The sequence below is a fragment of the Leopardus geoffroyi genome, chromosome D1 (genome assembly GCF_018350155.1).
Source record: "Leopardus geoffroyi isolate Oge1 chromosome D1, O.geoffroyi_Oge1_pat1.0, whole genome shotgun sequence".
NCBI classification, from domain to species: Eukaryota; Metazoa; Chordata; class Mammalia; order Carnivora; family Felidae; genus Leopardus; species Leopardus geoffroyi.
The window spans coordinates 67,493,890-67,565,222 of NC_059329.1; the positions used below are offsets into that span (position 1 = coordinate 67,493,890).

At 41.4% G+C, this 71,333-nt stretch overlaps 2 protein-coding genes and 1 non-coding gene across 3 annotated transcripts; 1 reads left to right on the forward strand and 2 right to left on the reverse strand.

Annotated features, from left to right (window-relative positions):
• Nucleotides 1-534: 534 nt before the first annotated feature.
• On the forward strand, nt 535-29,084 carry CTR9 (CTR9 homolog, Paf1/RNA polymerase II complex component). Its single transcript, XM_045484512.1, has 25 exons — nt 535-1,323; nt 2,554-2,652; nt 4,640-4,879; nt 5,390-5,507; nt 6,625-6,714; nt 9,029-9,177; nt 11,074-11,181; nt 14,856-14,963; nt 15,107-15,343; nt 15,576-15,665; nt 15,780-15,908; nt 16,019-16,202; nt 17,355-17,443; nt 17,936-18,121; nt 18,230-18,317; nt 18,935-19,083; nt 20,862-20,978; nt 21,136-21,281; nt 22,449-22,520; nt 22,989-23,124; nt 23,275-23,421; nt 23,802-23,959; nt 25,025-25,121; nt 25,352-25,464; nt 28,000-29,084. The coding sequence occupies exons 1-25, from the start codon at nt 1,279-1,281 to the stop codon at nt 28,424-28,426; spliced, it is 3,522 nt and encodes a 1,173-aa protein (XP_045340468.1). The 5' UTR covers nt 535-1,278; the 3' UTR covers nt 28,427-29,084.
• Nucleotides 29,085-47,498: 18,414 nt separating this feature from the next.
• On the reverse strand, nt 47,499-59,099 carry EIF4G2 (eukaryotic translation initiation factor 4 gamma 2). The gene is made up of 24 exons (XM_045482517.1): nt 59,020-59,099; nt 58,881-58,909; nt 58,687-58,829; nt 57,246-57,310; nt 56,844-56,909; nt 56,054-56,194; nt 55,409-55,511; nt 54,529-54,660; nt 54,374-54,440; nt 54,135-54,286; nt 53,769-53,879; nt 53,508-53,591; nt 53,319-53,417; nt 52,918-53,059; nt 52,655-52,815; nt 52,188-52,301; nt 51,511-51,636; nt 51,254-51,358; nt 50,950-51,165; nt 50,603-50,861; nt 50,085-50,289; nt 49,738-49,949; nt 49,522-49,643; nt 47,499-48,325 (listed from the first exon to the last, which is right to left on the reverse strand). Exons 1-24 carry the CDS (start codon nt 59,097-59,099, stop codon nt 48,260-48,262), a joined length of 3,000 nt encoding a protein of 999 aa, XP_045338473.1. The 3' UTR covers nt 47,499-48,259.
• Nucleotides 52,000-52,135, reverse strand: LOC123602842. Its single transcript, XR_006714609.1, has one exon. It is a non-coding gene; the product is annotated as a small nucleolar RNA SNORD97 (small nucleolar RNA).
• Nucleotides 59,100-71,333: the final 12,234 nt, after the last annotated feature.

Consider the following 71,333-nt stretch of genomic DNA (forward strand, 5'->3'; position numbering starts at 1 on the left):
GTTTCCACATAAAAAGGCTTACAAAGTTTCCACTTAAAATTTTTGAGGGAGTTAGGAGGAAATACAAATGTCGAGTTGGTGCTTTTAAAAGGTAAGTGTATAACATGCTGATGCTGGATTGGAATTTAGGGCTTTTAGGGGGAGTGGATGGAGTATTAGGTAAAACGGGAGACCACTGCAGTAATCCAGGCATCAAAATGATGATATTGGTTCCGGGCTAGAATGGAGGTGGTGAGATGAAGAGAAGATACACCTGAGAGGCATTTAGGAGGTAAAATTGACGTGGTTTAAAAACTTAGATTCTTATCTGATTGAATGAAAACATTGATTACAGACTATTAATCATATTCTACACTGAAAACAGTAATTAAAGCGTATTTAATCGAATTCTATAATGTAACCAAAACAGATTACAGGTTTAATCACATTCTTCAACAACTTTATTAAAATCACAAATCCAGCAGATTCCATATGCTTCCAAGAACCGAAAACACGCGCGCGCGCGCGCGCGCGCGCACACACACACACACACACACACACACAACACACGCGCACACATAAAATACAGAACTGTCATAATGATTACAGAATTCACTGGAACATTTACATTTAAACTGATCACAAAGGTAGCACAGGTATGACCTGCACCTAATATCTGCTAAAGGAGGAGCCCCTGACAGGGCTGAGGAATGCATGATTGAATTATTCACGGCAATCTACAGAAGAAAAGATCGGCCAACTCCGGGGCACAGAGGCGGAGTCCGGCTCGGACACTATTGCCAGAATTGGCCGGAGGTCCCACGTCAGTCAGTGGCCAGGCCCCGAACTCGAGCCTCATTCGTCGTCCGCCCACCACGGGGCGGGACGGCTACGCCTTCGGCGCTTTTATTCACGCCGCGCCAGTGTGGGTCTGATTCGGAAGCCACAGACCCACCGAGGAGCTGGCACGCTAACGAAAACCTCGGCGCTGTCATTTCAGAGTCAAGAAAACATCGTCAAGGAAACATCAGAGACACAGGCTGAACTTGCCGTCCGACAGGCCCTCCCGCGGGGAATGCTTCCGGGGCAGGGGGCGGGGCTGCCGGAAGTGGCCGGACGCCGTCTGCTGTTCGTTGTTTAAGCGGCTGACGGGAAGGAGAAGCAGAAGCCCCGGCGGCGCCGCGGGGCGGCAGTCACGACCTGATCCCGGGCGGCCGCTAGCCTCTGGACGAGCCAGAAGCCAGGAGTACCGGCTGCGGAGCGGAGGGGCGAGACGCCCGCTCGCCTTCGGATCTCATCATGTCGCGGGGCTCCATCGAGATTCCCCTCCGGGACACTGACGAGGTAAGTGTCGCGTATGGGGGAGGGTGGGGGCCGTGAACTTGGACGATCTCTTCCTCTCCCCTTCTCTCGACTTCGTCTCCTAAGCGAGAGCACCTTCTCCCCCAGGAGCCCAGGTCGAAATCCCCCGCCGAAATCCCAGTCACCTCCTTCCCCAGCTCCTGCACCTTCCCAGGCTGGGAACATCACGTCCCCGCAGCCTCGGAGCCACCCCGAGGAGTACTTGAAAGTTCCTTTCCTACCTGTTCGTCTGTTACAGTACTCTGCTCTCTTCCTAATTCACGGGCGCAGGGGTGTGAGAGTGCCGATAAATTGTAAGGCACCTCAGATAAAAGAGGTGGGCGCTGATGTCACCGTGGTCTCTCTGCTGCTCAAACTATCTTTCCCAGAGAGTACATAGGAGTCGCCCTTTATCCCTTAGAAACTCGCGTCTGTCATGGTGCACTGTGTCCTCCACACACGGCTCCATCAGCGAAATAGAGACCCAGAGATATAGCCTCCACTGTGCACAGGTAGAATTTAACCCTCTCTCCCTTCCCACGCCTCATCATGGGTAGTCTGGGGCTTGTCTGAGTAAAGCTCTCAGCAGTGATGTTTATATCCAATATATATATATATCTCATACTTGTACTTTTGTTGGGTTGAGATAAGATACTGAGATATAATTCACTTAGCGTCAAATCCACTGGTTTTCAGTAGTATTTGCAAAGTTGTGTAACCATAACCATTATCTAATTCCAGAACATTCACCTACTGTTAATTTTTGTGCCCACTTTCAGGAGTGTCGGTGACACGCAAATGCTGTCTCCCTGATTAATGTGTACAGGGGCATTCAACTTTGCATTGCCTCTGGATTATGCCTCTCAAGTTGTCAGACCTATAGCATCAGAGTGTCTGGGGTGCTTTTCTGCAATCTACCTGCATTATGTGTTAAGCAGGGTTTGGTTTTGTTATTTTTGAGCAAGCAAAGCTTTTGGAACATTTTATAGTTCTGGTGATTTGAAGACAACTAGCGGTATTTGTTGGCTTCTCTATGCTTTTATCTTAATATTACCATATGACCTATTTGACATGTGTGCCTTAAACATTTCTTAACATATATTTGCTCATCCCTATTGAAAGTGAACACAAACCCTCTGTGTATCCATATTGATGTATGTTCTGAAAAGAAGCAAAAAAGAAATGTGAATTTAAGGAAGAAATAAAAGTTAAAACCTACATTTTGTGTTTTAGGTCATTGAACTTGACTTCGATCAGTTACCGGAGGGAGACGAAGTTATCAGTATTCTGAAACAGGAACACACACAACTGCACATATGGATTGCTTTGGCGGTCAGTGTTCATGTAACAAATATTTTTTATATGTTGACTGGGAAAAACCTATGATTTCTATTTCCAAATACAGTAATAGCCAGCTTGGGAGCATGATAAGTAAATTGTACCGTGTGTGGAAGTTAATTGTATTACCATTTATAGAACAAGAAGACCAGTTTCCCAAGTGATGTGCTAGTCCACTGGTAAATTAGTATGGGTTGGTAAAGGCAAAATTCATTTACATTAAACAGTATTCTATGCTGAGTATTTGATTATTTATTAATTACTCAGTGAAGACTGGCTTATGGTTTGTAGATAATCTGAGAAAAAACAAGATACCACCATGTAAACATTACTTAGTGGTGTTGTCCATAACAATAAAACATTTTCCATAAAATACTCTAGAAAGTGATTACATTCCAGGCTCGCTCACAAAAGCTCTTTGGGGTGAAGTTTATCTCAGTCTTGTTTTTTGTCCTTTTTGGTCCCTTCCACAACATAAACCCTCCTGGAGATTCTCAGGAGAATCACTTCAGAGAGCCTAAAATTCTAACATCCTTCACTCTCCCCAGAACTGACTGCCTAATGTTTCCTTTTTGTGAGAACATCCTAGTAGGTTATTCTGGTAATATAATACAACATATACTGCATTCATTTTTGCAAAGCAAGTGTGCCACAGGTCACTTTCATGTAAAGATACATAGGAGGTACCTTATATTATCTTGAAAGGTAGAAGTAGATCTAGAACTTATATCCAGTGCTCAAACTTAACTGTAAAGAATTTCTTAGATATAGATTGACAGAGAAATGCTTTTAGTGACAATAGTGCCTTTCTGAAGTGTCGTTTTCCTAGTCTGTGGAGAACAAGCCATTAATGCTTGTCACATAGTTTTTAAAGCCAGAGGGAATTTAGATTTTCTGTAGTGTAATGCCTTCTTTAACAGCACTTACAGAAAAAATGGAAGATTGAAGTATTAGCATGGTACCTGTGGTAAAATTGATGAAACATTGTGGGCTGTAGTATGGTACAAAGAAAAGAGTGTAGGCTTTGGGATCAGAGAGACCTTTGTTCAAATTCCTACTTGGCTGCTAACTAGCTGTGTGACCTTAGACAAATGATCTACCTTCTGAGCCTGTTTTCTCATCTATAATGTGATGTTAGTATTCACTTTAAGAGTGATTGTAGTAGATTAGATTGTAGTAGATTGTGTAGATTAAAGATAAGTATGTAAAGCTCCTGGTGCAGTCTGTGGCTCATAGTAGTTAATAAATGATGAATATTCTTTTTAGTATTAATAAATGAAACAAATGCCCAAGGAAGTTATTCAGCAGGCCCAAAGTCATGGATAATTTCGATAGATCTAGAACCAGAGCCTAAGTTTTCTGTTTAGAATTCTGTATCCCTATCCCTCTCCTTATTGCTTTTTCTCTTGGGCTCTGATTTAGTTTGAAATCAACTATTGCTAGCTCAGTAGTAATTTGGAAACATTGATAGTGATTATCACTTTTTTAACAGCTTTATTAAGGCATAATTCACCTATAATAAACTGCACATATTTGACATGTACCATTTGAGATGTTTTACCATATTTCACCCCTGTGAAATCACCACCACAATCAAGAATAATATATCCATCACTCCCTTAAACCTTCCAGACTCTTTCCCACCCACCATGGTGCTTAGCCTACACCTGATCTGCTTTTGTTGCTAAAGATTGCATATTCTAGAGTTTTATACAAGTGGAATCATTTCAATATGTACTCTTTTTGGTCTGTCTTCTCTCAGCATAATCATCTTGAGATTTATCCACATTGTAGTATGTATGAGTAGTTCTTTACTTTTTTCTACTGAGCAGCAGCCATTATACCACAAGCAGATTACCACTGCTTGTTTATCCATTCACCTGTTGATCAACAATCGAGTTGTTTCCAGTTTTTGGCTATTACAGACAGAGCTGCTGTCCTAATAATCCTAATAATCCTAATCTGATTCTTTACCTTTTAGCTGGAATATTACAAGCAAGGAAAAACAGAAGAGTTTGTAAAGTTGTTGGAAGCAGCACGTATAGATGGCAATTTGGACTATAGAGACCATGAGAAAGACCAGATGACCTGCTTGGATACATTGGCAGCCTATTATGTACAACAGGCTCGGAAGGAAAAGAATAAGGATAATAAGAAAGATCTTATTACACAGGCAACCCTGTTGTATACCATGGCCGATAAAATTATTATGTATGATCAGGTAAAATAAGATTTCTTTGAATTTATGAAAGGGGAAAAAAATACCACATGAAATAAAATGTGTGTGATAGGCAACAGATTTTTTTTTTGAAAGAATTTTTCTTAAAATAACGTGGTTGATAATAAATAGTCAAAAGAAGGAATTCCTTGTTAAAATGGAAATTTCTTTGGTTGTTGTACTGTTGAAGTAATGTGGGCAAATTTAGCATACATAAAACATGTTGAGTCAATAATTCTTTCATCTCCAGGTGAATTTCAGGCATATTTTAAGGAGTCTAACTTTTCTTTTCGTCATTGTTCCTGGCACAGACGACTTGCATTTCTGGATAATTTCTTGATTTGTAATTAAGAATTACCTATTGGTAGTTCAAACACATTATAGTCAATAGAAGAATTTGTGTGATACTCCACCTCCTTCCTATATAGTTTTCATTTTATCGTTGTATATTCATGGTAAATTATGGTTAGTCTTTGGTAAAGTCAAGTCTAAGATGATGTATTACTTTTTCAGAACCACTTGTTAGGCAGAGCCTGCTTCTGCCTACTGGAAGGTGACAAAATGGATCAGGCTGATGCACAGTTTCATTTTGTACTCAACCAGTCTCCAAATAATATTCCAGCCCTTCTTGGTAAGTCATTTTTGGCAGCCATTTTAGGAAACTTTTTCATCATATGCCTGGAATATATTTCTTTGGCCTAGACAGCAGCATAGAAGAGCTTTACCTTATAAAAACGATCTGCAGGGCACCTAGGTGGCTCAGTCGGTTAAGCATCTGACTGCGGCTCAGGTCATGACCTCACAGTTAGTGGGTTACTGAGTTTGAGTCCCACATCCAGTAAGCTCAAGCCCCACTTCTGGTGAACACGAGCCCTGCTTCGGGTTAAAAAAAAAAAAAAAAGCAGTCCCCACTTTGGGCAAGCCCCACTTCTCTCTCTCTCTCTCTCTCTCCCTCTCTCTCTCTCTGTCTCCCTCTGTCTCCCTCTCTCCCTCTGTCTCCCTCTCTCCCTCTTTCCCTCTCTCCCTCCCTCCCTCTCTCCCTCCCTCCCTCCTCCCTCCCTCCTCCCTCCCTCCCTCTTTCCCTCTCTCCTTCTCCCCCTCCATACCTTGTTCATTTGTGCCCTCCTTGTCATGTAAATAAATAAATACGTAAATAAATAAGATCTACAGTGATCTATGATCATTGTTTCTTTTTAAGCTACATAAATAGAAGCTATACCAGTTAAGAATAATCTGTAATCCACTTCTAAAGAGTCAATAAGCAATTTCTATTTGGACAACGGTCAGCTCTTTTACTTATTGTTTTATAATATTTAATATGACTTTTATTTATAAGCATACATTTTTTTTTTTTTTTAAATTTTTTTTTTTTTCAACGTTTATTTATTTTGGGGACAGAGAGAGACAGAGCATGAACGGGGGAGGGGCAGAGAGAGAGGGAGACACAGAATCGGAAACAGGCTCCAGGCTCTGAGCCATCAGCCCAGAGCCCGACGCGGGGCTCGAACTCACGGACCGCGAGATCGTGACCTGGCTGAAGTCGGACGCTTAACCGACTGCGCCACCCAGGCGCCCCTATAAGCATACATTAATACATTCTTATGGAAAACAGGTTTTGATATGAAATCATTTTTACCGTATTCAAGTATTTCTTATTCAGAGATGTATTTGATTTAGGTGAGTTCATGTAGAGTGTATGAGACTTGTGTTTTTTAAACAACTCATGTTTATCTTTAAAAATCATTTAGGGAAAGCTTGCATTTCATTCAACAAGAAGGATTACAGAGGAGCTCTTGCTTACTATAAGAAAGCATTGCGTACTAACCCAGGATGTCCAGGTAAGAGAAAAACTTTAAGTCTAAGCTGTGTATGATCCAAGTGAAAATATTGAGGATTTGACAGTTGCCTATGAAGTTAGTTGTGAAAAGATGCTATAGGGTTGTAGAAGGAATTGAAATTTTTTAAAAATGTTATGTTTGATCCAAAAGGTGAATAGCAGATCATCTTATAATCTTTCTGTTCTTACACTATTTTTCTATTGAAAATCAGTGATTTAGCAAATCTTATTGAGAATCAACTATGTGCCAGGCATTGTTCTAGACCCAAGGAATGCAGCAATGAACCAAAGAGACAAAAATCCTTGCCCCCATGGAATTCATTTTCCAGTGGAGAAGATAAAATGAGTAAAATATAAACTATGCAAGATAGTGGTGAAAGGCAAGTAAAGCAGAAAAGGTATATGAGAAGAACTGGGGGTTTGCTTAGAAAAAATCAGGAAAATATGTCAGTGAAACAGTAACATTTGAGTAAAAACCTTAAAATAATAAGCATGTAGATTAAATGGGAGAAGATTATTCCCAGAGAGGGGGAATAGGAGGTACAAAGGCTCTGAGGAAAGAGTGGGCCTAGCAGGTTTCAAGAACAGTGAGGAAGCTAGTGTGTTTGGAATCAAGAGGGAAAATGAGGAGGAAAAGTAGTAAGAACTGAGTCAAAGATATATCCAAGGACCAGTCATGTAAGGCATAATTGATTAGTATAAGGACTTTAGCTTTTACTCTGACAGACATAGGAAGCCATTGGAGGGCTTTGGGCAAAGGAGTAAGTAACATGATCTGACTCATATTGAAAGGATCATTTTGAGCTTCTGGGCTGAGACTAGTGGGGCAGGGGGGCAAAGATAGAAGTAAGGAGACCAGGCAGAAAGCTATTGCGGTCATGTGGGTCAGAGATGATTGTGGCTTGCACTAGGGTGGCAGTAATGGAGGTATAAGTGATCAGATTCTATGTATACTTTGAAGGACGAACTGACAGAGTAGATGTGATATATGAGCAACTGACAGAGTAGGTGTGATGTATGGGCCAAAGGAGGGATCAAAGGTAACTCCTTTGCATAAGCGACTGTAAGAGTAGAGTTATATTTTAGTATATCTGGAAAATAGTTCAAGAAGAATTATTTTTCAACATGAAAATTTTAAAATACCTTTTAGATGTACAACTGGAGAGGTCAGGAGGGCTGTAGTTCAGGAAAGAGGTCTGAGCTGAAGTAATTAATTTGGAAGTCATCAACATATAGGTGGTGTATAAAGCCATGAAACTATGAGGTCGCCAGGGGAGTGAGTGTAGGTAGAAAAGAGGCCCAAAGATGGAGTTCTAGGGCATTCTGGCATTGTAGAGGTTAGGGAAATGAGGAAGATGCAGCAAAGGAGCCTGAGAAGGAGCAGCCAGATGGAGGAGGAAAAGAGAGTAAGTGCAATGTCCTTGAAATCCAGTGTAAAATGTTTCCAGGACAAGACATCAGACAGTATCACATTCTATTGTTAGGTCAAGTAAAGTAGGGACTGAGAATCAATCATTGAATTCAGCAGCATACTAAGCATTAGTGACCTTGATAAAAGCAGTTTTACTGGAATGGTGGGGGTGAGATCCTTGTTGGAACGCATTTAAGAAGATAATGGAAAAGGAAAGTTATTAGAGGCAGCACACACCTGTAGATAGATATGTCAAGGAGTTTTGTTCTCAGGGGAAGAATAGGAGTGGGTTGACAATTGGAAAGGAAAATGGAATCAAGAGAAGATCTTTTTCAGATGGGAGAATGTATATGGATGAGAATGATCTGATATAGAAAATTTGATAATGCAGGAAAAAGAGGAGAGGGTTGCTGAAGCAGTGTCCTTAAATAAATGAGAAGGGGTGAGATCTCATGACCATCCAGGGGAGAGGTTGACCCTTCATGGGAACATGGTAGAGTTTTGGCATGGCCTTAAAATTGGGGAGTATGTATAAGCATAGCTCTGAAGAGAATGACAGTATGTGCATGTAGTCAGGCATGATATTGAAGACCTTACTGAAGCTTTTTGCTCTCTGTTTAAAAGTTTCTCTTCAAAAATTAAGACACTGAAGGTAGAGTGTAACCAGGGGTGTTGGAGGACAAGAGAAGTACCAGTATTGTAGGTGTTCTGTTTATGATGAGAAAGGAGGAGAGCAGTATGGTATGCTATCCACTGAAAGCAAGTTTGTGGTCTACCAAAAGATTTTGTAGTGTAAATATACTGAGGTTAATTTCGGGATTTTGAGACTCAATGTTTAAGTATTTTGTTTAATTCGAACCCTAAAAATGTCCTAGTTTGACAGACTGAATGACTGTTTTTTTAGCGGAAGTTCGTTTAGGAATGGGCCATTGCTTTGTGAAACTTAACAAACTGGAAAAAGCTCGTCTGGCATTCAGCAGAGCCCTGGAACTCAACTCCAAATGTGTGGGAGCATTGGTTGGACTGGCTGTACTAGAACTCAACAATAAAGAGGTATGTGAGTGAAAAAAAAATTTCCTGACTGATTTGTCAGACTTACTGTTCCTTATCTAAAATTCTTGAGGCCAAAGTGTTTTAGAGGTCAAGACTGCAGGTAATAGGTTATTGGCATGCCTGGGTGGTTCAGTTGGTTAAGCATCTGGTGCTTGGTTTTGGCTCAAGTCATGATCTCACAGTTTGTGAGTTCAAGCTCTGCATTATTAGGCTTTGTGCTGATGGTGTGGAGCCTGCTTGGGATTCTCTGTCTCCTCTTTCTGTTCTTCCATCCCCTCTTTCTCTCTCAAATTAAGTAAATAAACATTTAATAAGAAGATTTCATGTAATAGAACTATAATATGATGCCTGGACTGCATAATATATAATACCCAGGTATTAGGACACCACCCCAAATGCAAACATGTATTTCTGTGTCAGAGTGAGTGAGTGTTCACACTAATAGGGTAACCTCACAATTCAGGTAAAGTTTTGCCACCAAGTGAGCTTACTCCAAGATTACAAAACAGCTTGTGTTTTAAGAAGTTTTTGGATTTCAGAATTTCAGGTGAGGAGTTGGTAGGTTGTATATCAGTTTGGCATGCTTTCAATTGCAAGTAACAAAAAGCATACTACAGTGACTTAAACATGAGGGGTTTTATCATCCACTAAACCAGCTATCTAAGGTCTTGGATTTGGCACCTCAGTATCATTAAACCCAAAGTTTTACATCTTTCTGTCCTTAGTATGTGGATTTTCCTTCTCATGTCTGTCACCTCATAGTTGCAAGATAGCTGCTGCATCTCCAGGCATCTCAATATTTCATCAGCCTGATGGAGGGAGGAAAGGGAAAGGATAAACGGCTTTCTGTTAGAGCAGTTCTGTCTCCATCATGCTTCCCCTTGTGTATAATTGTCTAGACAGGGTTATCAGGGTTTCTCAGCACTATTGACATATGGGGCTAGATAGTTTTTTGTTGTGGGAAATTATCCTACCCGTTGGTAGGCTGATCAGCAGAATCCCTGACTTCTGCCCACTACATGCCAGCACATCCGCCCTGTTGTGATAATGAAAAAAATGACATTACCCCCAGTTTAGAAGTGCCTGGGCCAATCCCCAGAGAAGGGAAATAGATTATGTTAACTGTTTTAGATCAGTCATCATTCATCCCCTGAGGTTTGCAAAGAGGAAAAGGGAACTTTCCTTCCTGAAATTAAAAAATCTCCACAGGCTGTAAAGTCTGGCCTCTGTTAACAGGGTAAGAAGGGTGTACAAGCTGTTGGGTAATCCACAAACATCTGCCACACCAAGAAGACAGCTAAAATCTATAAAACTAGAAGGGGGCTTTTTGTGAGGGAGGTTCTAACAATTTAACTCAGTATTTGAAATTTTTTTTATCCCTGCTGAATGTTAACTAAATAAGAGCTATGTTTGGTGTCTGAACTTAGATTTATATAACCTGTTTTTCAGACTATAAGGAAAATTTTCAAAAAATGCTGATTAAACGAACCATGAGGTCCTGACCTGAGGCAGAGTCAGATACTTAACAACTGAGCCAGCCAGGCGCCCTGATCCCTCTGGTTTAAATGAAGGAATCCACCTCCAAAACGCCTCGTCCTCAGCTTGCTCTCTTAAATTTCAGAGATGCTAGGAGTGCCTGGGCTCAGTCAGTTGAGCGCCTGACTTTGGCTCAGGTCATGATCTCGAGGTCCTTGAGTTCGAGCACTGCGTTGGGCTCTGTGCTGACAGCTCAGAGCCTGGAGCCTGCTTCAGATTCTGTGTCTCCCTCTCTATCTGCCTCTCCCCAGCTCATGCTCTATCTCTCTCTCTGTCAAAAATAAATAAACATTAAAAAAAATTTAAATTTCAAAAAAAACTGATTAAATAATGGCCCTGTTGTCATCATTTTTCTTTTAGGCTGATTCCATCAAAAATGGTGTCCAGCTTCTTTCCAGAGCCTATACTATTGATCCTAGCAACCCCATGGTATTGAACCATTTGGCAAATCACTTTTTCTTCAAAAAGGTAAGAGAACTCAATTTATTAAAGTTGTTTGCTCTTAAATCCTGATTTGTTTTTCTGTTCTGCAGTTGATACTCTACTTTTTAACTTGGAAAAAAAAATTAAAAATCTCAGGAGGTTTTTTCAAATTAGAGTTTGTATTAGTTAATTGGGGGTGGGTATGTTTGTTCATTCACTCATTTTATATTTATTGACCCTTTATACTATACCTAACGCTGTGATAGGGATGTGGAGACCAATAAGATAGAGTTTCTGTACTCAGGAGTTCAGTTTCATAGAAAATGCAGACATGTAAACAAATGTAAATATAGAAATAAAGGTCTCTACCCTGCTGTGGTAGAAAAATGAAAGAGGAAGTGATCAAGTGGTTAAGGAGGTTTTCACCAAGAAGGAACAGCCCTTGAACTAGGTTTTTAGGAGGAGATCTTTAGGTAGTTGAAAAGGGAAAGGTACAGATCTATGAAATATTCTCAGTAGTTTAGTAAAAGCATGGCATATGGTGGGCTCATGATAGACAATGCATTGGATCCAGATGGTGGGACACTGGTGTGATATAAGGTGTTTGGACATACTTCTCTAGGCAACCAATGAGTCATTGGAGTTTTTGTTTGTTTTTGCATATTGATCAAGATGTATTTTTTTTTTTTAATTTTTTTGTTTATTTATTTTTGAGACAGAGAGAGAGCATGAACGGGGGAGGGTCAGAGAGAGAGGGAGACACAGAATCGGAAACAGGCTCCAGGCTCTGAGCCATCAGCCCAGAGCCTGACGCGGGGCTCGAACTCACGGACCGCGAGATCGTGACCTGGCTGAAGTCGGACGCTTAACCGACTGCGCCACCCAGGCGCCCCAATCAAGATGTATTTTTTAAAGTTGCCACTAATTCTGTAGAAGCAATGGTATTTTAGATTTTTTTGAATGTTAGAATTCGGTATTTCATTGGCAAAGTTATTATACAGTAAGTATGAAAGTTTTATCTGCCATATGGAAACCAGGTACTATACTAAGAACTTTAAACTAAATAGCAAGTTAGGTAAAAGTTCACTAAACTGTATTAATGGTTATTAATAATAGATACTATATCACCGTGATTATTGCCACTAATAAGCAAGTACTGTTATCTTTTTAAAATGTTTATTTATTTTGAGAGAGAGAATGAATCCCAAGTAGTGTCTACTCTGTCAGCACAGAGCCCAATATGGGGCTCAATGTAATGAACTGTGAGATCATGACCTCAGCCAAAGTCAAGAATTAGACACTTAGCCAACTGAGCCATGCAGGTACCCCCCAAGTACTATTAAATATGCATTCTGTGGGAGTACCTGGCTGGCTCAGTCAGAAGAACGTGTGACTCTTGATCTCAGGGTTGTGAGTGTGAGCCCCACGTGGGGTGTATAGATTACTTAAAAAAGATTTTTCAAAAAATGCATTCCATGAATTTGTATAATAGTCACAACATTCCTATGAGATAGTTGACATTATCCCCATTTTGTGGATGAATAATTGAGGCAGAGGTTATAGCCTAAGGTCATACAGCTATTAACCATAATGCTGTACTTCCTCCGGCTATAGAAAGCATACTTGCCGTTCATAATGAATTAATTATTTAAGCTTTGTGCTGTAACTTTTATAGTATGAAAAGGCAATTATTTAGGGAGAAGATGGAAATGTATCTTATAAGTACTTAAAGTGTTACTGTTTCAGATAAAACAGTTACAGTAAGTTTGGTTTGTACTGAAAAAAACAAAGGACCGATAATCCTAAATACTTGAATATATATTTAATAGTCATTGCTCACAGCTGTTAGGACAGCATTCTTGAACCAAATGAAAAGTATTCCATTTTAAATTTGGGGGACACCTGGATGGTTCATTCGGTTAAGTGTCTGACTTCAGCTCAAGTCATGATCTAGCAGTTCGTGAGTTCGAGCTCCCTCTGTCGGGCTCTGTGCTGACAGCTCAGCCTGGAGCCTGCTTTGGATTCTGTGTCTCCCTCTCTCTCTCTGCCCTCCCCCACTCGCACTCTGTCTCTCTCTGTCTCTCAAAAATGAATAAACGTTAAAAGAAATTTTTTTAAAAAGAAAGTTAAGTAACACCACTTGCCAAAATTCACTCCTCTAGCAAATAGTACAGTTGAGATGTAGTATTTCAATTCTCTGCCCACTACACTGCATTGCCTCCCCTGTAGAGGAACCATTTAACCAGATGGGGGAAAGGTATTATTAATTAATATCCCAGACACTCAGTAATTAACTAGTAAAGTAGGTTTAGAAATGGGAGGAGCCATGATGACTCCTGGAGCAATTACCACAGACCTCCAGAAAGAACTGAGAACTGAGCTTGGTTGTTTGATTGGAAAGAGAAGCAGCTAGAATGCAGAGTGGATTAAGGACAAAAATTGGGGCGTGAGGGGAAATCAAAGAGATGTGAATGAGGACTTTAAAATGGAATGTAATCTTCAATACTTTTTATGTTGAATTTCAAAGTAGAATCATTTTATTCCCTAAGAGATATGTCATGAGTCAAGAAGTAACAAAAATAGAAAAATTAAAGTATATTCCAAACCCAACATTTGACCTTCACCCTCATCCCAGGGACCAATATATAAATTTAGCTAAAAGGCTGTGCAAAATAATTCAGAGTGTAGAGTTTGAATTATTTAGTTCAAATTCAGGTATCACCACTATATAGTTATGTTGCTTCTGGCAGATAATTTCCCTAAACTTTAATTTCCTTACTTGTAAAACAGTAATAAATACCTACTTTATAGGATTTGAGGAGTGGCATTTAGAATTAAATGTAATGTGCATATTAAATACTTATCTAATGGGAAAGAGTTACTGTTAAAACTACAATTACATTATTATTCCTAATATTAAAAAAAAAAAGTTGAAACTGTCCATTGACCAAACAGAGGCTCTCCAGACCAGATTTATAGCCAAATGGGTAAAACATATCCTTATTAAAACCAGAAAGTTATTTCCTATCCCTGATGTATAAACTCTGACTTTGAGATTCTCAGGAGATTAGCTCGGTAATCCAAATTAAGTCATGACCCATGGGAAAGTCATGACCCATGTATTCAAATAGAGCTGAATTCAAATCTGGTCACTTAAGCTTGCTACCCTCATGTGTTAGAACATTTCTTTGGTGTCGGGAAAAAAAAAATTGTATTCAGATTCTAGCTTTTCCACCTTAGACAATACACTTTATTTCTTTAAGCCTCCATTTCCCCATCAATAAAATGATAATAATGACAATCTTTGCAAGATTTTTGACTGAACCTAGAACTAATGTAAATATCATACCTACCACAGTGCTTGGTATATAATAGTTCTCAATAAATTGTAATTGTTCCCTTCACTAGTAATAAGGGACTTAACCTCTCTTAGGGTTTCTTATCACAAAAATACGGCGGATACCTCAAAGGATTGTTGCAGGATTAAATGAAGTAAGAGATATCACGGGTAGATACTAAGTTCTGGGTAAATAATGTTAGTTCCCATCTTCCCTGAAGTTATCAGCAACGGGAATGAGAAAAATGATTTGTAATTCTAGGTATTGTGCTGTTATTGTTCATTCAGTGAACACATTTTAAAAATGAAATTTGAGGAAGCCTTATGATTGAGACTGAGTTGTTTGAATTTACTCATTTGGTTTCTGGATCTCCTTGTTCAGGATTATAGTAAAGTCCAGCACTTGGCTCTCCATGCATTCCATAATACAGAAGTGGAGGCTATGCAAGCAGAAAGTTGCTATCAGCTGGCTAGATCATTCCACGTTCAGGTAAGGTCATTTCCAACCTTCTCCAAATAGCTAATTCTTTTGTTTTATAGTTTTTCAAGTCTTTTCAGAACTTTTGTACATTAAAAAGAGGGCAGAGAATCTTTCGTATATACCGTTGGTCTTGTGTCATTTTCATTTTTTAGGAAGATTATGACCAAGCTTTCCAGTACTACTATCAAGCCACACAATTTGCCTCATCCTCTTTTGTGCTGCCATTTTTTGGCTTGGGACAAATGTATATATATCGAGGTGACAAAGAAAATGCATCTCAGTGCTTTGAGAAAGTTTTGAAAGCATATCCTAATAATTATGAAACTATGAAAATCCTTGGCTCTCTATATGCAGCCTCAGAAGATCAAGAAAAACGAGATATCGCTAAGGTACATTTTAAAAAATCTTAGCTATTCTCCGTTATCACTAGACTGTCATTCCTCATTCTTGTTATTGCTAGTAGAGATATGATGGAAGCAGTTTTGTTAGCCGAGCTTGTTCCAGTTGAAATAACGAACAGTTGACGTATTAAACAAGGTAGAGTAGCTACCACTTTTTACTTTGACGGCCTGTAGTTGCTTAATTAAGCCTGCTTTAGCTTAATGATCTCTTTTATCCCAGGGCCATTTGAAGAAGGTCACAGAACAGTATCCTGATGACGTTGAAGCTTGGATTGAATTAGCGCAAATCTTAGAACAGACTGATATACAGGTATTTTAGCAGTGCTTTTTGTCTCCTACATAATGTGTTTTTTTGAAAGCATAGTATAGTGTTTCTCCCTTTCGTTTTCACTTACACCGAATTCTCTCCACCATGAAAATACAGGGTGCCCTTTCAGCCTATGGAACAGCTACACGGATCCTTCAGGAGAAAGTGCAGGCCGATGTCCCACCAGAGATTTTGAATAATGTGGGAGCCCTCCATTTTAGACTTGGAAATCTAGGGGAGGCAAAGGTAGGAAAATAGAAATATTCACTTCTTACATACTGTCAGGTGGAATGCACACCTTTTTAGATGTACCAACTAAGTCTTAACAATGTAATTCTCTTTTTTTTTTTTCATAGAAATATTTTTTGGCATCATTGGATCGTGCAAAGGCAGAAGCTGAGCATGATGAACATTATTATAATGCCATTTCTGTTACAACATCGTACAATTTAGCCAGGCTGTATGAGGCAATGTGTGAATTCCACGAAGCTGAAAAACTATATAAAAACATCTTACGGGAACATCCTAATTATGTTGACTGTAAGAATTGTAAACTTTTTTTTATGAATTAAAATTCCCACAACAGCAGCAAAAATTTAGCCTGAAAAAAAAATCTTTCTTAGAACCAATAGTAAAAAAATATGAAGGTTATCATGTCCCCTTTTCTTCAAGGCAAATTTGTGGCCTTAAAAAAATAAAAAAGATGCAGCTTAACTTAAATTTATGCTAGAAACTAAAAGAAACAACTAAAAATGAGTTGAACCATATTTCATAAAGTGGGCGATCTTCAGTGTGCCAGCTACCTTTATTAGACTTTGAACAATTCCTTGGCATGTTTGGTGCTAGATATACTTTTCTGATGCTCCTGTTCTAATTTCATATTCGCATTTTTGCAATGTTTATAATAGTGAGAAAAAGCACTGTTTTACCTCAAAATAATTACTAAAATGTCCTACTTTGAGTTTTTACATCCTAGACGTTGTAAAATTCAGTTTTTAATTAAAAATGATTTGCAATACTGTATTTCCCTTAAAAGTACCTAAAGCTATGATATTTTGACTCTGGTTAAATCAGGAGCTATTAACTTGGCCCCTGTCATGCTGCTATGGATACAAAAGTGATTTAAAATAAATCAGATTTAGTTTAATGCCAGGCTGAATTTGGTTTGATGGGTAGTAGTAAACCATTATTAGTTTCTGGAGAAAATAACAACTTACATTTGTGCGGCACGTTTTTACTGTTCTTTAAGTGGAAGCCCACAATTAGAGCCCAGGTTTTCTAACTAGTAATCCCTAGTAGTCCATGCTTTCACAATTTTGCCTTATGACAAGCAGCTTTTTAAGAAAAAGTGACAGTACTGTGCATCAGAGAGAAACTGGAAACAGAACAGCCCTGAGTTTTGAAATAACTTTGCTGGAGATAAGGGCTTGGACCAGGATGTGAACACTGGAATAGAGTGGAAGAAATAAATCCGAGATTTCAAACAGTGACTTGATGGGAACAGAATTGCTCTTTAACTTGTGAGATTATTAATTAGTTTTATTGGTGCTCAATTTTTTTACCTGTGGGATTTTTCTGTTCATTATGTGAATGTATTAACAAAAATCAATCATTTCAAAAGTATGGCTTTAAAATTATGGTCTTTTATAGATAATATTTTAAACGTAAAAACTTTTAAATGTATATTTTTAGGCTATCTGCGCCTTGGAGCCATGGCTAGAGATAAAGGAAATTTTTATGAGGCTTCAGATTGGTTTAAGGAAGCTCTTCAGATTAATCAGGTTGGTCGTATTAACTCTCAGGTTTGAAAACAATTATTTCACCTTTTCTCCCTAGATTTTCATTTTAATGGCTATCATTTCTCTAATATCTTGACATCACCCTATTTTATTTACTTGTTAAAGATACTAGAGTGTAGAAGTTATGTAAACTTTTTGATTGTTAGCCACAGAAATAGATTTTACATCATAGTTGAGTATACACACGTGTGTATGCAACAACTAAAATGAAGGTTTTGCAAATCTTTATGTACCGTTGCCATGTGCAGTACACTGGCATTATTCTATATTCCATTCCATCTGTATTCCATTCTGTTGCATTTCTTATGCTGATAACTACACGCTAAAGTGATTTTACAATTCATTAATCCATCCCCACTCTCAATTTGTAAATGTGGCTTGTAAACCTCTTTGGTAATCAGCTATTGTGGAAAGGTGATTAATATCTCTGAATCCAAATTACAGATTTTGTTTCTTTTTATATGTGTGTTTCAGGACCATCCAGATGCTTGGTCTTTGATTGGCAATCTTCATTTAGCAAAACAAGAATGGGGTCCGGGACAGAAGAAATTTGAGAGAATATTAAAACAACCATCTACACAGAGTGACACTTACTCTATGCTGGCCCTTGGCAACGTCTGGCTCCAGACTTTGCATCAGCCCACCCGAGATCGAGAAAAGGTAATTTCTTTTTGTCCCTTATTTTTTTTTCTTTTTGTATCTTTAAAACAAAACTGACACTTGATTCCTGTTTGAATTTTGTTTTATAATGTATGTTTCTTTTTATAGGAAAAGCGTCACCAAGATCGTGCCCTGGCCATCTACAAACAAGTGCTCAGAAATGACGCAAAAAATCTGTATGCTGCTAATGGCATAGGTGATTATAAGACACGGGCATCTGTAGTGATTTGTGAAATGAATGCTTTCAGAGGAATGTTTGTAGATCATAATTTCTCCCTAAATGTAATAAATGAAGTTGTATTAAAATAGGGCTTTTAGTGGCTTTTCTGGCTACAATTAGAAAATTCTTTTTTTTTTTAATTTAAAAAAAATTTGTTTTTTATTTATTTTTGAGAGAGAGTATGAATGGGAGAGGAACAGAGAGAGGGAGACACAGAATCCAAAGCAGGTTCCAGGCTCTGAGGTGTCAGCACAGAGCCCGACACAGGGCCATGAACCATGAGATCATGACCCAAGCCAAAGTTGGATGCTTAACTGACTGAGCCTCCCAGGCGCCCCTTAATTTTTTCTTAATGTTTATTTATTTTTGAGAGAGAGAAACAGTGTGAGTTGGGGAGGGACAGAGATACATGGAGACACAGAACTCGAAGCAGGCTCCAGGTCTAAGCTGTCGGCACAGAGCCCGACATGGGGCTTAAACCCATGAACCATGAGTTCATGACCTGAGCCGAAGTTGGATGCTTAACTGACTGAGCCATGCAAGCACCCTTACAGTTAGAAAATTCTTAAATGTGAACCTTTTTATAATTTTAGGAGCTGTTTTGGCCCACAAAGGATATTTTCGTGAAGCTCGTGATGTATTTGCCCAAGTAAGAGAAGCAACAGCAGATATCAGTGATGTGTGGTTGAACCTAGCACACATCTATGTGGAACAGAAGCAATATATCAGTGCCGTTCAGATGGTAATGTCTTATCGTTCAAGATATTTTTGTATTGTGTTCATTGTTTTTTTTAAGTTTATTTACTTAGAACAAGCTGGGGAGGGGCAGAGAGAGAGAAAGAGAATCCCAAGCAGTCTCCACACTGCCAGTGCAGAGCCCAATGTGGGGCTCGAACTCATGAACTGTGAGATCATGACCTGAGCTAAAATCTGGAGTCAGACATTCAACTGACTGAGCCACCCAGGCGCCCCTATTGTGTTCATTATTGAGCAGATGTTTTCTTAACCATTCTGGCCCTCTCATGGAGCTGCATGCTATTTCTTGTGATACTGTGTCTATTCACAGGCTCATCATCATATGTTAAGGCCAGTCTTTGGTGTCTAGACAGAGATAAGAGTCCTGGTTCCACCCCTAATTGCATGCCTTGGGCAAAGGACATTCTCTCTGAGCCAGTTTCCCATTTATGAAATGGAGATCAGGTACCTTAAATTCACAGAATTGTGTAAACATCCAGTATGAAAAGTACTGGACACCATACTTGGCACTAACGTACTAGTATATCAGTAAATACCCCAAAAACAGGATTTAATATTTGTTTGCTTGTTTTACATTCTTCTTTCTCAGATGGGAAAACTGAGTTTCAGAAAAGTTAAATGACATTTTAAAAAGAAAAAACTCCATAGGGATTAGTTTTTATCACTATAGAATTTTGTTAGGCCTTTCATATTTATGGAGTGCTTGAACTTAGAGAGTCATATTTAGCATCTAGCGGTGCCTGGCTGGCTCAGTCGGTAAAGCATATGACCCTTGATCTCAAGGTAATGAGTTCAAGCCCTATGTTGGATGTGGAGGTTACTTAAAAATAAAATCTTAAAACAAATATTTAGCATCTATAGCATATTAAAAAGTAAAAACGTCCTTAGGATCTATGGGAAATGCTATGATAAAAAAAAAAAAAAGGTTCTTATCAGAGGTAGATGACAAGGGCAGGCCAGGCTCCTTGCAGCGGTTAACCTTTTTTCTAAGGAGGGTGGTTATTATTATCAAATTCAGAATATTTGAAAGGTACTAGCCACAAGGATTTATAGGACCCAGACTGCATATGGTAGTCTCAGAGTTTGTGTTTTTGGAGGTGGGCCTTCCTGTTCTGCAGAATGATAAAGTTGCCGTTTAAAAATGCAAGTTAATTACTAGGGATATTCAGGGGGAAACTCTTTAACCATCTTCCATGAAAAAGAACTTGCTTATGACAAGATATGATCCATGGTCAAAAAGTGAAGTGTTCATGACAAAATTGACACCAGTATTGCCATATATTGGTTTTATAAGAAAACTTTAACAACCAGAACTGTGAGACTTCTCATGCTCGTTGACAGTAGGTTCCATCAATCCTAAAGAAAGGTGGTAGAGAGTATAGCCCAAAGGAACCAGGTATGTAACTTTTAATAAGTTGTCAGTAAGCTTGTCCATAGCTTTAATTGCCAGAGATATGAAAAAAGCTATGAAAAAAGATATGAAAAAGGATAGATCCAATCTATCCTTTCAGTATTGGTCCAAGTTTCAAATGGAAAAACGATTTTGAGTACCTAGTTTTTGGTTTTTTTTTTATCAGCTTTTTGTGTTGTGAAAACCTATCCTGGTGAATGTCTAAAATCATTCTCAAATTATTCTTTGAAATTAACCATTCAAAGGGTAAAACACCTTTTCACGTAGCTTTAAAATTGCTTGAAATCTTGTTACACAATGACAATATCATTTAATCCTTGTTGTATTTTAATTAACTTTTTGTTTTGTTATAGTATGAAAACTGCCTCAGAAAGTTCTATAAGCACCAGAACACTGAAGTTGTACTGTATTTGGCTCGGGCACTCTTCAAGTGTGGCAAGTTACAGGAATGCAAACAGACTTTGCTAAAGGTGAAAAGGAGAACTCCTTATTCTCACTTAATTCTATGCTGTGTTACATACTTTTATTCTACTTTATGCATGTTTGTATACCTAACATTATATTTGAATAAACTTCTGTTCTTGTCATTAGATTATATGAAATATTTGCTTTGTTTTTTACCTACAGGCTAGACATGTGGCGCCCAGTGATACAGTACTTATGTTTAATGTGGCCTTGGTTCTGCAGAGACTAGCTACCTCTGTTCTGAAAGATGAAAAGAGTAATCTGAAGGAAGTACTTAATGCTGTGAAAGAACTGGAGCTTGCACATAGGTAAAGATTTTGTAGAAACAACTTTTGAAATGCTTTGTTTCTTTAAATTCGTTTGTCGCATACAGTACTGAAAATCACGTCCCTGAAGCGATCTCTACTAGAAGCATTCCAGTGGTTTTTAAGCCAAAGCAAGTGGCTGCCACCAGGTGGCGCCAAACTGTGACCAGGACCCTGCCAGATTTGGATGGTGTAGTGTCCCCTAGAACTGGCTGGCTAGTTTTGCAAGCTTGCCCTAAATTTTCGTTAATCTGACAGTAATATTACCCAGAATTTTGCATACTTGAAATTTTTAGACTCCACTTATGTTGGTTTTACTACTTATACTGCTGTGTCTTTTCATGGAATATTAATTTTCATTGAGCTAAGATTAAGGCCTGTCCTCTTAAATATTGAATGGGTTTCTGCACTGAGCTCAAAATTTATGTACTTTTATGGGATTTATTTGTAATTCTGTGCGTGGTAAAATCAAAACTTGATATCTCTTCAGGTTTTGTCTAACCTTATTTAAATTCTTATAAAAGCATTTCTTGCCTCACCTGGTAGACTAAGTGCCTTTATGACATACACCTCCTAACCCACATGCGGACGTATTTAGTAAATAGTTTAGTTTAGTTACATATTGGCTGCATGAACTATTTTGGGTTATTTGTGAATTTACTGATGATATTAAATATGACTACTTATCTTCATGAACTTGTTTTTTATTAAACATATTGAGTGCTACTTTGATGAGAGTCTTTTTTTAAGTAGGTTTCATATATAATTTTCTTATTGAGATAGCCTTTCATGTATCAAATAGGTTCATGTAAGTCAATCAATACATAAACCTTTTCTCAGACTATTTTTGTAGAGCAGATTAAAAATCTAAAGAGCCAGGGCACCTGGGTGGCTCAGTCGGTTGAACATCCAAAGTGATCTCGGCTCAGGTCATGATCCTTGTGGTTTGTGGGACTGAGTCCCACGTCAGGCTCTGTGCTGATAGTGCAGAGCCTGCTTGGCATTGTCTGTCTCCCTCTCTCTCTCTCTGTCCCTCCCTTGCTCATGCGTTCTCTCTCCCCCTCTCTCAAAATAAGTAAACATTTAAAAAGTAACAAAATAAAAATCTAAAGGGCCTGTTTCATTATAATTTTTTTTCAATGAAGTATTTTATTTTCTCATTCCATTTAGATACTTCAGTTACTTGAGTAAAGTGGGAGATAAAATGAGATTCGATTTGGCCCTCGCTGCTACAGAAGCCAGGTAATGTTACTACTTACGGAAGGTGACTTTGGGTGAAGCAGTGATGTCGATGTGCGCTGGGTGGCCTTCCAGGGGTTGGTCTTTCCCACTTGTCTGTGAGACTCCCCAGCCTGGACAGAGTCTTTTTTCCAACGGTCCTTTCAGGAAATATGACAAAATCAATTCAGTACAAGTACTTAAATTGTGTGGGGAAAATACTTCCTATCTATTTTCACTCTTTGATTCACATGTGAAGATAATGTTGAAAATATATCTGTGATTGGAGAGGACACTTATAATTTGGAAAGATACCAAAGTTGACAGTATTGACTTATGAGAAACTAAGTTAATTTTGCTAATTAAAATATCCCATAAATATCTGCTAATGCTCTGGCTCTCTAGCTTGTGTAAGGAAAACAGATCCTCTGAGTTTTTGAGCAAAAAATGTACTAGCTACATTCATGTTTCTCTAAATCTGGAATATTATAGGCAGTGCTCTGACTTACTGAGCCAGGCCCAGTACCATGTCGCCCGGGCACGTAAACAAGATGAAGAAGAGAGGGAGTTACGGGCCAAACAAGAGCAAGAAAAGGAACTGTTAAGGCAGAAACTTCTTAAAGAACAGGTATTTATTGTGTTTTCAGTTATACTAGAATTCAAGAATGATGTGCACACACACATACGCCTTGCATGTTAAAGAAGTCCTTCTGCTGGTATTCGTGATATTTTTTCAACATTTTGATGCAGTTTCTTCCTACTCTTTTTTTCCTCATAGGAAGAGAAACGTCTCAGAGAAAAAGAAGAGCAAAAGAAACTTTTAGAACAGCGGGCCCAGTATGTTGAGAAGACCAAAAATATTCTTATGTTTACTGGAGAGACCGAAGCAACAAAAGAAAAGAAAAGAGGAGGTGGTGGTGGACGGGTAAGATGTGACTCCTGCTGGTACTGATGGCACCATCCTTGTCATTTGACTTTCAGAAGTGAATATAATTGGTTCTGTTTACTCAGTGCTTAGTCCTTAGCTTTGACCTCCTCCTTTGCTAGGAGACAGTCTTCCAACACAGTGCTTTATATGGTATTATTTGGAAATGCATTCCAGTGTTAGCTCCGTACTTGGACCTGGTGGTGACCTAAGCCACTTGAGCCATTCACCCTAATTAGAAGTCTTCAAAATATGGGCCTCACCCACCACCCCTCCCATGCAACTTGATAAAAGATCCTTCGTTTGTCAAATGGCTGATAGGATCTGACCTCATTCCACCAGCCAGGCGAGAACTGATTATAGTCTTGTTTGGATTGCAGCGTTCTAAAAAGGGAGGAGAGTTTGATGAATTTGTCAACGACGATACCGACGATGACCTGCCTATATCCAAGAAGAAGAAGAGAAGAAAGGGCAGTGGTAGTGAACAAGAAGGGGAAGATGAGGAAGGTGGTGAAAGAAAGAAGAAAAAGAGGAGAAGGTATTATCAATGTGTTGTGAATATATTTACTGGAAAATGTGTGCAGTTTAGAATGAGAAAACCTGCGGTGCCCACGCTATCCACGTGCAATCTTAGAAAAGTCACCGAGCCTCAGTTTCCTTTGTGTAAAATGTAATAGTGATGCCCACCTCAAGTTTTGCTAGATGTGTAATATGTGAATTAATGTGAAAGAAGGGCCTTTTATTTTTTATTTTATTTTTGTTTTAAGTTTGTTTGTTTGTTTGTTTTGAGAGAGAGTATGCATATGCATGCACGTGCAAGCAGGGAAGGTGCTGAGAGAGAGGAAAGAATCCCAAGCAGGCTCTGTGCTGTCTGTACAGAGCCCAACTTGGGGCTCGAACTCACAAACCACAGGATCATGATCTGAGCCAAAATTGGAAGTCAGACACTCAACCAACTAAGCCACCCAGTCGCCCCTGAGGGAAGGACCTTCTAATCTTCCTGGTGCCATTTGCTATTAAGATAAGTGGTGCCCCGCCCATCTCTTACCGGAGGTGCCCCTGAGCTGTCCTGTTCCTCACTTGTGGTGCTTCCCTGTCCAGGAACCTCCAGTTGGCTCTCTTAGCAAGGCCTGTTCTTCCCACCCCTGGCTGACTCTACTTGGGGAAGAACCTAATGAATTCGTTCCGACATGGACCCGTTAAATGGAAGCTATGATCGGACATCAGCAGGCCTGGAATGAGTAGCTGGCAAGGAAGGAAGAAGAGAGGACAGATGTGAGATCAGGAGCCTGGGTCTTTTCTCCCATCTTCTGTCCCTCCACCAAGTACAAGATTCAGGCTTATCTTAGATGAATAAGAGGACTCAACAGAGACTAAATTATTTGGTGGACATTGCATAAATACATGGTTCTTGCACACTCCTGAGCTGTGTGCAGCAGTTGTAAATTATGGCCTCTGCCCTTGACGAGTGTTCAGTATGGTTGAGGATAGCCCAATAGAGAATAGCATTCAGAATGAATAATATTTTGATGACAAAGTAGTCTTAGACTTTCTAGGCATGAGTGAACCTTGACAGACTTTCTCTTGTTGTTCACTCTTGAAGACCTCCAAAGGGAGAAGAAGGATCTGATGATGAGGAAACAGAAAATGGCCCCAAACCGAAAAAGCGACGTCCACCAAAAGCAGAGAAGAAGAAGGCTGTAAGTTTATAATACTGTGTGGTTTTTATGTCCTGCTGTAGACACAAAGGCTTGCCCTACACAAGCATGTATTCTTGCCCTGCAGTTTCTTCAAACACAAATGCTTCTTTTTGAAGTGTGTTGGTTGCTATTTGTTGTCATCACACCGCAAACTAAGTTTAACAAAATGTTTAACAAGATGCAACCTAGGAATCCTGATTAATCTGCTATGTCTGATCTTCTTTCTGTAGCCCAAGCCAGAGCGTCTGCCTCCTTCAATGAAGGGAAAAATAAAATCCAAAGCCATAATATCATCAAGCGATGATTCTTCAGATGAAGATAAACTTAAAATTGCTGATGAAGGGTATGAATTTTTCCCTTAGCGCATTCTTTTTTTTTTTTTTTAATGTTTATTTATTTATTTTGAGAGAGAGAGAGGATGTAAGCGGGAGAGGGTGAGAGAGAGAGAATCCCAAGCAGGTTCAGCACTATCAGCACAGAGCCAGACGCAGGGCTTGAACTCCTGAACCAAACCGTGAGATCATGACCCAAGCCAAAACCAAGAGTCGGACGCTTAGCTGACTGAACCACCCAGGCACCCCTCCCTTAGTGCGTTCTTTTAATGAAAGATAAGAATGGTCACTGTGCCAAAATGTCTTCCCTCCAGCTTCTTAGAATCTCTGAGGTGGAAGAAACCTTAGCACACCTCTTAATCTAACCCTGTCATTTTGTCCTGTCACATGTTTTTCCCTCAGAGAAGAAAACCTATTTTGAAATCTCATTTCTCCATGGATATTAGGTGAAATTTCCTGGATGGTATCCTTCTAAATGAATTGTCTCACTTTCCTACACTTACCAAACTGGCTAAAACTGTTATGAGTAGCCTGATCCTGGTCATGTGGAAATAGGACTTTCTTGACCATTTCCTCCCTTGTAGGGCAGTGCTAACTCAGCTGTGCCTGCTCCATGAGGGACTTCTCCTAGACTGCTTGGCCACTACTCTCCTTTAGCTTATGGCACACCTGGAGCAGCAGTATTGATTTTACTTGTCCTAAACTTGTTCCTCAAGCTGGAGGTTCCCCAGCTTGGGATAATGCTATCCCAGCCCATGTATTTCTCCCGATGGCTGTCATTTCATTCATTTGTTCAACAGTCATTTGAATGCCCATTAAGAATTCCATGAGATAGTGTGCTGAGTGCTTGGGGATGCAGAGGAAAAAGTCCTAGACTCTGGCTTCAGAGAATGTGTGCTTTAGAAGCAGTGAAGTGTAACATAAACAAAAAGCCACATTATAGTGGGATGGGATAGGTATTGTCACTTATGGTTTTGTATATTGCTCTCCAGGGTCCATACCTAATCTGGAGTTGAGGGGAGGGTTGTAAGAGACTTGTTTTGTAAAAGAAAGGCTGTTTGAGTTGAATCTTTGAAGAAGAATGGAGTGCTGGTTGGTTAGAGGTGAGCAGTTAACATGTTGAGAGAACTAAGGGTGACAGTGGGGGTGCTGGCCTCATAGGTAACGATCTCTAGGGAGGCATCTGTAAAGACTTGCAGTTCCTTTTTTCTCTGAAGACACTGGCTGACACACATTGGGGTTGCTTTACCCTTGCCCACAGTGTTACCCTGGTCAGTGGTAAAAGGCCAGCATGAGCAGAGCAGTGAAATGTATGGTTTTAGAATGAGCATTGTTAAAATGTGTAGGCAGAAAGGTCCATGTGAGAGGCTGAGCTGCTGTCAAACTATGAGGTCAAGGCCAAGTTGATTTGAGCCACTTGCATCAGTTAAACTTGATCCTGAGTGTCACGAAGTGTTTGCTTATTTGGCCAGGTGGAATGGTGGGAATTGGACCCAGGAGGCCCACTGGCCTTTAGTATATATAGGGAATGAATGTAGTGTCTTCCTCTTACTCACTCTTCATACCTACTCAGGGTGACCGGAGTTACATATTGTATGTGTAGGTTTCTTCTCTCAGATTTAAGCACCAAGAGCCTTCCTTCAGTCATGTGGAGATGGTTTCATTTCTGAACAGAAGAATGTATTATGTCTCCTTCGCCCTTTTTAGACTGAACCCTGTGCCATTTAATATTCCTTTCCATGGAATCCAAAACTGAGGAATATGCCACAGGGGAAGTATGTTCTCCTGTCCAGAGCTCTGGGGGGTGAGCAGCTGTCACCACAGTTATGAGAATGTTCTTTCCTCCAGAGCCTCCAGGAAGCCAAGATTTCCTGGGTGCTACCACCATATCAAGCATAGGTACAAGTCCCATTCCCTTTAACCCATCAACTGATAAGTAGAGGGGAACTCAGGGCAAAAGTAAGTGAGCTACAGAAGCCTTTTAGCCCTGGCTTCTTATCTTGAGTAAGACTCACCCTGGTGGAGGGCACGAGTGCAGCAGCAAATCCTGGATAGAAATGGTGCCTTTGCTCTTCAGGTATCTGATAGGACGGGGAAGAGTCCCACTCATCCAGCCTTGGGAGATGGTTAATTCTTCAGAGTCCCTACAGCCAAGCAAAATCCTAGGTTTCACTTCTGCTATGAATTTGCTTATAAAGATAAATGTAGCCCTTCCTTTTCATAATTTTATGTATGAAATTGAGAAGTGCTTCATTCTGATGAAAGGTGCCTGATAGAACCCAGTGAGAGTCCTCCTTTACTGTTTAAATGCTGTGTCATAACTAAAGTGCCTTATTTTTTCTTTTTAATCCTTTTTGATTGTGAAATATATCAAATTTACAAAACAGAACACAAAACAAATATCACAAAGTGAACACCGGAGTTAACACCCTCCACGTCAAGAGATAGAATATTAAATGCCCTTATTTGTTTAGAAAACATTCTCCGCTTGTCAAGGCTCCCATTAGCCCAAATCCTGGTGTCTAACCAGTGCTTGTCTTTGCCAGACATCACCGCAACAGCAACAGCAACAGCGACTCCGACGAGGGTGAACGGCGGAAGAAACATGCCTCTTCAGACAGCGATTCTGATGAGAACCAGAACAAGTCTGGCAGCGAGGCCGGCAGTCCCCGGAGGCCCCGAAGACAGCAGTCAGATGAGGATTCAGACAGTGACCAGCCAGCCAGAAAGAGAAGGCCCTCGGGTTCTGAACAGTCTGACAACGAATCTGTGCAGTCTGGGAGAAGCCGCTCTGGAGGTTCTGAGATGGACTCTCGCCCGGCTTCTCCAAGTGCCGAGTCAGACCACGATTCCGAGAGAGGATCTGATAACGAGGGCTCTGGCCAAGGCTCTGGAAATGAATCAGAACCAGAGGGATCCAACAATGAGGCCTCGGATCGGGGCTCAGAACATGGATCAGATGATAGCGACTAGGTTTTATTTCATAAATAAGCTTCATCTCTGGAGGAAACTTTTTTAATATATGAAAGCTGTGACAGAAACGCTTCAGATGTTTAGTCAAACAATTGTGAAATTTTTCCTAAGGCAGTTTTTTTTTCTACCCATTTGTATATTACTAAGCCCCAAGAGATATTTCCTGCGCTAAAGTCCAGTATCTGAGTCTCTTGAGCAAGTGAAGAATGTGACTGTTCCTCGTTGCGGTACAGTTCTACCTGTCATGTGTGAAAACCACAGGAAGAATAAACCCAGATGCTAAATCATTCCTACAGAGGTTTGGCTGAAACTGGCAGAGACGTCTCCTCATCTTCGTACGTTAAGCAGCATACTGTTTCGGTTTTTATTGCAGTCTTTGACCAAGTGGTGCAGGCAACTTGGTGTTCATGTCTTTGTTCCATTTTAAGTTCAGATTGAGAATATTTTTATTTTCTGGAGGAGGAAGTATCTACTGTATAATCGCACCAAAGTACAAGTGAAAGGAAGGTTTTCTCCAATAGTGTAACACTGCAGCCGTGTAGATAAAAACCACAGATACGTAATTTGTTAGGTCGACTAAGATGTGGACAAATGCTTTTCTGTTAGTAGAATGCAAAGACCTACATACGTCACACAATAAAATTCTCTTACCAACTTTTATGGGACATCGTGTCATTTTTATTTGCTCAGTATGTTTGTGCATGAAAATTTAGCAGTAAATAAACTATGCAAATATTTGGAAGAACCTGAACTAGGCTGAAGGTTGTTTACTCAAAACTTTACAAATTTTTTTTAAAAGATTTTATTTTTAAGTAATCTCTCTACCCAACTTGGGCCTCGAACTCACAAGATCAAGAGTCTCATGCTCTACCGACTGAGCCAGCCAGGTGCCCCGAAACTTTTATAATTCTTTATAGATTGTGGAGTTTTTTTTTTAAGATGTAAGCAAACTAAGGTACTCATATGTATTTGTATTTTCAATAATTCAGTGATTAACAGTTTGAGTAACATTTTTTATGTTGCACTGTATAGTTTGTAGAAAAGCTGTAATTAACTTAGTAAGTATTAGGCATTGAGAATGCAGAGATAAACTGTCTTTCCTGCCAAAAGTCTAATGGAGATCAGTTCATTGTCCCTATGGTGTGAAAAGGGGAATGTTTGCACAGGTTGTGGGTGCAGAATGGAGGATGAAGTCAAGACAAGGTTTCCTGAAGGACAGGAGACCTGTGATGACTCAAGTGACCGGCCAAATGAAGTATTGGAGTGTGTTGTAGGCCGTGGGGGGCGCGTGTGCAGCTCCGGGAATTCGAATGTAAGAGAGGCAATGAATTTCTGCCTTTGAAAGGTGAGGAGCCCGAGATTCAGAAGTTCATGCAGCTGGTAAAGGTGAGATTCGAACTAGAATCCAGGTCTTCACTTTCTCCTTTTTCCAATACGTCACATATAAGTGAACTAGCCAATCGCCAAGTGACAAAAATCCATCTAAGTTAAAAAGCATTTCTCAACTGATAACTCGACATCAAGGAGTAACTAAACAAACGTATGTTGGTAGAAAGTCCTTTGGAAAGCAATTTTTGGAGGGATTTAACACAATGCTATCTCGCTGTTTGAGGTTTTGGCTACAAAGGTGCTTTTTAGTATATGCCCTGATTTGTAATTTTGGAATGCATTCCACCTCAATATGGGTATTTCTTCCAGGTGTGCCCTCAGATTAGGCAGTGACATGCCCCCCTGACCATGGTGCCCACACCAGAAGCCACTGTGGGGTTTCTTCTGGCAGAACTCCCTTCTGGCCATAATTTGGAGCCTGGAGGTAACTGAAATGACCAAGAAGTGGGGACTGCCCCCACTGAGGAAGGGGAAGGTCTTCCTGACAAAGGAAGCCTTTGCTCTGTGGCCGCTGCCTGTCCTGGGGCCTGCATGTCAGGATCAGCCTTCCATTTCTTTCCTTTTTTTTTTTTTTTTTTTTTTCTCTTTTTCCCCAGGCAAGATTGACATTTTATGACTTTCAGATGTACAACATAATGGTCTGGCATTTGTATGTATTGCAAAATAATTACATTAATGTAATCTAGTTAACATCCATCACCACACATAGTGACAAAAATGGAAAACAGTATGGAAGTTCCTCAAAAAATGAAAAATGGGAGCGCCTGGGTGGCTCAGTCGGTTGGGTGACCAACTTTGACTCGGGTCATGATCTCGCAGTTCGTGGGTTCGAGCCCCGCATCGGGCTCTGTGCTGAATGCTTGCTCAGAGCCGGGAGCCTGCTTCAGATTCTTTGTCTCCTCTCTCTACCCCTCCCCCACTTGTGCTCTGTCTCACTCTCTCAAAAATAAATAAATGTAAAAACAATGAAAAAAAAAAAGAAAAATGGAACTACCATATGATCCAGCAATCCCAGTTCTGTTTATTTATCAGAAGAAAATGGAAACACTAACTTGAAAGGTATATGTACCCCCATGTTCACTGCAGCATTATTTATACTAGCCAAGATGTAGAAACATATCATCTAAGTGTTCCTGGATAGATGAATGGATAAAGAAAATGTGAGATATCTTCCATTCCATACACACAATGGAATATTATTCGGCCATAAAAAAGAATGGAATCTTGCCATTGGTGACAACATGGATGGACCTTGAGTGCATTATGCTAAGTGAAATAAGCCAGAGAAAAAAAGATAAATATTGTATGATCTCACCTATCTGTGGAATCTAAAAAATGAAATGAGGCTCATAAATAAAGAGAACAGATTGGTGGTTGCTAGAGGTGAGAGGTTTGTGGGGAATGGGCTAAGGGGGGGTCAAAATGTACATACTTGCAGTTATAAATCATGAAATCACGGGAATGCAATGTACAGCTTGGCAACTATAGTTAATCATACTGTGATGCATATTTAAAAGCTGCTAAGAATACATCTTTTTTTTTTTTTTTTTTTTTTTTTTTTTTAAGTAGACACCATGCAGGGCATGGAGCCCAGGATGGGACTTGAACTCATGACCCTGAGATCAAGACCTGAGCTGAGATCAAGAGTCAGATGCATTGGGCACCTGGGTGCCTCAGTGGTTGAGCATCTGACTTCAGCTCAGGTCATGATCTCGCAGTTCAAGCCCCATATTGGGCTTGCCATTGTCAGCACAGAGCCCGCTTTGGATCCTCTGTCCCCCTCTTTCTGCCCCTCCCCTGCTTGTGCTCTCTCTCAAAGATAAACATTAAAAAAAGAAAAAACTATTAAAATTTAAAAAAAGATGCTTAACGGACTGAGGCACCCAGGCACCCCTAAGAGAGTACATCTTAAAAGTTATAATCACAAGAAAAAAAATGTAACTATGTACAGTGAAACCTATCATTCAACCCTCTGCCCTAGTTCTTGGTGGTCTCTCAAACCTTTATGATTGTCCAAGCAGCCTATTTTATTTTTCATAGCTCCCAGTAGTTGAGGGTATGCCAGGACCTGTCACTGTCGTAAAGGACCTCGGACAACGCCTAGATCCAGGCTGATTGGAAACCAGACCCTCAGGCCCAATAGGTCCCTTTCACAGGAAGACTGAGTTCCTGTTGCTGTGCCCTGAGGGTGGTGGCTATTTAATATATGGGACAGCTGGAGCAAGGCAGAGAGCACAGAGATTGCTTCCACAGGCCTCCATTCCTTGATTGCAGCTGTGTAGGCCCCAATTAGTGGGCAGGCCGAAGCTCCTCAACAAGCAAATAGGCCTCCTTCCCAGAAAGACTGGGGCTGTATTTCAGTGTGCTCTCTATACAGTGGCCAGAACATCTCTGATGATTACTGTCCCATGGGACCCAGGAATACAAGCCCCCAGGCGCTCAGAGCCAGGTGATCAAGGGGCATCCCCTGGGCTACAGCCACAAAAACTGGGTCATGGCAAAACCAGGGCATCAGCTGCATATAGAAGCTCCTCTCCGGGAGAAACTGGAGCTGAGAAGCACGGCAGAGAGGGGCCTCAAAGATGGCACCCGCCAGGAGGGAGCAGAAAGATGGCGTCCATCGGTTTTTGTCCTGAGAGTATCCCAGCAGGCCCCTGCCCTCGAGTCCAACGCTTTAAAATTAGCAAATGACCTTCTGTCACATAAAGTCTGAGCACTTTTCAAAGGCTGCTTCTGCATCGGGCCAGAAGCCCGTGAGTTACACGGTGAGTAAGTCCACGTGTGAGTTCTTTCAGAGCTGTTTCTCAGTTTGCCGCAGCCCCACAGGTCTTTTGGGCTTGGGCCTGCTTGTTTTTCAAAGCTAGCTGTTTTGGGGGCTTGTCTTTCAGGAGCAGGTCTCAAAAGCTGGGGTGACTAATATGGGTACCAACTCCTCAGGGGAGAAGCTCTGGGTTTTGAGTCCCCTCCCAATTGTGGGTTGCTGCTGGGGGGTGAGGGGTTAAGGGTGCAGCGGTAGGGGGCAAGGAAGTGAGGGGGTAAAGGGTTGAGAGGGTGAGGGGCAGGGAGGTGAATGGGTAGGGGGTAAGAGGGTGGGGAGATGGGGTTAATGGTGAGGTTGTTTTTCAGCCTTTCCTACCTGCTTTGATGTGATTTTTTCCCTCTCATTTGCTGGATGTGAAGGGGTCATTCTGCTAGTTTTGGGGGTTTTTTCAGAGCAAATTTTTCCGTGGGTAACTGTAGATTCAGTGTGTCCATGGGAGGAAGTGAGTTCAGGATCCTCCATGTCGCCATCTTGAACACAAACCTCAGTTTCCCTTTCTTAGTGAGGTCAACGTCAGCAGGAGAAGGCAGCAGGAAATAGTTGGTTATGAGCAGAGATACTGGAATCTAGGTGTCCTGGAATCGAATCTTGCTTTGTGATGCTGACAAGCCATGTCACCTTGAGCAAGTTACTTCCCTAGTTGAGCCCCTCTCCTAACTAGGAGCCATTTCTCCTACCCTGTAAGTTTTGAGAGACTCGCATGGGTCTGTCACAATTAGAGAATGTGATTTACGTTGGCTTTCACGTTAATTCCAAACTAGTCCAAGTATCACAACTATTGGAGCTATTAAACTTTAAAATAAATTTTGCTTAAATTTAGGCAAGAAAACCCACGTTGTTAATCTGACTGAAACTCAATCACTTCCTCTGCTGAAATTACTATTTCATAGCATGAGTTTTCTTAAGCAGGCGACTCTTCCATTATAGTGGAAGATTATACTTAATTCATAGGATTGTTGTGAAGATTATGAAGGCAGGTTCGATGGTGAGCCTGTGATGAACTCCCAGTAAAGTCCTCCCTGTGACTGAATTGGCTCTGAATGTCTGGTACTATTGACCAAACTCAGCAATCCTTGTTTAGACTGAGTGGGGACCAGGGCATTACTCTTTCCTTTTAAAAAACTCTTGCTTCTGCCTAGTTCCTCTGGAGAAAAATATTTTTAATCTCCAGGAAATGTGGCCTTCCTGGAGCTTTCTAAGTATCCCTTGTTTTGATTCTACTAACAAACAATTTCTTCCCTGGGAGATTAAGTAGCCAGTAGAATCAAGATAGACCTCTTAAAGGGGCACCTGGGTGGTTCAGTCAGTTGAGCATCCAGCTTCGGCTCAGGTCGTGATCTAGACGAACAGGGTTCATCTGTTCAAGCCCCACGTTGGGCTCTCTGCCATCAGCGCAGAGCCCACTTTGGATCCTCTGTCCCCCTCTGTCTTCCCCTGCCCTGCCTGCGCTCTCTCAAAAATAAATAAGCATTAAAATAAAGATAGACCTCGTATCAGCTCCCAAAACCAGAATTTGGAGCATGGGCCAGTACAGTTTTTTCCTAAAGATAGTTCCTGATGCTTTGGTATTTGGGGAGTGTTAGCACTGCATATAATGCTTATCATGTAGCATCGGGAACACAGAAAAGGGTATATGCTACAGGCAAATCAAGTTCATCTAGACCTCATTGTGCCCATTGATTTGGGAGGCTCAAATCAACAGACTGTAGCCTGTCATCAGGGCCTCACTTGGCATCAGGCCCTGGCTTCTAGCCCGACTCTGACACTCACATTGATGTGACGAAGCACTTTACTTTTCAGCCTCCGTATCCCTATCTATCAAATAAGGTGGTTTGACAGCCTTTCAAGTTAAACATTCCAGGGTCATGGCAGAGAATTTTGAACAGACCATCTAGTCTACTTCAACAGCCTGAGTAACCTGAGGTCTTTCCGTTCCAAGCAATTGGAAATCATGTCTGCTATTTCAAGCTTAATTTTTCCACAGATTCAGATAAATGATATGTTTTGCATACAAAATATGTATATTAGCTCTTGATTTTTTTATTTATTCCGTTTACTAGAGCCAAAATGTTTTTGTAACATTTGTCATTCTGAAAATACTGCGTTTTAAATACCTCAACTTTTTTCTGCATTTTCCTTGATGTGTTGATCTATTCTAGATTGCCATTGTTGCAGCACTCCAGGGGCAAATCTGTACTTGGTCATGTGGTCCACAGCTCAGTAGTGAAGAGAACACTTACCTAGTGCAAGACATCGGGGCTAGATTTTGAAGTGTCTTATCCAGAAGTCAGTAAATTAGTGAACTCACCTTCTTGTCCGTTCTGTCCCCTAAATCTCTAATCCAGTCTGTTTGCCGCACGTTTTCCCTGAAACACTAGTCCCAAAAGATACTCCCTAAAAAAGAATTCCATAACCAGATAAGCTAGAAAAACGCTGAATTCTAGAGTCCTTTGCAGGTAAGATGCTTTTGGTGATAAACCACAGAAAATGCTGTTTCAAACTGATTTAAAAATAAAATTATTGGGGCACTTGGGTGGCTCAGTCGGTTAAGTGTCCAAATCTTGATTTTGGCTCAGGTCATGATCTCACGGTTCATGAGATTGAGCCCGGCATCGGGCTCCACATGGACAGCACAGAGCCTGCTTGAGATTCTCTCTCTCCATTCCTCCCCGCCCCCCTCAAATAAATAAATAAACTTAAAGAAAAAATAAAGATTATTTTGTCCTGTGCTGGACATCTGGGGTGAAGGGGGAGGAAAGGACAGTTCAGTCATTCTGTTTATCATGCATACTCAGAAGAAGGTATAATGTAGTAAGTACGAACATAATTCAATACCTCTGCCCCTACCAGAGACTGCTTGTATACCTGTTCTCAATGGCACCCCTCTCCATTCCCACATGCGATTCTCCTCAGTGAAGTATTTAACCCTCTTTTGATGATCCAGGGTCGTAATTCAAACAGTGGTTATTGTTGTGTGCTCCTACAGAAAGTGAGGTATGTCAGGCTCCCCACCTCTGACCTGAACGACCTCAGACTCTTGATTGAAATAATCTATTCCTATGTCCCCACCAGTAAGCGAACTCGAGGACAGGGATTCTGTCCTTTTCATCTATTTGCTAAGAGCCGAGCATAGGACTTGGCAAGATGTAGGTACTAATTTATATTTTGTTCTCACAACTGAATCTCTAATCTAAAAATGGATGCCGCCAGAAAGAATCGGGCTCGGAGGTCTCTGGTAACTCCATTCTTCTCTCCTACAAGAGTTTTAGCAAATTCATTTCGCCGGAGTCGTGTTTACATTTGACCTGTGAGTGGCAAACATTTGGTCAGAGTCCAAGTGTCCCATCATGGACCGACAAGGTGACCACCCGCAAGTGCACTGCCACACTCTCCACGTGGCTGTAAAGAGTTAGGTGGTTGTTTGTTAGAAACCATTCTGATTGCTCAGCAGATTTTGTTCTCATTTTTATACTTGTGAAGGTACTGCATATTGGGCAAACTACTGAAAGATCATTACTCTTGAGAGCCTGATCCTAATAAACAAACCCGGAAGTTGATCTCTAGACCCAGATGGGCTAGTTCATCTAAGCAGGGTGGAGTGTCTATGATAGCATCTTCTCCCTGAGAGGGATCAATGCCAAATCCTTTGTTCTCTCCTGGACTGTTTTGTTCTTTGGAACAATGCTGCTTTGATTTCTCTTTTGGGAGCTGGTGCTCCAAGTTCCTTAGCTGGGAAAGAAGTGGAGACTTCATTTCCTGCCTCGGCCCGCTGCTGGACTGTCCTGGCCCCAGCTTGTGTGTAGACGCGTTCTTCCGTCTCTCTCCTCCTGCTACTTCCAACTCAAGGTGGCAGCAGAAGCGATGTGAAGGAGCCCTCTTGGGCCAAGGAGGGGTGAGAAGGGAGCATCACCACATTCCTTGACCTATTAAGTGAGGGATGAATGCTGGGGTTTATTTTTTATTATTTTTTTAATGTTTATTTTTGAGAGAGAGAGAGTGAGCACAAGCAAGGGATGAGCAGAGAGAGAGAGAGCGACAGAGACAGACAGAATCCAAAGCAGGCTCCAGGCTGTGAGCTATAAACACAGAGCTCAACGTGGGGCTCAAACCCATGAGCCGTGAGATCATGACCTGAGCCAAAGCTGGACGCTTAACTGACTGAGCCACCCAGGCGCCCTTGGTGTTGGTTTAAAGAACGTTCAAACCTTGCTTCAGCACCTGCAGCTGTCTTATCAGTCCACCCTGAACACTCTGGCCTCAGAATCATACACCTCCTTCCTGTCCATGGTTCACAGAAATCACAGAACTCAGGTTTCCACCCCTCTGATCCTCCAAGAAGACTCAGGGACTCTTCCTGCTGGAATCTCACACTGCAAGCAGTTGGCTTCATCAGAAACCTCTATTCAAGGCAGATTCGAGGCTCTCAGTTGTCATATGAGCTCGCATTGACTCCCAGTGACATTTGTGCTGTGGCCACTGGCCCCTATGCCCTATCACAAGGATGGCAAGTGCTTTACAGTTATTTGGCCCAAGGGAACAGGGTCCGAGAATGGGGAGAGGCTTTGGCCCCTTTGAAAAGAGCTGTGACTCTACCCATAGAAAAAGTTGGAAAATCAGTTGTTTGGATCCTAAGAAGATCTGGGGGCACAGACTTGCTTCTCCATGCAGTAGAAGCTGAGTCCCAGGCCCCCGCTCCTGGAGATGTAGTATAATCCTTGGTGGTCAGCAGGGGAGCCTGTATTATGTTGTGCATCAGGGTTGTCAAACTTTAATGGGCTCAGAAATCACCTAAAGATTCTGATCCAGTAGGTCCGGAGTGAGTCCAAATATTTTACAATTCTAACAAAGTCCCAGATGATACGAATCCAAAGACTACAATTTGAGTAGTGAGGTTGTACCTCATGACAAGTGTACCCCTGGGGCACCTGGGTGGCTCAGTCTGTTAAGCATTTGACTCTTGATTTTGGCTTAGGTCATGCTCTCTCAGTTCATGAGATCAAGCCCCATGTTGGGCTCTATGCTGACAGTACAGGGCCTGCTTGGTATTCTCTCTCTCCCCTCTCTCTCTGCTCCTCCCCTGCTGTCTCTCTCTCTCAAATAAATAAACATTTAAGAAAAAACAAACTGGGAACTGTGGGAACACCCACAGTCTTTTTTCATTGGGGCTAGAAGGCCCGGCTTCTAGCCTGGCTAGAAGGGGCTTGGTGTGGAGAGACACGGAAGGGGGAGGAAAGGGTCACAGAAGGCTTAGGGAAACAGGAGAAGATATGAAACCGTTATTTCGAAGAGCAGGAAAGTGGGCATACCTGAGAGGCAGTAAAGTCAGATGGTGTAAACTTCAAAGGGTCTGAGTCCTTGGAAGAAAAGAGGACAGAAGTGGTTGGAAAGTGCTGATGGGAAGCAAGGTGGTCAGGGGCCCATCCAAGGCCACTGGCACGAGAGGAAAGAGAGCAGGGGAAGTCACGGGCTCAGGCAACAGCCAGATTTCCTTCAGAGAAAGAAGATGACCGTAATGTTCAGAGCAAGATTGCATATATGGGGACATTTGCTCGTGACAGACTGGGGGACCTAGGGGACATGAAGAAAGGGTTTGAGAGAGCAGGGGTGGGGAATTGGGACAGAGTAGCATATATACAGAAAAGTTCGGGGTGAGGGTCTAGGGTGGAGGACCAGGGGCCCTCAGGCTTCTGGTGGGGTGGGGAGGGAGTGAGGCATGATGGGAAGAAAGGTGCTTAGAGTGGGGGTACAGTCTCCTACGACTCCAGTAATGCAGGGGTCCCTACTGAGGGAGGGGGCGGAGGGGAGGGCGGGGGCATAAGAACTACAGAACAGTGTCACTCCTGGCCCCGCAGGCTGGGTACCTCTCCCCCAGGGCCTGTTGCGTTGTGGCACTGGAGTAGGGAGGGATGTGGTTGTGACCTTGTCTTTCTGTGGCACGTTGTTACTGACGTGGGTTTTGTTAAAGCAGTGTGGTTAGGCAGTGCAGCGTCCACATTGCTCTGGTGACAGGACTCCCTGCTCAGCATTTCCAAAGATAAAACAGTAATTGTGTTTCGCGTCCCATGTACCATATATGCCCAAATGGAAGGTGGCCTTGAATTACAGTGTGATCCTTTTCCCGCGGTAAAGCGTCTCTCGCTGCTCAAAAGGTGCTTGATTTAACTGAAGTTTATAGACTTTGGGATGCAGGCGAAATAGTTCAATGTCTATTAATCACAGGTATTAATTAATTTACAAACATACATTTAAAACCACATATAAAACAAAACATTGGTTAAGAACTAGTTTTTTTCTCCACATTTCATAAAATAATTTTACTCAAAATCATCATAAAATCTTTGACCAGGGCCTTGGTCTCCAGCCACGTTCCAAACTATGTGGCTTTTGAGAGGAGGTATCCTTCCCTCCCCGGGCGTTGTTTGTGATCCAGGCCTGACAATCTGTCTATGTTTGGCTGGAGACGCAGCCTGAGCTACATGTGCGCATTCGCATCACAGTGAGACTTTGGGCCTTTCCTTTTGTCTGGTAAGTGCATCTTGGGCACCTCCATGGAGCATACTGATTTTTAAGTTGATCCTTAAAATGCTTATTTGTAATTTTTGCTAACTCTTTAGATTGTGTGATTACATCCCCAGGAATAATGATTAAATCTGTGTTAAATTTCTCTGCTTTTTTGGTCTGGTTTGGTTTTTTACACCGAGCCTGTCGGGGGGATATCTCCATACACACTGAAAACTAGCATTGATTGGGCCATTTCAGGTTCATGTTGATGGGGTTTTGGAGTGGTGGTGGGGGTTCAGAGCTGACAGCCAAGAAAGAATTCTAGAAACGTCTTTGGTGCAAAAAAAGGTGATTTTATTAAAGCATCAGGACTGGACCCGCTGCCCTGGGGTTGTGAAGAGTGACTGCTTACTTATATACTGTGGAGTTGGGGGAGGTAAAGTCAAGAAGAAGTTTTTTGTTTTTTAATGTTTATTCATCTTTGAGAGACAGAGACAGAGTGTGAGCAGGGGAGGAGCAGAGAGAGAGAGGGAGACATAGAATTCAAAGCAGGCTCCACGTTCTGAGCTGTCAGCACAGAGCCTGATGCAGGGCTCAAACTCACAAACCTTGAGATCATGCAGTCAGATGCTTAACTGACTCAGCCACCCAGGCCTCTCAAGAGGAAGTTTCTTAAAGGGATTGCCATATGCTAAAGAGGACTTAAGAATTACTGGAGGCCTAGCTGTTGTCAAACTAAGGTTGTTTTTCCCTCTAGCAAAGCATTATCATTAAGATAGTAGGGAGTTGCTGGAGATTAGGCTATTGATAAGATCGCCCTTTTCTTGTAATATTACTAAAGATATTTGTAAACCGATGGAGACTCTATCACTTTAACCATTTGTTTTCTGTCCTTTGTTCTTGGGCAGCCAAGGGTGCCTGAGGAATACCACACTGATCCCACCCAGCCGGAGGGGGTGGGAAGGTGGGGCGGGGGGTTGTGCTAGCTTACGCTTGGCCCTCAGCTTGCCTTATGGTCCCTCATGAGTGTGTCATCCCCAAATAATACATCCTTGTGCACAAAAAGTAATTGAGAGGGTCTCCTGTCACTTGAAACAAACTGTTAATGCTAAAATGTTGGGCCATTTGGGGATGGAAAACTGCAGGTATCTATGGTGTGGGTTGCCATATTTTAGTTTCCCCACCTTTGGAAACCAGCTCCAATGTTGACTGTGTCTAATGGAAAACATATAAGCTTTAGAGTTATTCATACTGTAAATCCTAGTTCTTCCAACAACAAACTATGTGACTTTGGACAGTGGCTTCATTTGAATGGTGGCTTCATGTCCCTCAGCCCTGATTTCCTATGGGTTCAATTGGGATAACAATGTCTGCACCCCAGTACTGTTCTGAGATTCCAATACAATAATGTATGCCATGGGCCAGGCACATAGTTGGGGCTCCCAGAAGCCAGCCTTTTTCTTACTGATTTCTAAGAGCTTCTTGTGGCTTTTTTTTTTTAAGTTTATTTATTTATTTAGAGAGAGACAGAGACAGCATGAGTGGGGGAGGGGCAGTGAGAGAGGGAGAATCCCAAGCAGGTTCCAGACTGTCGCACGGGGGCCAACGTGGGGCTCCAACTCACGAAACCATGAGATCATGACCTGAGCCGAACGTTTGACCAACTGAGCCACCCAGGTGCCTCTGTGGCCAACTCTTAATTGTAAAGATGGCAAATATTTTTCTTAGTTTGTCCTTTGTTTATTTTGAGCCAAACACGTTAATAGACAAATCCATCAATATGTTCCTTTGTGGTTTCTGGATCTTGTTTGTTTCCACGCAGAGGTGGATTTTCTGTGAAGTTGAAGAAGCTTATGCTTCAGGGTCCCCCACCTCCTTGGGCCCTGTACCTAATTTTGTATTTGTAATTTTGTATTATTTTTCCTAAAATGGCTCCTCAAATGATTTCATCTTCGGGCCTCACAAAATCTGGGGCTGTCACCAATGATATGCTCTGAAAAGTCACCTTGCCCCAAATTACGAAACTCTTTAATATGATTAATTTTATATCTTTTCACTTATTTTTATTTTCTAAGTTTTCAGCGCTAACGGGGATTACTAGTGTGGTAATTTTTTTCAGAGTTGATTTTTCTCAGAACAAAATAGAGTTCTACCATCCATTCATTCATCCAGGCTCTTCCCTCACCTTCTGCACCCAACTGGGTAGTGAGGTGGGTTCTGGGGAGGGGACAGGCAGGGGTGGCCTGGAAGGCTTCGTCATGGTGGCAATGGGGATGCTGGTAGAGCAGGGGCAGGTGTGCTAGTTTCCGTTTCCTAAGGCTGAAATTGAGTGCCTCAGAACAACAGAAATGGACTCTCGCTAGTCCTGGATGCAGGAAGTCTGAAATTGAGATATTGGCAGGACACCTGAAGGCCGTAGGGGAGCATGTGGTCCATGCTGTTCTCTCAGCCTCTGGTGTTGCTGGCAATCCTCGGCATCCCTTGGCTTGTAGAAACCTCACTCCAGTCTCCACCTCTCTCATCATATGGCGTTCTCCCTGTGTGTGATTGTGTGTCTCTTTTTTCTCATACGGACACCATCCATATTGGATGAGGACCCATCCTTACGACCTCATCTTGATTACGTCTGCAAAGAGACGATTTCCAAATAAGGTTACATTCACAGGTCCCTGGAGTTAGGACTTCCACATATCTTTTGGGTGAGACACAACTCAATTCATAACAGGGGGATGTGGAGGCTGATTTTTCCTCACCTCGGTCCTTTGGCCGGACCTTGAGGGGCACCTGCACCATCAGGTGCTCACCCAGCTCTGATTGCACCCTCCCAGGAAGGAGGAGCTCACTGCCCCTGGGTGAGTCTCTTTCTTTCCTTTCCTTCTGTTCCCCCAACAGGTCTAGCAGAGATGAGTTGTGGCTCCTGAAATGCAGGGCAGGGTTTGAATGATGACCCCATGACAACGCTGTGTCCTAGTACATCAAAAACGCACACAAAAGGTGCCCATGACTTCTTATTGAATAAATGAAAGACCCTGGGCAAGGTGCCAGTTTCCTTATCAATAAGATAAAGATAATAAAGTACTGGTCTCCAAGAGGTTGGGAAGATTAAATGGGATGATTAATGTGCCTAATCCAACCCCGCATGTACGAAATGCTCAAGCAATGTTAGCTAGAATAAGCACGCTAATATGCCATAGCAAAGGGTGGATAATATTAATGAATAATTAATATTATTAATAAATAATAATAGTAGTCCTCCAAAGGCAGTCTGTTCCACTTAGAGCAAAAGCCACAGTCCTCATGATGTCCTGCTCTTTCTCATGCCTCCTTGCCGCTCTCCAGCCGCAGGACCCTGCTCTCTGCTCAGCCACACTGGCTCCCTCATTGTTCCTCAGACGCCCCATGTGTGTTCCCATCTCAAGGCCTTTGGCTGTGCTTCCCCTGTGCCTGGAAAGTTCTTCCTGCAGACATTTGCATCATTCACTCCCTCACTTTATTTAGATCTTTGCTCCAGGGCCCCTTCCTCACAAAGCCTTCCCTGAACGCCCTATTTCAGCTAGCATCTGCATCACTCCCTGCTCTTCTGTTTTATTTTGCTATGTATAGCACTTTCCATCAGACACCAGCCACTTGTTTCTTCTCTCTCTCCTGTCAGCCAGAATGTGCGCTCCAAAAGAAGCCTTTGCCTCATTCACTGTTTCATCCCTAGCACTGGAACAGGGCCCAGCATGTAGCTGGTACTCAGTAAGTATTTCTAAGATGAAGGGACTTGTAGAGCAATCCCCACACCTGTCAAACACTGTTTCTCATTACCTGTCTATCCTGCTCCTTGCAATGACCCTAGGAGGTGGCCAAACCAACCAAGGATTATTTCCATAGATAAGGATGGGGTGCCTGGGTGGCTCAAGTTGGTTAAGCATCTGACTTCGGCTCAGGTCATGATCCATTGATAAGGCATATGAAGCCCAGAGAGGTGAAGCAATTCGCCTAAGCTCTTGGAACTAATTACTTGGGAATTAGTAATTACTGGGATTCAGGCTCTTAGAACTAATTCCTTGGGAAGCTGGGATTCAGGCTCCAGTCTGTGATGCTGTGGGTCTCACACAGACCTGAGTGGCCCTCGGGGATTCACTGATGATCAGTCACACTGTTGACATCCACGGTTGACAGGGGGACCAGACCAAACCAAAGTAAATTCTCCCTTTCCCCTCCCCCCTTGATGAGCATGTCCAATAGGTTTGGTCCTCTTTCCCTTGGGCTGTACCAGACGAGTTCCCTGGTGTCCTCCTCCCGAGAGGAGTGGGTGTCTTCTCCTCGGAGCCCAGCAGAGGGCGCGGTGGAGACAGTAAGCCTGACCTTGGCTCTGTCCCATCCTTAGGGACCGACTCCAGGTGAGGTGGGCTGACAGGACAGTCTGCGGGTCTGGGTGGCATGTGGCTCCAGGGTCCTGTGTCTGCTCCGCTCTGCTGTGTGCTCAGGCGTCTTCTTGACCAGAGCCCGGGGTTTCCTTGGAGGACCCCCGTTGGAAGGCTGACTCTAAATCTAGTGAGGTACGAGGAAGGAGCTTTGTAAGTCCCTGTCTTCCTGGCCCCGCTGAGGAGCTGGTCCCTGAAGCTGCCCTGCACTGCCACCTCCGGCTGAAGATGAAAGATGTCCCCTCAATCAGAAGTGTTGGTGGAGTGCCTCTGGGGTGGAGGGGGTGGGCGGGTAGATGGGGGCTCTGTGGAGCCAGGAGAAAGGTGAAGCCGGCTTCCCTACCACTGCCTAGAGAGCCCCCTGCATCAAACGCTTGTCAGGAGGGTGATTCTTCCTTGAAGTCACAGCTTCTCCAGGGTGTTTCCTCCTCTCGGCTCGGGTGGCCTATCACCGGCCATGGCTGCACCGTCAGCTCCCATCTACCTCCCCCACTGTAGAGGAGGGGGCTCTTGCCTGGGAAGACATGGTGTCTCACTGCTGCCGTGTCGCAGCCCTAACACAAGGCTGGCAGTGAGTGATGAGGCGCTCACCTTTGAATGTACGAATGAATAAATTAACGTGGGGAGCTGAGCGTTTTGTAATTGGATTCGAAGCAGATCTGGTACAGATCAGGACAAGAATGATCATGCCGTTGGGTATCAAGTATAGTCACTCGCTCGGATTGCCAGGAAGTCAATGAGCTTGTTTCAAGGCCAGACACTTACACAGGACTCTATCGGGACCCTGACCCCAAGTTTGTGTTCTTGAAGAGACACACCTTTTCCCTCATGCCCCAGTTACATAAAATTCATGTTCCACAAAACCTGGATTCATTGTTGCATTCCATAGAATGCATTCCATTATTGGTCCTTAATAAGTGTCTAGCCCTGTGCCAAGCCCTGGGAATAGAGCAATGAACGCGACACTCCCCGCCATCTGGGAGCTCTCAGCACAGTGGAAAGCCCGGCAGCAAGCAGGTGGTCAGAGCGCAGTGTGGTGAGTGCTAGAAGGGGAGTTGGAGTAGAGAGAGGCCACCTAGCAGACAATTATGTTTTGGCTGTCTACCCAAGTTCCCTTCCAAAGTTCTTCTTTCCCTCTGCACTGTAAGTCTTTGCAGGCACCAGGGCCTGCTTGACACAGCAGGGGCCCTGAAGATCCAGGCTCCGCAAGGGGAGAACACGTGATCCAAGCCTAGTCAGTTGTGGGCTTCTGCCTGGGGCTCTGAACCTGGACCCGATGTCACTGGGGGATTCAGATACCAGCACGGGAGGCTCTGGGGTGTGATGGGGGTGCTGGCAACATTGCTCTGGTCAGGCGGTTTCTGTGGTTCAGGCTACCCAGCTTCCCTTTGTCCCTCTTCATTTCTAAGTCTGGTCTCAGGGCTCCCTTGAAGGGAGTTCCGATAAAGTTCCTTTCTACTCAGTTTGTCCAGCGTAAGTTTCTCTTCTTTGCATGCAAGAGCTCTTGATTGGTACAAACTCCTCACCTAGTCTTGGCAGAGGAAGGCAAGCTTTCCAAATGTGGAACATTTATGCTCATCTCTGAAGGATGAGTGAGAATAAGCTAGATGAAGGGAGATGAAAAAGTGGGAATAGTAAGGAGAACAATGGTCCAGGCACAGGGAGCAGCCTGTGAGAGACCCAGAGATACATGAAAAAAACAAACAAAAAAAAAACCCAAAACACTTAAAGGGGCAATCAGCAGGTAACTCCATTGCTCCATTGTTAAAAGAATTTGGATTTTCTTCTGAAGAAAACTTGGAGCCACTAAAGGGCAGTTTTGTTTTTTTTTTGTTTTTTTTTTTTTGTTTTTTTTTTTTAATTTTTTTTTCAACGTTTATTTATTTTTGGGACAGAGAGAGACAGAGCATGAACAGGGGAGGGGCAGAGAGAGAGGGAGACACAGAATCTGAAACAGGCTCCAGGCTCTGAGCCATCAGCCCAGAGCCTGACGCGGGGCTCGAACTCATGGACCGCGAGATCGTGACCTGGCTGAAGTCGGACGCTTAACCGACTGCGCCACCCAGGCGCCCCTAAAGGGCAGTTTTAACACTCCGTGATGCAGAGAATGGACTGGAAGAAGAGCAAGATGAATGGAAGGGCGACTGTTCGGAAGTCAATTGCAGTGATTCAGGCGTGAGACAGTGGGGCCTGGTGCAGGGCAGTGCAGTGGAGAGATGGGAAGAAGGCAAGGACTTCAGTAGCTATCATGGAAGGAAGATGGACAGAATGTGGTTGGGAAGGAAGCGAAGTCAAGGGTGACTCCTTTTGGGCTCAGATGGGAGTATCATTCAGAGCCAGAAAAGGAGGAAATGTTAGTTTGAGGGAGTTTAGTGATGGACACACTGAGTTTGAAGTGCTTGGGGCACATTCAGATAAAGTGTCCAGGAGCTGGCTGGATGTGCAATTTGATGCTCTTCCAAGACACAGACGCCTTCAGGATGTAGATGGTAATCGGAGCAATAGAAGTTGAGTGTTGAGCAAAGCGTAACAGTAACGTTTATAAGCCAGGCTAGAAAAGAGCTTTAAAAGGACACCGAGAAGCCTGAAGGCAAAGAGATAAAAATTGCTGAATGCTTTTCATAGGTCAACTAAGACTGAGAAATGCCCATTGGATTGATCTGCTGATTGGAAGTTCGGGACGGAAGCAGCTAAGGTAAAACGTGAATTCACATACATCAAAGGCCTACTTCCGTAGGAGGCTCTTGCTAGTGACATTCCCATTACTTTTAGTTCTCGTGGCATTATTCCCATTTTCAAATCAGCTCAGAGGAAAAAAGTACCTTGCCTAAGATCGCACTGCTACTAAGTGGTAGGAATGAACCCTATCTTGTTACTCAAGTCCGTTCTTTCCACTTTTTCCTTTTAGGTCCAGATCCTGTCAGGTAATTTTATTAATTTGTGATTTGGTTCAGTAAATATTCTGTGTGCTAGGCTCTGTTCTAGGTGCTGGGGATAGATACAGCCAAACAGAACAAAAAACTCCATCTCCTCACATTCTGGAGGGAGTTAGACCTAAATATGCAGCAATGGTGGTCATGGCACAATCTAAAAAGGAAGAGAATAAATTATGTGCGTTTTGTTTTTTGTTATTAAAGTAAGCTCTACACCCATGGCGCTATAACTCCAAACCCTGAAGCCAATAGTCACATGCTCTTCCCACTGAGCCAGCCAGGTAGCCGCGAGTTACATTTTTTAAATAGGGTAGACAGTGGGGTCCTAATTAACCAGGCATTTGAGCCACAACTTGGGGAGCCAAGTCATCTACTTATGGGGGTGAGGGGAGAAATGGGAAAAAGGCTCTTATGCTTGGCATGTCCCAGGAAGTAGGCCAGCGTGGCAGGAGAACGAATGAGGGCCAAGTTGCAGGAAATTAGAGAAATAGGGTGTTGGGAAAAGGACAGGACAGCAGACTAGATCAGACGTAGGGCTGTGCAGACCAAAGTACTATCTTGACTTAAAACCCACTATACTATGGAACGGTATTAAGATATACCACTGATACTACACCACGGTCGTTATTTTTGTGTTGTCTGGCCATCCATGTATGGTTAGCTTCTCAAGTTACCATGTATTTCACAGGACAAAGAAATGTCACCAAGTTTGTTGCTATGCATTAGAAAGGGTTCTCTAAATTTGTGAGACCTCCCCTTGAATTTTCTCTCATATGTCATTTTTTTTTAAAGGTTTGAGAGAGCAACATTGTGTGTACAGGAGCAGGGGAGGGTCGGAGAGAGAATCCCAAGCCAGCTCTGCGCTGTCAGCACAGAGCTGGACATGGGCCTCCATATCACGACCCATGAGATCACTGTGAATCGAGAGGTGGATGTTTAATTCACTGAGCCACGCAGGTGCTCCTAAACCGTAATTCCTAAACCTGTAATTGCTACTTAAGTCACACACAACTCTATCAAGTATCACAATGTTTATTGATAGATACAAGTATATAAAATCAGGGCATGAACATGACTTGATAAATTAAGTAGACTTAATTTCAATACTATAATAAGAGGGACCAATTCAAATTCTCACCATTTGTTTCACACCCACAAAACCACTTCAAGGGCATTAATGATCTCTCAAAACTGATCAGTTTTGTGCAAGTAAACCATGTTTCTTTTAAAAAGACTTGTGCACTTGCCCAGGCTCAAGGATATTAAAATCTAGCACATAAAGCCCATTACTAGAGGTAGAAATACAGGCAATATACTATTACGGCAACAACCATCAATTACAGTTAAGAATTTTTCTGTAACAACCAAATGGATAATCAAATATTGCAACAACTCAAGTATTACTGAGCAAAGTGCATTTCTACAGTATTCAGTGTTGCTATTCAGTTTTCTAACTTAAAACAGCCTATGATAACTGGCAGCAAAGAAGGTCCTTGCAATAGACTGCCTCTGCTTGAGAACTTATGATGTAATTATTGCATGCTGCTAATATACTATCTAAACATTAAAGATACTCCTAAAATATTTGATGGTAGACTATGATTAAGACATTACACTACAAAAAAACCTTATGCAGAAGGAAATCCTAACTGACGTGCTTCTGCTTTAAATATTGTGAAAACATTACAGCGGAATGAATTTTCGCAGTGGTTAGGTCAAATGCAGTTACGTCATAGCAACAGTATGTTTTGCACAATTTAAGGCTTTGGCTGGTTCTTTAGTCAGCTTCTTCCTCAGATTCTTCTTCTTCAGCAGTTTCTAGCCAGGTTAGCCACTGATTCACCTGTAAATTTGTAAGTTAACAGAATTAAGCCATACTTCTGAAAGAGAAACTCAAATCCATAGTTTTAACTTAGCTCCTTTAGTGGGTTTGCTAGCTTGATCCTAAGTTTTAGATGGTACACCCTTTATAATAACAAAAGCCTCAGAACATACTGTAAATATTACTTGGCTATTAAAGAGAATTCTTTATATTTGGGAAGCTGTTGACTTCTTGACACTACTTCCAATCACATCGTAGGCTCATTTTAGTATGGGACAGGGGCTCCCCCCAAACCTGAATTATGTTAGCAATACTGGGGAGAGAGAGGAGAGAAAGATTCCTAAAAAGATTTCTAGCCCTATCCCAGAATTGCTAGCAGATTCCCCAAGGGCAGGGAGAATGATTAGCTCACAAAGCTCACCTGTGAACCTTAGGAAGAAAATACTGTAGAGACCAGTGCTTCTCAAAGCCTGATCCCCTATGAAATCAGCATGAGAATCGCCTGGACTGTGTTGTGTACCACAGACCCGCTAAATCTGATTCTCTGAAACTGGTTTTTCAACTACTCTGTAGGTGATTAATGTACTGTGATTTTAGAATCCCCAGAGATATAAAGGTCTTCCCCTAGGACTAGAATTCCACTCATAGAAAATGAAGATGTGAGAAATGAGAAGCAATCTCTTCTTTACTAACATTTTTTTTTTTTTATTTTTTTTTTTCAACGTTTATTTATTTTTGGGACAGAGAGAGAGCATGAACGGAGGAGGGGCAGAGAGAGAGGGAGACACAGAATCTGAAACAGGCTCCAGGCTCTGAGCCATCAGCCCAGAGCCCGACGCGGGGCTCGAACTCACGGACCGCGAGATCGTGACCTGGCTGAAGTCGGACTCTTAACCGACTGCGCCACCCAGGCGCCCCTTTACTAACATTTTTTTAAAAGCTTAAATCCAATCTTGTGCAATCACTCAACCATTCAACCTTTGGGAGTAGTTTTACTTCTAAAAAATGTTAGCCGCCAACATCTTACATATGTAATCACTAGGATAGAAGCCTTACACCACTTCACAGCTTTCCCTCACTGTACTATTTTTACCAAAGCTTGTAAACATGCAGAAAGATACATACAGATAAAACTACAACTATTTTGCCTCCTGTACTTCACTAAATACTAAGTAAACTGAAAAAAGCAGACTAAATGCCTCCAACAGAAGATTTACCTGGAACAAAGCCTTGCCTTTCCCAGGAAATTCTTGGGTTATATCTTCTTTCCAAGCCAAAAAAGCTTCTTCTTCAATAATTTCCATGTCATAAAAGTGAACAAAAAAGCGGAGCAACATGCCTAAAAGATAACACACAAACCCCGTGATCTAGTGTGATGTGGAAAAAACTGCCCCACGCTCGCCACTGTCCGGCTACTGTCCTCGGCCACTCACCTTTGGGGAAGTTGCTGTTGTAGCAGTGTACCTGCAGAGCATACAGGGCACTGACTTGCAGATCAACGTGATCATGAAGGAATTTCTGCATTACTGGCTTGAAAGAAAGCAGCAGTTGTTTTTCCTGCTCTAACTGTTCTTTGGAAGGAGCAGAGGAAGAATCTGTCTCATCACTGGGTGGGTTTACTTCACTAGAAATATACTGTAAGAAGCTACACAGAAAGAGATCTTGTCAGAACCCCAAAGCAAAATTTTCTAGCCCAAGAAAGACCATCCTTAGTCCCTTGCCTTATACTTTTTTCTAGTAAATAAAACAAGTGTTAATGTAACCCTAGACTTTACCTTACCTAGTCATTAAGATGTTCACAAATCCTTTATCTACATGAAGTTTGGGGGAGATGTTATCTTTAATCCATTTATATATGGTTTGAGGGGATGGATCCAACTTTATTTGCTTCAACAATTCCTTCTCCAATTTGAGGAGTGGGAATAAGAAACTCAGTCCCTTTCCTTCCAAAATCTCCAACATGCGGTCCTTATTCTGATCAATTTCTGAAGAGACAAAACCATCTACACATCAGCAGGTAGTTCATTTTAGCCAGTCGGCCTGTCTAGAAAATGGCTTTACAAATGATTTCCCAAATGTACAAGATTTATAATAACCCAGCAAAGCAAACACTTAGTATCTGGATCAAATGAGAGCAGTTAAATCATTATCACTTTTCATAAAGGTGAAATCTAACCTATGGTAATGCTTATCATTATCTGGACAAGATAATCCAGTCTGATTTGTATAGATCCACTCAAGATACTAAAGACTCTTCAGATTTTGTACTAAGAAAAAAAATCCCCAAAATTCTCTTACCTGGGAGCATTTTCTGCATATTGACCTTGCTTTGTTGAAAAAGTTCTGTTAACCATTCTCGATCTTGTAATTTAGCTAATTGCTGAAGACAAAGTAAGAAGAGAGGAAAATGGGTGCCACTTTCCAGTGGTTGAGCTAGTTCTGAAATGCTCACCAGCTCTGAAATGATGGCACGAGCTGCAAACTGTGCTAAATATGATTTCACCAAGGGGATGTCAACCTCCAGTTTGGGGCACTGGTCCAATACATTCAGGAAAGCCTTAGAAGGAATACACAACACAATCAACTTAGCAGTTCTCAAACGTGAATGCAAAAAAGTTCTCCCAGAATCAGAGCAGTGTTCTCACCTGCATGAAGTTGTCACTGGTGGCTATCCCTTCCTGTTTGAGCAAACTGATCAAAGAACTTGCTTTTTCTTTATCTTCATCACTTCTATCTAGTGACAGGATAATTACTTTGCTTAACATCTCAGGAAGAAAGTGTTTAGGAGCCCTCATCTCTCTCACACCACTGACCGCTTCATTCGCGTTCCCACTATTCAGATATTCAGTCACAACAGTTTCCTGAAAAGAACACAATCCAAGTCTCTTTAGTGTTTTCCTATCTCAAATAGACTCCATGAATCAGACTATGGGATTATTTGAAACTTACAGTTAGTTTAAGTAGTTCTTCCTTTGATGGTGGTGGCTTTTTACTAGTCTTGGCAGGCTTTTCCTGGATAAGTGGAGGATTAGTTTTGAGACCAAGCTGAGGTGTCTAAAAACAAACAAAAACACAGCAACATGACAAGTATGATTTAATTTTTTTTAAAAGTGTGTGAAGTTATAGGAAAGCCCCTAAAAAAAATCTTCAGACATCTTCATAAAATACCATAACCATAGAAAATACTATCCTACTACAGTCCATACCTGTCCCAGAGGTGGTGTTTGAGTGCGTGGTGGTTGTGCACTAGGAGGAATCATAGTTATCTGGGGCTGAAGCTTTGGCACTTGATTTTTATTCATTAAGAACGACTGAGCAGGCCTCAGGCTAATCTAGAATTGAAAACAAAACAGAGTTAACATGCAGTTGGTAAACATTAGATCCAACATCCTAAGATTAATTCAGTATATACAGACATCCTAGAATCTAGGGCGGAAGTTAGAGAATGGACCGCTGAAAAGTAACCTCCATGTTAACGTAACTTCTGGCAAGAAAACTAAAGATCTGATCCACATGAAAATAATATACAGTTACAAAAATCTTGTATTTGTACTAGGATTCTCCTAGAATAAGCATCACTAAAATATTAACTAGAAAATGTCTTGTTTTATTCTTATAGTTAAGTCATTCTATACACAGAAAAACACAATTAAAATCCTAACCATTTTCTTTGCTTTAATTGAAGATTTTGAGACTTGCCCTCATATCTCATAATCTTCGCTCATAGGACGCTGGACATCCAAAGAAAGAAAAAGAAGTATAGAAAAGAAAGAATTAAAGAACTCCAGCATTAAGTCCTCTTAACGCGTCTTATTTATAATCATCGGGCAATAGATTTCTGAATTGACAAACTATGGCATAGAAGTAACATAGGCAAATGTACCTCATCTGCATTAAGCTGTCCTTTCTTAGAAAACCGAGGTGGCATATCCTTCGACTGTCCTTGCAGCTGGGATAAGAGTCCCTGACTCTGGTTATGGTAGAGCTGGCTTAGCCCCTATTTTAGAAAGGGAGAAAGAGAGTCTAGATAAAAAGGGGTCCACAAATTATGGTAATCAAGTACCAAAGGGATGAGCCAAGCCATAAGGAAAGCTAAACTGAATTTGCCCAGAGAAAGTAAAGATGCAACAAGGGAAGAATAAAAATCTAGTCCTATCAAATATAAACGCTGTGATTTTACTAATTTTAAGGATAAGCATCTTACCTAGTTTTAAGTAACTGGTCACACAGATGCTTTGTTTTAGAAAAACAAACGTGACCCTAAAATATCACTTTTAAAAAAGCAAAAAATAAATCACATGTGTTGGAGGATTTAATATTTGTTGCCTAAGCATTCTTACGTTTCCTTACCTGGCTTTTCATAAACTTGCCTCCCATCTCTCCAAACTGCGATTGTGTGGGAGGCATGATGTGTCCCCCATGGCCATTGAAGAGTTGATTAGAACGATGACGCCCCATGGTGGGTGAAAATCTATCCTGGATAACTCCTGGACCAGTACCAATTCCGCTACCTTAAAATACATACAGGAACAACTCTTTACAACTCTGCTACTGTTAAAACATTTAAAGTTGATTTTTTATTTTAACAAAACCACGGTTTTGTTCAAAATCACCTGGCATTTGTCCAAACATATCAGCAAGTCCTCCAAGTGGGTCCCTATCCATTTTCATCCTGGGTGGCATGAACGGTCCCTCCAGAAAGAAGTCACTTCTCATCCCTTGAGCCATAGGAGCAGGAATAAAGACTCCTAGATCCTTTAGAAATAGCGAATAAACACCTGATTCTAGACACTATTTTACATAAATAATTCTCATTTTGGGGGAAAAAAAACCCTTTCAGGCTACTGGAGTGCTAATTATGCAATTTCTGTATATAATTTCTTCCCCAAATAGTAAACAAGAAATTAAAAACATTAATAAGCTCCACCAGTAAGAGGAGTCTCAAGTGTTAATAGGATCCCTGTGGTTCAATAAACTTAAAACCAACTGGATTAAAAAAACATCAGTATCTTACTTTTACTGCATCTTGACGGATTTGATTGATCGTCTTTGGTCCATTGTCAAGAAAAGCCTTGCGAGGAACCCAATGGTGTTCTCGCAACTCTACGGTATCCTTTAATTTAAAAACAGTTCTGGTAAGTTTTAATTTTAGTATTTCCAAAGAGAAGAAATCAGCTTATCAACACAGTTAAACCAGTTTTACCTGCAGCAGGAAACGAATCCTCGCTGGCAATTCCTTACTTAGCATCAAGGAGCACATTCGGGCAAAGTACTGATCCATTAAGGACTAATAGAAGAAAAAAATACTTCACTAAAACACGTTATGACAAAAGTGTACTATTTAAGGCTTTTAAGACTTCCCACGTTATAATCAAAGTTGATGGGCTAATATGATAATCCCCTGTATCACAAAAACAAGTCCTTTGATTTGAAGAAAATTAACACAAGCTACTTAATAATATACCTTGGCTCGTTCATGGTCTAATCTAGGTCCCACTGTCCTCATTATCTGACAGAGGCACTCCAAATCCTCTCCCATATCTTTGAGTTGGACTCTCTTCTTCTTTTCCAAAAGCTACCAAAAAGAAACGCCAATGTGTTGACAAAATCTTATTTAAGTTGTAACACTTTTCTACCTGTATTTTACAAAACACACTGCATACTTCAAGTCACTATTTACAACATTTAACTAGCAGTTTTGCTGACCATTCTGAAATATTAAACTAACCTACCAACATTCTCAGATAGTACAAAGTAATTATAATTGACCCCTCTCCCACAAATAATCATGTCACCAGTGATAAATCTAAGCCTACATTCACATACTTACTGTTTTGATGCACTTATGAAGGATAGATTCATGAATAAGATCAAGCTTTCCAAGTTCTCCAATGAATTTGATGTTCCCCAACATCTTGATCTTAGCAATGGCTCTCTGTTCCTCCTCCTCGGGGAGGAGGGGATTTTCACGCTTATCATAGACTGAAAATACACAACAGAAAAAAGTCAACATTCAGAATGAAATTCAATATCCCCAGTAGTACTTAGGTATCAAACATAAACTCTCACCATCAACATTTCTGGTTCGGTTTTCAAATTCATCTTGTAATTTGGAAATTAGGAGGCGTCTGAATGTCTATTGGAAACAAAGACATTTGGCAGGTTTTGTTAAATGAAATCTTTCAAATCAACTTTGAAATAAGCAAGCAAACACTACCACTTACTGTGCTTTGCTTCTGTCCTGGTTGACCCTCTGCTGCTGGGCCATCAAAGTTTGGTGCATCTTCTGCCAATCGCAGACATAGCTGAGCATACAGTGAGCTATACTTTGGCTCTTCTAGGGCTTTGTCCACAATCTACAGAAAATGGCATTTTTCTTTTTAAATAGGACAACCTTCTGAAAGTACCCTTCAACTTAATACTTCCTTATAAGCCTTAAGGATCTTAAACCTCCTAACTTTACTGACAAACTCTGCCTCATTTACCTTATGCATATAAAATGATTATTAGCACACAGCCTGAAAAATACAAGCACTTAAACACTAGCTGCAACACGGTACCAAAAAAGTCCAACTATACAGATCTCTTACAAGTAAAGCCCCCCACCCCCTCCAAGAGTTAAAAATATCTTGGATACTGAAACTATAAACAGACACTGAAATCTTATTATCAACTATCATACAATTCATTTCCAAGACCAAAATAGGTTTTCCACAGAAAGAAAAACACAAAAAATGTGAATAGCCTGTGCTTAGCCCATTTAACTCTCCAAGCATTGAATGAACAATTTACAAATTCACCTTTTAGGACAAAGGACAACCACACTTGGGGTAAGCACTGTGTAATGTATGAAATTAGCAAATCTCTGTTGTGTATGTGAAACTAATATGAAATTGTATGTCACACTATACTTCAACACGAAAAGTAAAAACCCACCTCTTAAATCTGATGCCATTAAAAGTTGGTTATTTTTAAAATCACCATCACAATTCAATAAACACGTAGCTCACGCCTCCAAGTTTTAAGCAACAATGTAATGTACAGAAAACTTGGGTCTGTTAACTATTTTACTCTCCCTTTCAGCTAAGCCAATTTTTAACTTACCAGCAGTATGACCCCTTTAAGGATGAGTTTAGACTCTACACCCACATTGAGGAGCTCAAGGCATAGCTTGTCAAACTTTTCAGGAGTAAGCTTATTTAGTATGCTGGGGAGAAAGGAATCATACAAAGTGTCAGGCAACACACAAAAAATTAGAGTTGAAAAACAACTTTGAAATTAATTTTTTCTTCAAGACCCATCTTACCCGTATAACCAAAGGTATGTTAAAATAAAGCTGTTATTCAGGTAATATCTGTACCTGCTTCGGGGTCCCCAGCTGTTTGACAAATCTTTCTCACTACCTCAAAAGTCAGAAAGCAAGAATCTTATTAAGGCTAAAATCCAGGAACTAAGACCAGTGTGTTCCATGCTTCTTCAGTGGGTTACACATCAGGCATGGGAAATATCAGGACAAAAAGGCTTATGTATTTTAACTCAATGACCACAAGCAACCCTTAAGCCTCAAAATAGCCAACATGCTGCTCTTCAGTTTAAGATAAAACTGCCAACACTGGCATTCGTTAAAATACACACTTTGGACGTGAACATTGCCTTCTAAGTAATACAGCCTACACACGAGACAAACCCAGCCAACTCATTCTTTTCCCCTCGTTTTAGTGAAAGAACAAAGCAGATCTATAAACTTACCCTCTTACTTTCCTGAAGATTGCATCATGTCGTTCTTTTTCATTTGCGGAGTTGTTTGCTGCGGAGTTGTCATCTCGTCTAGTGCTTCGTGCAGGAATCCATTTCTGAGCGTTTTGCCCTGGGGTTTTCCCCAGGAACTCGCTAGTAAAAATTTATAAGATTCCTAATTAAAATGATTTAAAACCTAGCACGGTCACTTATCAAATGTCATCCCACTCGGATATCTTTCTAAATAGAATAAGCAGTTTACATGTTTTCAGTTTCCCTTACAACTAAGCAACTCGCAATCAATGCTTCTCAAATTCAGAATCACCTGAAGGGCTCGTTAAAAGAGATTGCTGGGCCCACCCGCAGTTTCTGTTTTAGTGGGTCTGGGGTAGGACTAGATAATTTGCATTTTTAATAAACTCCCAGGTGATGCCAATGCTGGTGGTTCTAGGAGTGACACCTTGAGAACCAACATTTTCTAATGTTGTGTGACCATGTTCCTTGCATGCATACAGCTCTACCACTAATTAGTACAGGTAACTGCTGATAATAGTAATTGTTGATTTCTGAATATTAATGAAAACAATCCAAAGAGCTAAGGATAAAGAGCAGTTTGAGAGCCCTAATTCAGGTAATTTAGCAAAAAGGGTAATTAAGAACTGATATTCTAAGATACATAGCAGAAACCATGCCCAGTATGATTAAGATTCTCGATATCTATAACTACATCGTTACATGTGTGAAATACTATTAAACTAAATCTGTTCTATGGCAACTCATGGCTTCTACACACTTACTATACCTGTTGCCAGCAGTCTTGGGATAGTGCTGAGGTGCACCCCTACTTCCTCCTCCGCCCGAAGAAGCACTATTTAAAAGAAAAACTTCTTTAAAAATCCATATGCCACCTGTCTCACTTAAAAGGGCTAAAGGGTCTCTTTAAGTATTCTGTATTTCAGAAATTACACTACATACAAAGAGGAAACTGGGCCTAAAGGAAAGTCAAATCACTGACAACTACTCTTCAGAGGACAAACAAAAAGATAATGAGAAGTGAAGAACTTAAAAAAAAAAAAAAAAATGTACGTGGCACATTATACATTGAACTTGCAGCATATTAAGTCAGAATTACTTAGCGTGGGGATTCTTTTGATTTTGCGATTGGTCTCTTGGTAACAATTGCCAAAAATAAATCTCCACATACCTGAAACGAGAAGCACCCCCTTCTGCGATCGCACTCTCCACTTTGGCGGCTTGACAACGAAGAATCTTCAAAAGAATAATATTAATGGATGGGGTGGGGAGGGAAGAGGATGGGAGAAATGAAAAACCTAGAATGAGAAAGAGTACCAAAATTAGACACTGCTAACACACAAATCTATAAAGTTTCCTTCAATTAGAATTTATTTCAGATCCTGGCACTGCAGTTAACTGAACTTTGACTGCATTGCAGATCTCCTAAGACTAAAATAGAACGTACTCAAACACAAGTGGACAATTATTTTGCTTAGCCACCTGGAAATTCCCTTATGTTCAAAGATGCAAAGAACCTTCACAGAAATACAAGAGACAGCATTTCAACTGTGAACAACCAATCTTTGAAAAAGCCACATTCTACTTTCTTGAAAGCTGAGCACCAACATCAAGAACAGAAAACCTAACTTATCCGCACGGGCACATTATGTGGAAAATATCCTAAGTTTGCACTGCCTCGACGACGAGCCCAGCGGGCCGAATAAGACCTGACTAAATAGCAGTTTTCCTCCACTGTCCGTTCTTTTAACCCCTCCGCACACAGGGCATCCAGGAAGATGCGAGAGGGACATGGGTGTACGGTGGCCTGGCACTCAGCAGGCGGAAGACACCGGCAACAACATGGCAGCAGGAACCTCCGCCCCATTTTTTCCCTTCCTAGGAACAAAAGAGCAGTGGATTCCTCCCACCAAGGCTGGAGTTAGGGAAGTGCTTCCGACAGCCTCCCCTCAAACCGCTGGGGGCAAGCCTCGGCGGGGAGGAGCGGAGGCCGCCCCCGCCGGCCCAGCGCCCGGCTCTTTGTTCTCCAGGCAGGAAGGCGGCCTCCTTCCCACCCGCCGCCTCCGAGCGGGCCCCCTCCCTCCGCATAAATCCCCGAGGGACTGACAGCCGCTTCTCCGTTCCCTTCCCTGCTGACAAAAAGACGCAAATCCTAGTTTTCTCTACCCTCGCCGGTCCCAGGGCCTCACATACCGCCTCCCCGCCGGGAGGACGGACTCCGCGACTCCTACGCCTCGGCTGGTCCCGCGCCAACGGCCGGGGCCTCCCCGCCGGCCTGCACGTCGCTCCCCGCCGGGGCGCGCGCGGCCCCGCCACGCTCTCTCCCTCCGAGCACACCAGCGCCTCGGCCCGCCCTGACCCCGGCCACCGACAGCCACGATGACGGCCGGGGGACGCCACGGCTCCCGGTTTCCTTCTACTCCATCAGCAACGGGAAAGGAGAACAAAGGAGAAGAATTTCTAGGTGCCCGGAGCGCGGAAAACACGCTAACAAGGGCCGCCCCGCCCGGCTCCGCCTGCGGCCGCCATTTTGTACCGCTCGAGAAGAAGCGGCCAGGGGACGGCGGCCATTTTAGAGCGCTCTACTCGGAGGCGGCGGCGGCTCCACTCACCTTCACCGAGAACTCAGCAGCTGCCGCCGCAGCTGCCTCCTCAGGATCCGGTCGTCGGGGACAGGGAAGGGAGGGGGAAGGGGAACGGAAAACAAAAAAGGGGGAGGGAAGGGGGAGGAAGGAGTCGGGAACGACTTGAAACTCTCAGCTCAGAGGAGTCGCTGCCGCAGCCACCACCCGGTACTCGCCGCCACCTCCATAGAGCTCCGACTCGCTGCTGGCGCTGAGGCGTGTCTGAAGCCGAACTTATCACTCTGGAGCAGCCGAACCCACCAGAGCCGCCCCGAATGGCTCCTTCGCCACCCAATCAGCAGTCTGGTTGCACTCTACCACCAATCCGCGTAGAGCGGTGGGGAGGAGTCACAGGGCCAAGCTCGGTTGCGGCGCAGCCCCGCCGCAGTGCGCAAAGCCATATTCGCGAAGGCTCTGAGACCAAGCCAGTGGCGTAAGGGGAGCTGAGTACCGTGGAGATGCGGGCCACTTGCGTAAAGTCGGAGAGCCCTTCTGCGTCTGCGTTGGTGTGGCTGTCTCATCTTCCTCCTCTTTGTTCCCTGACTCTACCCTTGCTCGAGTTGTGTAGCCCTCTTCCCCTCTACCTCGTTTTGTCACCGGGAATATGGGGGTGGAACTCACTTCTCCCCTACCCTACCCGATTCCGGTCCGTGGCGAGTCAGAGCACTGATCTCTCCTGGCGCCCCCAAGGAGCCTTGATTTCCCCCCCGCAGCCCCGGCTTCTCCGGGACCGGCCTATAGGGTTGAGGCCTGGCGCCCCCGGGGCGCAGTGCCTGGAATAACTATTGGTCTCCAGGTGCTCAGCTACGGCCTCCTTAGGTCGGGGAGGCGGGAGGATGGGTTCAGGAGACAAGAGGATGCACCCAGATGCGTAAAGAAGACTTCATTCAGCCTCTCTTTTATTCTACCCCCTGCAGAGTGAATGAGGGATAAAAAGAAGGGGTTTACTGTCTTTGTACCTCACACGAGAAGCAGCTTTTCCCGAAGGAATGTCCGGCCAGCGGTCACAGGAATACCCAGACTATACCAGACTTCTTTGGAAGAAGTATTTGCGGAGCGCGGGCGTTTGGAGGATTTTAATTGCTAGCTCCTGATTTTTGTTTTTTGGTTTTGTTTACTTGTTTTTAAGCACGTTGAAGATTGTCAGCCGTGTATTTCCATTTTATGTAAGGTTCACCGTAACAAATAGGATTAGGCTTTTCAAAGCAGCAGGATGAACTATTTATACTTCTCAGGTAATATTTTTAAGGAAGGCTACCGGAAAATGAAGTGTTCCATCGTTTGCGACATTTCAGCTACAAAAAAAATGGAGTCCTGGCTATGCAAAAATGGAGTCATGTTTCCATGTACTTAGAAGAAATTTCCCCATCTTCATTTTGAACATGCAGTTCTCGATACAATGTATATCAAGAGCAAGAAACTGTGTTTTAACATGCATGTCTTTTAAAGAAAGTGTCCAATAAAGGACTGGATTTTCACAGACCAGACATGTTTGACAGGTCAAAACAGCTCTTGGTGTTGAAAGCACCTAGTCCGTAATATAGTCTTCACGAAAGTTGCAGTTTGTCCTAGGACGTTTAAACCTGCTAATAGAAGGGTGTGGTGTGGCTCTGAAGATTTCTAACACAATTCCACCATCTTTAGATCTTTGACATATATGAGGCTGATCATTATCCCTCATTCTTTTACTAGTTATTTGTTATTAAGTCAATTTCACTTGACCTTTATCTTTAGCAATTGGAAAAGATCTCACTCTTGGAGTTAGTTATATGTGAAAAAAAAAAAAAAAACATTTTGGGAAAGGAGGAAAATTGTGTATCAAATACAAGAAATTGTGTTTCAAATACTTTGTAATTTCAGGACCCTGTACCTTCAAAATAACACCAGAACAATATTTCTTTATAATATTGTTATAGGGCTTTATAGGTTTGCAAAAGGGCTTTTCATATTTGTGGTACTTTTTTACATAACTGGTTTACATTCTTCATGACTGATAATACATTAATCTAAAGGAATAGTGTTCGGGGCGCCTGGGTGGCGCAGTCGGTTAGGCGTCCGACTTCAGCCGGGTCACGATCTCGCGGTCCATGAGTTCGAGCCCCGCGTCAGGCTCTGGGCTGATGGCTCAGAGCCTGGAGCCTGCTTCCGATTCTGTGTCTCCTTCTCTCTCTGCCCCTCCCCCCTTCATGATCTGTCTCTCTCTGTCTCAAAAATAAATAAAAACGTTAAAAAAAAAAAAAAAAGGAATAGTGTTCAAAAACACTATTCTAGTCTAGATTTCAAAGAGAGTATTTACTGAGCCCTAACACCCGGATGGTCTTTTGAGGAAACTGAAACTCAATAATTAAAAATAAAAAAAGGTTTTACTTAATCTTTGGTAATTGTGAACTCCTCTGCTATGGACTTTGCAGGTATGAATGTATGTGAGAAACTTGGCTGGGAGAAAGTAACGCAACTAAGAAGGTGAAAATATGGATAAAACATGATCATAATTACCTTTCAATCAGTAGGAGAGATAGATTCACAATTTTGAAATGTTTCCATCACATCATGGATGTATGAAAATTCAAGTCATTATCTGGATTTTAACTTTTAGTTTATAGAAAATTGAATTTTAAATACACCCACTTCAATATGCTAGTTTTCACATTTCCATTTTATGTCAGTTTTCTGTAAGATTGAAAAACAGAGTCCTGACTGACTTGTTAACTAATATATTTTTGCATTCTTTTAACTAGCCATGTCAAATGCTGGTTATTATTCTAACACATGCAACTCCTGGAGCATCTGCTACCCTCTTTGTGCTTCCAGATTCCCTAATCATACATCTCTAGCTCAAATCTCTAACTTCAGTTCTGAATTTCCAACAGCCTATTATTAATCAGAGATGCAAACTTGCAGCCATATTGTATTTGGGCCACACAGTAATTTTAAACATTTGAATTAGTTGACATTTACATTTTTGAAGATTTTTACACAGAAATCTAGATTTCTATCTTTTTATGAAAAATCTTAAAACATGGCAATACTGGGATTGAATTTCCAACAGGGCAACATTTAAGTATAGCTGAGTAGCCACTGCCTCATGTTTTCTCTTCATTTCACTACAGTTAAATCTGATTTGATCTACTCATTTATATTTCTGCCTGGCCTCTATGCCATTTTACTTTTTTGAGTTATTTGTTCAAACTCAAACAATTCAGTATGTAACTAACTGATCATTTTCCTATTATAAAGAAAAGGAGTCAGACCGGTTAGTTCAACTATCTTCTCTTACTGTGTAATGTTGGCCAAATTATTTAACTGCTCTCTTTTTTTTAGTTTTTAAATCTGTAAAATGGGAATAATAGTAGTTATAGAGTTGTACAGATTAAATGACATAATGTTTGTAAAGCACACAGCCTAGACCCTGACAATTAATTTCTGTTACCATAGTATCAATAATATTGATCAACTGTTTGACAACTGCTCTAGTTTTGCTAAGGATTCTACTAGAATTTATACTAGAAATTTGACTCTACATTTTCTCCTTCATTTTGATCAGGTTTAATATTGAGTCAGTTACTAAGTCCTAGTGTTACTTCCCTCTAAATCATCTTTTTCCCTACAGTGTCATTGCATACATCCTAATCTAGGCCTTAGTATCTTTTTCTCCTAAATTATTGAAAAATTCCAGTTGGTCTCCTAGTCTTTTCCCTCTACTCTGTATACACATTAGTCCTCTTTAAAACACTTTTTTCCCCCACAACATATTATCCATGCTCAAGAATATTAGTGCTTCATTGTTTTCTACATCAGGTGATCTCAACCTTGGCTGCACAGTAGAATCACCTGAGGACCTTTTATTTATTTTAAGGTTTTATTTTTAAGTAATCTCAATACCCAACATGGGGTACGAACTCATGAACCTGAGATCAAGAGTCACACACTCTAGTGAGGCACCCCGCTGAGGACCAGGACTTTAAAACAATGTCCGGGCTGGATCCAGTTCTAGATAAATTTGGATCTCTTAGAGTGGGATCCAGGCATCAACCACTTTCAAAGCTCTCCGTGCGATTCCAATGTACAGTTAAGGTTTGAGAACTACTGTAGCAGGTCAGAGTATTACAGAAAATGATACATTTTACAGTTGGAGAAAACCCTAGGAAAAGGAAACTGCATTCTAGAAAAGACAAAGGATTTTCCCCAAGTAGGGAAACAGGCGTTAGAAGTCAGGAATTCCAGTTCTTAACGCTTTTGTCTGGCTTTCAAGCCCTTCATGTTCTGGCCCTACCATACCTCTTCTGTTGGCCTTATTTTTCACCACTCCCAGACACCCAATCTTCCGTCATAGAGCCAGTTAAGCTGGTATTGCTACCTCAAAAAAATTCACTCCCAGTGATTCTCCATCGCTTCGAATTTTGAGGCCATCCTCATTTATTGCCTCCAATTCATTCCTGAAGCACAGATATGAGTGTATAATTGCCTTGCTCAAAAACCTTAGTAAGGTCTACCACAGCAGAATAACATCTGATCTCCTTAGTTTGGCATAAAAGGCACTTTGCAATCTTGTTTTAGACTACTTCCCTGTTCCTAGGCACATCCCTCTTCTATTCCTAATTATCCATATTCTCGTTCTATAGTACTCAAATTCTACTTCATTATTATTCCAGTGTTCTATACCATATGGCTAAAATTTGGAGGTCTTTGTCTACTTGGCAGAAAAAAATAAAGCCAGTGAGTTAATATACTAATGGCTAGACATGGAACTTCGGCTTAATCTCTGTTTTTAAGGAGCTCACAATCTAGACAAAAGATATGTAATCTAGCCAATTACATACAAGGGCAGGGAAGGGTAGAATCAATGCTAAACTGCGCTGCCAAGAAAAAGTGCTATAAGGTTTCATGAAGCTGTAGCCATCCTTCCTTGAGTACCAAAATGATGATTTGGGATGGTCTAAATGGGCAAAGAAAGTTCTTGAGTTGATCGGAACGCTGATGACTTTTAGTTTAAAGCTAATCAGTTTTAATTGATTAGAGTGCCGTTTTAGGGAAATTAACCTTGTGCTTGGAGTAGAATGGATTGAAAGGCAAACCTGAAGATAGGGAAATCAGTTAGAAGGCTATGTACTGTATTATTTTTATGGGGCTTATTTTTATTTCCCTTTCAAAATCATAAGGTCCTTGAGATGGAGAACATTTCTTTTGCATTTCCAGTAGAGTTCTTTGTACACAGCAGGAGCTGAGAAAATATTTATGCATATTATCTTGTTGACACTTATTCGTTCATTTTTCTCTTGGCTTCCATGACTTTACAGTTTCCAGGATTTCCTCCTACCTCATTGTCTCCATTACCAATTCAGCTGTCTTTGCTGGCTTCTCCTCCTCTGCTTGACCTCTAAATATTAAAGTACCCAAGGATTTATTTTGGACCTTCTTCTCTTCCCTCTGACTACTTTCCCCCTAGGTAATTCACCTATCCTATGATTTTAAATACCATTTATATGATGATGATTTCTAAATTCATAACTCCATCTGATTCATCCCTTCCCCCATGCAAACTATAGATATATGTCAAATTGCCTACTGAAATTTCCCCTTGGGTATCTAATAGGCATTTCAAATTTAACATGTTCAGAATAGTTTTTTCCCCCATTGTTCATTATATGCTGGTTGCTAAAACCAAAACCCTATGAATCACTCTTAATTCCTGTCTTTCTTCTCCCATATCCAATGCATCAAAGTTCTGCTGGCTCTGTCTGCAAAGTATATCTTAAATCGGTCCATTTCTCTTGATCTACATCACTGTCACTTTAATCTAACCACCATTATCTCTAGCCTGGATTACTGCAATAGTCTCCTAACTGGTCTCTCAACTTCATCTCTTGCTCTCTAATACATTCTCTACCCAGAAGCCAGTCATCTTTTAAAAACGAAAATCAGATAACACCACTTCCATGTTTAAAACCCTTTTGATCATGGATATACGTTATATCCATAGTAAAATTCAAACTTCTCATTGTGGCCTACGTAGCTTTCCATGATCCAGCCCTTGAATATCACTCTGGCTTCATCTCCTACCATGTTCCTCCTTGCCCTTGATAGTTCAGTCACACTGGTCTTTTTCTTTTCTTCAAACATTTTAAGTTCATGCACAGCTTTCTATTCCTCAAACATGCAAAGGCTGAGGCTGCTGCTTTTTCAAGTGCTACTGTCCAAAAAGCTCTTATTCCTGTTGTTGTTTTTTTTATGTGGCTGGCTCTTTTTCATAATTTAGGACTCAGCTTTATCAACTTATGGTCACCTTTTTAGAAAAGTCGATCACCCTATGTAATATCTCCCTTCCAGCCACTCTATCTTATTAGTTGACTTAATTTTTTTTCATAGTCCTTATCACTATATGAAATGATTTTGCATTCTTTCTTGTATATTGTCTGCTTACTGCATTAGTATGTAAGCTCAATGACAGCATGGACTTTGTCATTTTCACTGTTATATCCCTAGATACAGTGCTTTTAGAAGAGTTTCTGGCATATAGAAAATATCAGTGAATATTTATTAAATATAAGAATATACATTCTCTCATTTGAGTGTCAATACAAATCATGTGGATAAGTAGGGAAGGGTCATTTCCCTCATTTTAGAGATAGGGGGGAAATTGAAAGGTGGCTTCTCTAATGTAATTCAGTTAGACTACAGCAGAATCTCATACTTTTCCAAGCGCACCAAGCTATTTTCTATAGCAACATGACTAACTACAATGGGGATATTCCTTTTTTTTTTTTTTTTTCTTTTTGGTCACTTTTGCATGTGATGTGTAAGGTGCTTAGTTTCCTGTGGCTGCTATAACAATTTGTCCCAACGTGGGTGGTTTAAGACAACATAAATTAATTTTCTCACACTTCTGGAGGCCTAAAGTCCAAAATCAAGGTGTTGGTAGGGCTGTACTGCCTATAGAGGCTCTAGAGAACCCATCTCTTGCCTTTTCCAGCTTCTGGTGGCTGTTGGCTTCAGGTTGCATCTCTCTCTCTCCCCTGTCTTCACATTGTCTTCTCCTGTGTCACAAAAACTTTCTCTGGCTTTCTCTCATGATACATATGATTGCACTCAGATAATTGAGAATAAACTCCTCTCAAGATCCTCAACTTAATCTTATCTTTTTGCCACTTAAGGTAATATTCACAAGTTTCAGTTTAGGATATGGACATATGTCTTGGCGGGGAGGTGTCACTATTCAGTCCATTAAATTGCTCATAGCATTTTATCCATAACTAACTTCTTAGAATTCTATTTAACTATGATAGTTAATTTATGTGTCAACTTGCCAAAGCCTCAGTGCCCAAATACTTGGTCAAACATTCTGGATATTTCTGTCAAGGTGTTTTTTGGATGAAATTGACATTTCAATTGGTAGATTTTGAGTAAAGCAGATCACCATACATGATGTGGGTGGGCCTCATCCAATCAGTTGAAAGCCTTAATAGAAAAAGGAATAACCTCTTTCAAACAAGGAATTCTGCCAAAAGATGGTCTTTGGACTCAAACCGTAACTCTTTCCTGAGTTTCCAGCCTGCCCCATTAGATTTTGGACTCACCAAGCCTCAACAATCACATGAGCCAATTCCTTAAAATAAATCTCTCTATATAAATGCAAATCCTGCTGGTTCTGTTTGGAGAACCCTGACTAATATAGCAGCTACTTGGAAAACTACTGTGGCCAGGTAGAGTTGTCTTTTTGGAGAAGTTGAAATTAATCTCATTTTCTTACTTTCTCTGGAAGGTTGATGGTTAACTTAAAACGCAGGTCATTTAAAAAGAGTACCTGGTCTTAGGTAATTTTTAAAGTGCAAGTACAGATATGCAAGACATTCAAACATGCAATTACTACGGGGTGAGTTTTAAGTGCCAGAAGATGGGTTATTTATGCTGTTGCTTTAGGAACTAGTATATATATGTGCTGGAGTGGAATTCATCTACTAACTTCTTTGAAAACTTAATTTGTATAATGAGAATTAGAGATATGCTATATGAATACATGCTTCTCTATAAATTTTTAAGTTTCTCTAATGAAAGAAGACCAATCATGATAAGTACTGAGCTTAAGGATGATGACAATAATCATAATAATAATACTTCAGAGCTGTGCAGCAGTATTTTTCTAAGTAGTCCAAAGCATTTTCTCATGTCACATCATGCTATCTTTTAGGGTGGATGGTAAGACGTAGGTAGTATTACAGTTCTATAATTCTACAGATGAGGTATTCTGCAACTGAGGTACTCTACGATCTATATCTAGGGTCTTGCTCCTGAAGCTGCCCAAGGCAGGGTCTAGAAACCAGGATACCCAGTTCTGTGCCAAATATTCTTCCTTCTTTTTGAGTTGTTTGCCTCATTTGTTTCCTGGGCTGGGAATTCAGGATCCCTGACCCTTCTTCAGATTTAGGAGGTAAACTAGAGCTGTGTTTGTTGTGTGTTTAGATATCCTGTATTTCTAGTAATTTTGCCACAGACTGTGGTATAACCCTGAAGGACCACTTCAATGATGGAGAATTTCAAGGATTTGTGAATACTGTTGGGAATTCCAGCACATTTGGACTTGAGTACTCTAGTACTCATCATGGCTTGCAATTTTAGACTAAAAATATTAGTGAACATGGGAAAGATATGAGAAAATGAGAAATGGGAAAGTTTTGTGATACCAAGTAAAGGAGTTTCTTTTTCCTAGGTTTATTCATCCATTGAGAGAGAGAGAGAGAGAGAGCACAGGAGGGGCAGGGAGAAAAGGGAGAGAGTCCCAAGCAGGCTCCCCACTCTCAGCAAGGAGCCCTATGTGGGGTTCAAACTCACGAACTGTGAGATCATGACCTGAGCCAAAATCAAGAGTCAGATGTTCAACTGACTGAGCCACCCAGGCGCCCCAGGTGAAGGAGTTTTTACAGCATAACCAGCTACGTGCTTTTTTGAATCTTAAATTTTGGCAATGAAACTCAAATGTAGAAGAATGTTCATTTTTACCCATAAAATTATAAATTCATTACATGTGATTGCTCTGGTTCATGTAAATATTGCTCAAAGTGTAGTAGTCATTCTATCAATAATTTTGGTAGGATAATTTTTGTGCTCCTAAAAATAATAACATATTACTTATAATAACTAAAGAACTTACTGAAAATAACATACAATGATTGAATAATGTTTGCTCTATAGAAAAAGAATAGACAGCCAATTATAAAAGGGAAAGAAATTTGAAAATAGTGTGGCAGACCTATGTGTAACAAAGTGAATTCTCGTTGCTAGTGCACCAAATACCTACCTTTCCTTGGCTATAAATACACTGTTCTCCGATTGACAGTTACATTTTATTGTGGTTGATTAAATAATAAGTGGAGAGAGAGAACATTTGTGAATCAAGGAACTAAAAACAGAAAGCAAAGTATCATAGTGAACCGATACTGATCCATAGTTATAAAAGTCTGTCTTAAAGACTTTACTTTTTCTCCCACAGCACTGCACATCTTCATTTTTATGTCCTGCAGCTCAACTCAGAGCCTGTCCATGACTCCTCCCCTCCCTTAAAAGAGACAGTACCTTTTGGGGTACACAAATCAACAAAAATCTTGGCTTGGGATGCAGAATGACAAACCAGAACAAAGGATTGTCCTTATTTTTAGTTAATTCACTGTATCCTGTTTCAGATCCTCTTTTCCCCCTCTCAACTATCATTTAACTTAGAACTTTATATTTTAGAAAGGATTTTTATTCTCTTCTGGACAGAACATTTTACACGTTTGCCTGCTTTCTGCATTCATTCACTGTGATTACAAGGCAGAGACAAAATCCAGCTGTTCGAGGAAACAACTGGTGAGAAAGAAACTTAAATACATTTATTCAATGGTAAATTCACTCACACCTTTCTGATTCAGCTCACCTTTCCACATCTGACTGGAGCCAAAGGGCAAACACACATATACTGACAAACCACCAAATCAAAGTCAGAGGGGTAAAAAAAGGACCAGAGTCATTTCAAGTCCAAAGTAATGACTTTTGAGAACTTGGAGAGCTGATGATTTGGTAAAGAGAAAGTATTGTTTATTTTTAATTAAAGGAATTTAAAGGAAAGTCAGAAAAAAATGTAATTTTGACAATCCCTGGTAAGTTTAAGAAAGAAACAAGGGAGATCAAGATTTATGATTACAAGATGCACTTCTAAGCTCTCAAAGAAAACATAATATAATGTTAGAAGTCAAAGGGTAAACATTCTTTTTTTTTAATGTTTATTTATTTTTGAGAGAGAGACAGAGACAGAGACAGAGACAGAGTGTGAGCAGGGGAGGGGCAGAGAGAGGTGGAGACACAGAATTGGAAGCAGACTCCAGGCTCTGAGCTGTCAGCACAGAACCTGACGTGGGGCTTTAACTCGTGTACCACAAGATCATGATCTGGGCTGAGATTGGATGCTGAACCGACTGAGCAACCCAGGTGCCCCCAAGGGTAAACATTCTTTCTTGCATTTAAGAGTCGATGGGGAAAATCTTGAGAATCTACCTAAATAAACAGCTACTTCTTTGCCTATAGACCAAATGCAGCACATTGAAAAACAAATGCAGTATTAGCTTCTGCTTCATCTCTATGTTCTGCCTAGCACAGTGTCTGGCACATTGTGGTCATTCAATAAACATTTGCTGAATTGTTAGTGTGACTGAAGTAACATAGATCTTTCACCAATAACATCATGGGTCAACTCATAATAATAATTAACAAACACTGTGCGTACTATGTTCCAAATATAGTTCTAAATATTTTATATGTGTACACCAACCCTAGTAGGTAGTTGATACTCTTCTTTCAAAGACAAGGAAGCTGAGGCACAGAGAAATGAGTATGTGACAGAACCAGAATTTGAGACTAGGTAGCATGGGTTCTAGATTCCAAAAGCTATACCCCACTTACACTGCCTTGGGTCAATCAAGAGAGCCCCACAGTAACTCCATGCTAAATTTAAGCAAAGCTGGATACCTGCCTGACCTAAGAACCAAGAAGAGGAAGTGTGCCACTAGGCTGGGGAATTAGCATAGATATGAGGTGTTGGCTGATAGTAAGCCCTGGGAATCAGGAAGGGCCTCTGCTAGTTTATGGAGTGGGGCAAACACACTCACTCATACCCACAGTTTGGTTAGTGGAAAGTGAAACAGATTTCAATTCTTCAGCAGGTCTTTTAGACCACTTTTCTGGTCACCTTTATGTTGTACAGAAATTGGAAAAGGAGAGAGGTTAGGGGGTCAAGAGGGAGAGAGAAATAGGGATTAAAAGCCGAGAACAAAAACTGGCATGGGGAAAAGGGGAGATGGAGTCAGACAGCCAAGACTCAGAAGTTGATAAATCCATTATGGTGGTAGTATGATTGAAAGGAGTTTCAAAAGTTTCCTCTTACCTCCACCCCTCAAATTGTGCTAAAAGGTCTTGTTCCTTTTGATCAGAGGAACAATATAAATACCAACAAGTAATAATGAACATGGTTTTTAAAAAATCAATCTTATGAGAGACTAGAAGGGGAAGGGGTATATAAAATTTAGCTTGGAGTTTTTAATTTTCTGTGGCATAACATCTAAAGGACACTGTCAGAAATGGTCCTGGGTAGACAAGAATAGCATGTGATTTTTTTTCCCCTCACTGACTGAAGAGGCCTGCAATCATCTTTGGTCCAAGTGCTACATGTAAATCCACAGAATATACAGGTAGATGCACAGATAAACTGCTGATAGGCACCAGGTGAAGAATAAGGACAACAATTTATTAAAAAATGGCCTGAAATCCAATTCATATGCAATTTTCCCCAGGGCCTACATGTCTGAGACCTCAAGGAAAGAAGGGGACAAAGGACACGAGGGGCACCCTCAAGTAGGCTATTGAAAAGATCTCATGAGCCTGGTCATCAACTGTGTTAGAACAAAAGGCTATGCTTTCTAAATTGGAATTTTCCTTTTTGTAGTCTCTTTGCTGAACTTCCTTTTGGAATCCATTATGTTTTAATAAAACTCATTTTGGAAAAAAAAACAAACAAACAAACAACCTTAAATGCACTAATAAGGAAATTACCTACTATATGCCAGGCATTGTGCTAAGGGTGCTAGGGATATGATAATGAAGAAGGCTTTGCCTTCATGCAGCTAAAAGTCTTAGGTAGCTAAAAGTCTTTTGGGGGAAGAAAGACACTGAAAAAGAAATTCAAATGTGATGTGTTGTTATGAAAGAGGAAGTACAAGTTGCTAAGGGCATTAGCAGAGAGAGCAATCAGACATAAGCAGAAGAGAAATTCTCAGTGGAAAGAAAAGCCAAGATAAAAACCAAGAACTCTCAAGAATAGGTGGGAATAGGTGGACATCCATGAAGTTAAGATTTTATTCATTTGACATCAAATGGGTTGAATATTTCAATTAGGTAAGGACCCCCCCTGCTCTTTTTTTTTTTTTTTTTCTTTTTCTTTTTGGGCCTTTGTCCAGAGAGTGGGAGCACTCTGAAAGATCTGGTCTGAATCCAGGCTCTTTCATTATTTTTATGGATTAATTAAAACTGTTATACACAACAGGGCTACAGAATGTGGGAGATAGGGCTATTGTCCAGAAGAGCTGATAGCCTGGAGAGACGATGTATAAAAA

What these genes read in the sequence shown, in the direction of transcription:
- CTR9 (XM_045484512.1), top strand. Translation starts at nt 1,279, where the DNA reads ATGTCGCGGGGCTCCATCGAGATTCCCCTCCGGGACACTGACGAG. An exon ending in CCACCCGAGATCGAGAAAAG is followed by an intron (nt 18,122 to 18,229) that starts GTAATTTCTTTT and finishes TTCTTTTTATAG; the next exon opens with GAAAAGCGTCACCAAGATCG. An exon ending in AAGCAGAGAAGAAGAAGGCT is followed by an intron (nt 25,122 to 25,351) that starts GTAAGTTTATAA and finishes TTCTTTCTGTAG; the next exon opens with CCCAAGCCAGAGCGTCTGCC.
- EIF4G2 (XM_045482517.1), bottom strand. Translation starts at nt 59,099, where the DNA reads ATGGCTTTGCGCACTGCGGCGGGGCTGCGCCGCAACCGAGCTTGGCCC. An exon ending in GACAGCTTAATGCAGATGAG is followed by an intron (nt 51,637 to 52,187) that starts GTACATTTGCCT and finishes TTTCAATTCTAG; the next exon opens with ATTAGCCTGAGGCCTGCTCA. An exon ending in GTGAACATCTTAATGACTAG is followed by an intron (nt 49,950 to 50,084) that starts GTAAGGTAAAGT and finishes CTTTCTGTGTAG; the next exon opens with CTTCTTACAGTATATTTCTA.